Source organism: Elaeis guineensis, chromosome 12 (assembly GCF_000442705.2).
Source record: "Elaeis guineensis isolate ETL-2024a chromosome 12, EG11, whole genome shotgun sequence".
NCBI lineage: Eukaryota > Viridiplantae > Streptophyta > Magnoliopsida > Arecales > Arecaceae > Elaeis > Elaeis guineensis.
The window spans coordinates 18998075-19069531 of NC_026004.2; the positions used below are offsets into that span (position 1 = coordinate 18998075).

Consider the following 71457-nt stretch of genomic DNA (forward strand, 5'->3'; position numbering starts at 1 on the left):
AAAAGTGTTTCACTTGTTAACATATGATGATGCATCTATTTTAACAAGATAGAAAATTTATGGATATTTGCATTGTTCTGGACATTGAACATCGGATTTTAAATTTTATTGTTTATCTTTATTTTTAGATTATATTATTATATCAGTGTGATATGAAAATTCTTACTGGGCTGTAAAGCTCACATCCCTTCAACTTTCTTTTTCTTTTCAGAGTTACAGGACGCTTATGATTGGCTATGGCATGGATTTATGGATGAGCAGAAGGATAAATAGAGTATCATAGTATCTGATCAGAGGATTAAAAAATTTAAATTATAATTATGCAAGTTTTATGAATTATTATTGAAATTAAATATTATGGTTGATAAGGTTGTAATGATTTAATTCAGCCTGCATATTCTTTAGGGCTTGCTCTAAGGAGTGTGCGACCATCACGTATCCGATCCGGATGTTGGGTTCAGGGCGTGACAAGGGAGAAGGCTCATTCAAAATAGGAAAAAATAGGAGTTCTTCTTTTTATGGATTTTTTGATGAATCCGACGGCCGGAGGGGTGCACGATGCCGTGGAATGGAGGGGAAGGAAGAGAGGAAGGAGGGTTGGGGCTTACCTTCGTCACCGATGAGGTCTCTAGCGAGGATTTGAGATGAATATGATAAGAGCATTCGCAGCTTCAACAAGAAAAATCGAAGAAAATAAGAAGGAAGATTCGATGCTCGTCATGGCCAGCTTTAAAGGAGAGGAGAACAGATTTATAGGTTGAAGGGCAGGCCAAATCCCCTCTGGATTCGACTTCTCTGATGATTTTGGGTGGAAGAAGACTCCCGCTGGGAGTCTTCTTCGTTTGCTTCCTCTTTTTTTTTTTCTTTTTCATTTTAGACTGCTTTGAGATTCGTGTGATAAAAAAAAATCAGGATATCGCATGTTTCAACTTTCATAACAAGGCATGTAGAAGAGAAGCTTGCATTTGTCATAACAAGGCACATATAAGAGAAGCTTGTGCAATATATTATGTTGTCTTTTTTCTACTTAGAGACTTATATCTAAAGTTATCTAATGCAAGATACGCAACAAATGGTTCAAGTGTAATTTAGTCGGACAGGAAATTCTTGCCCAAAATGATCATTGCAATTTGAGTGCTGGAAGAAAGAACTGCAAGATATTAATGGTGAACTCTTATAGTGGGAATTGTGCCTATAGAAAAGCCTTGAATAGGATTGAAGGTGAATTCTTTTTTGACATTTGGAAAGTTGCACCAACAAGAAATTCTGGTATTATTTGGATCTTGTGAATTATCTTGATAGGGAGATCAAGTGTTAGGTTCCAACAACTCCTTTCATGGTTTAATTGTGACTGTGGAAATATCTCTACTTTATAATGCAAAAATTCACTCAAAGAATTTTTATTTGGAAAGCATTATGAGTATTGTTTCCATACCTATGGCAATTGTACTCTTAGCTGATCTAGATCCTTGATTAACATATAACACATGATGGTTGTGTTAATAACTATGCTACCTTCATTTTGAAAAGTAACAATGTCATGTTATTTTATCCGTTGAAGTTAGATATGTGGAGAATTCTATAATCCTTTTGAGAGTGAATTGTGCAAACAGAATTTGGAGCCCTTACCCAAGAAGGTTGAACCATGAGTCTATTCAAGTTCTATGCCAATCTGAAGATGAGGTCAAGCATACAAGTAACACCTAAAAGAAATTGCTACTTACGGCCTAACATGAGTTTAAATTGATCTGCATGGTGAAGTTAATAACTCTAGATGCTATGAGTTTAGTTTTAGTAGCAATCCTTTTTAAGCAAATGTATCCTTTTGAGTGAGCCCTGGTCAGCATAAGTTGGTTGGAAGTCTTCTTAAGATTAAGAAGCATTTTATACTTGTTTGGTCGATATGGATACCTATCAATGATAGGTGCCGACTCTACATGGATTTTATGGAATATTAAGAATAAAATTTATTTTAAGATGGATTCCAGCTTTTCTTTTTTCTCCTTTTTTCTTTACTTTCTTTTGATCTCCCTTCACTGTTCATAGATTTTATTTTATCTTCTGCTCATTTCTGATTTCTTAACAGTTTGCATGCACACAATAACAGAATTTTTCTTAAAATTGTATTGTTCTTTTGTTATTATGGATGGGGCGATAATTTTTATATTTCCAAATATTAGGTTGAGACTGGATTTCAAGGTCTACTAGGACTCCTAATGTCTCTTTCAGTTTAATAAACAGATACCATTCAGTGGTTTACACCCATATTTGCTGCCATCTAATTCCAGATTTAGTTACGCCAGCCTTATTAATTAATTAGAAATGTGTCACAATGTTCTCAGAACATACTAAGATCCTAATATCTGTTTTGGGAAGGAATAGATGGTAGTCATGAAATGCCACAGTGAAGTTTCTGTATGGTTTTTGAATGTAGGATAATTTGTCAGTGTAGCTGTCCTTCCTTTACAAGAGCTGTGAGATCAGGATTCCTACCCCTGCTTTACCATATTAGCGTGCCTAGAAATCTGATAGTCAAGATGCCAAAAGTTAGAGGAAATCTATCTTCTGCTTTTGCTGCACCTTTTTCTTTTGTTAAGGGGCTGGTGCATTTGGTTAAATTATGGGTAAAAGCTGCATGACATTAATAAAAGAATGTTACTTTGTTGACAATTGTCTTCTATCATTGAGGATTCTCATTGTACTTGTATCTCTACCTATTTCCTCACTTTAATACTTTATTAGCAAAATGTTGGAAAAATGTAAATACAGAGTCATCCAAAGAGCATGTTTTTAATCCAAAATAACATAATGACCCCACTGTTCCAAGTGATTCTGGATTTTTAGTCTACATGTGCAAGGATGAACTTTTTGAAGTTGCTGTTTACAATTTTTTTTTTTTTTTTTTTGTTGTCGTCATTGTAGCTTTGAATGTTCTGATCTAAGAATAAAATAAGATAACGTAGGTGTGAATGTAAGGAGCCTTGGCTGTGGTTTTGTCTTATGTTCTGATTATCAAATGCAACATGGTGCCTGCTTAAATCAACTTCCCTTTGGTTCACATAAGCATGATCTTCTGGGTGGTCTTTGAAAAGTTCAGTACCTGTTTTTTATGTAATTCATTGTTATTCATGTATAGTTCCAAGGTGGTATGGTCTTGTGCTCGATAAGAGTTGGTATCTTTGAATATCAAAGAAATGAAAAACTTCATTCTCTACTTAATATAAAGCTTTATAACAATTGTGAATCCAGCTTGTGTTACTCGCAATATTTAGTTGTTGTTCTTTGCATTTATTTATCATATTCTTAATATCTTGTAAAGATGGAACATGGAGAAAATGGTGAAGTAAGGTTCGTTCTCATTCACTTGAATCAGATAAAATAACCGTTTGCTCGAGTATCATAATGAGTGCATGAAAACTGGAAATGATTCTGTAACACCCCGGCCCAAAATTGGGCCCAGAATCAGCCACGGCCCATGAAAAAAAAAAAAAAAAAAAGAGGGGAAACGGAAGGAGACTCCCGAAGGAAGTCTTCTTCTCCGATGAATCCCGATCGAAGAAGAGTTCTAGGACTCCAAGGATTCCCTATAAATCCCCTTCTCCCCTCCCTCCAAAGGATCCCAGAGCCCGGCCTCCTCTCTTCTTCCTCCCTCTTTCTTTCTCGTTTTACCGATTTTCTTAGACCCGTGCTCACCGAAAATTGGAAACGGAGACACTGCCGGAGCTCGAGGTAAGCCCCTCCCCTTCTTCCTCTCCCTCTTCCCTTTCTCCCCTGGCCCAAGGCCTCGCTGCCGGCCACCGACTTTGTCGAAAATCAGTCGCAAAAGAAATCCCCTATTTTCTGAATTTTTCTCTTGATTTTGCCGGTCGAACCTTGCCGCTGGCCATCCATTGCTCCACCGCCGCCTCCACCTGCTGTCGGACCTTCGACGAAGCCGCCGCCTTCACCGGAGTCGAGCCACTGAACCCTCTCTGGTCCTCCCCCTGTTTCGGCCCATGGGAGGCCACGGGAAGAAGAAGAAAAGAAGAAGAAGAAGAAGAAAAGAAAAGAAAAGAAAAAGAAAAAGAAAAAGAAAAAGAAAATAAAAATAAAAAAATAAAATAAAAAGAAGAAGAAGAGAGAGAATTTTCCTCTCCCTCCTTTCTCTCTCTTTCCTCTCTCCTCTCTCTACCTTCTCTCTCCAGTTTCTCTCTCTAGATTCTCTCTCTATTTTCTCTCTCTAGATCTTTCTCTTTTTTTATGGATTTTATCTCTCTAGAATCTTTATACTCTCTCTCTCTGACTGCATCATGGACTCTAGGATAAACTTGAGATGAAAATAAGATGATCCGAGATTGCTCCAAAATTCGTGCGGTAGATCTGATCCCAGTTCGATCCTATTCAAAATTTGTAACACTTGATTTATATTGAGTCACCCTGATAGGACCTCTGATGATCTCGATCATGAGTGCCTCATCGAAAGAATACGAAGATTCTCTCTCTATTTTCTCTCTCTACTTTTTCTCTCTAGAATTTTCTCTCTCTTCATGAATTTTCTCTCTCTAGAAGTCTTATGGATCAGTGGAGGATCCAGATACTTAGATAAACCCTAATTTTGATTAATCCTGAGAGAGATCCTCGATTTGTGTTATTAGGATCGATTATCGGTAATTTCTCTATATGTGATTTTTATATTGATTAGGGTCATGAAAAGATGATTGTCTGTATGTGATATCGAATGGAATATTTTGTTAAAGAAATTCATAAATCAAAGAAGAACATTGATTTCTGTGCTTGGATCAGTCACCGGTAAAGGTAAGAATTCCTGTACATGATCATCATTATATATGTTATTTTACCGTTGATTTTATCTCATTGATTTTACATCGTTGGATTTGAGATCGATGAATTTGTTATATTTGAGACACTGTTATTTATTTATATGATTTTGAGCATGAGTATGCTATATCAATACATATGTATCAGCGATTGATGGCATGATTATGTGTATGACATATTTATTACACTGCAAAAGATGAATTGATTAATGAAGTTAAATATCATAATTTCATGAAAATAAAAAGAAAGAGAAATATGGTTTGGACTGATCTTGTCATGTGGAATAGCCTGCCAGGAGCTTATGCCTGGGACAGCCCTCACAGGCTTATATGTGGAAGAATATGATCCGAGAAAGATCATGAAGAATATGATCCGAGAAAGATCATGAAGAATCTGATCCGAGAAAGATCATGAATGATTTGATCCGAGAAAGATCATGGCCACTTTGATCCGAGAAAGATCATGAATATTTCGATCCGAGGAAGATCACAGAAATCGATCTGAATAAAAGATCGTCGCATGATCCTGGTAGTCCAAAGCCAAAGCCAAAGCCAAAGCCAAAACCAAAAAGAAAAGGATTAAAGATGATGTGATAATAGAAGAAAGTGAAAGATAAGACATGAAATAATCGTTGAATAAAATTATTTCACTTATTTAACATATGATGATGCATCTCTTTTGATAAAACAGATAATCTATAAATATTTGCAGTTTTCTGGACAGTGAACATCGACTTTTATGTGTTATTGCTTATCTTTATTTTCAGATTATATTATTATATTGGTGTGATATGGAAATTCTTACTGGGCTGTAAAGCTCACACTCCTTCATCTTTCTTTTTCTTCTCAGAGTTACAGGATGCTTATGATTGGCTATGGCCTGGATTTACGGGTGAGCAGAAGGATAGGTAAAAGTGTCATAGTATCTGATCAGAGAATTGAAGAAATTTAAATTATAATTATGCAAGATTTTATGAATTATTGTTGAAATAAATTATTATGGTTGATAAGGTTGTAATGATTTAATTTGGCCTTGCATATTCTTTAGGGCTTGCTCTAAGGAGTGTGCGGCCATCACGTATCCGACCTGGGTGTTGGGTTCGAGGCGTGACAGAATGGTATCAGAGCTTAAGTTTAAGATCACTAAAGATTATAAAGAGATATTAAAACCTTATGTATAATCAATAGGATGTGACAGAGTGATATCAGAGAATATGATAGAACAGTACTAGAGCTCGGGTTTAAGGTCATTAGGAATTGTCATATAAGTGATATCAAAACTTTGGGATTATAATTAATAGAGTATGATTGATAATATCAGAGTTTAAGATTATGATTATTAAAAGTATGATAGAACGATATTAGAGTTTAGGTTATAATCATTAGAGAATATGATTTAAGTGATATTTAAGCTTAAGATTATAATTATTTAAAATTATGACTTTAGTGATATTTAAACCTAGATTATGATCATGAAGAACATGATAGATATAAAAGAGAAGATTCAATATTTAGATTTCGAATTAATAGATATTAAGATGAAATTACGCATATGTGGCATATGATATCTATAATAGAATTGACGAGTTATATCTTGGATTTCAATTAGTAGGGTGGCCTGAATATAAGAAGAATTGATCCTGGAAGGAAGCGGGAGGTATTGATATGTTATGTTGAGTATACTCGATGATTTTGGAATGCTAAACTTATATGGATGGAGATCATGATAACTTTTTTGATTTTGATGTTAATTACATGAGCATTACAAATTTTAAATTTATTAGGAGAAAGTTAGGATATGGTCTAAGAAGAAATTTCATCATATGAGAGAGAAATATTTTTGAGCATTGAACCTATAAGAGGATCATATACGAAACTCAATCTTAGATGAAAAATATACTTGAATTTTTATTATGAGAATATGAGATACACATCTTGGTGAAATTTTTGGTTACTCAAAATATCATATTCTGAATATGATTCCTTGATCTTTCAAATTGCATTGAATTTCAAGTCAAAAGTTTATTTTTTTAAGTGGATCAAAAGTATTTTGATATTGTTGTTAAATTAAAGAAGAAAATTAATTTTGTCAGAGTATAATATATAGGTTATGATGAAATCTTTAATAATTCGTATTACTATCTTTGAATTATATTTTAATTTTTCTTGTGATTGTTGAAGATGGTGAAGTGTATTAATTATTCAAGTCAAAGTTTGGATTATTTTGAACTAAGACATCTTGTTAGTGTTAAATTTTGAATGACTTATACAAGGGACAAGATTTTGTATGAATTTATTGATTAATATTAAGGCTTGTGATGAAGGAAGTTCTATAAGAAATAATCAAGTTGATTCTACTTAAGGATGCTGGCTTGAGTTCTTCTAGTTTGTCAAGTTAGAATTAATTCTTTTAAAAAGGAAGATTGATTTAGAAATCATCTAAATGATTGTAAGGTAAATCTCAGGTTAACTCCAATTGATTCTAGATATGTTGGATTCTTGAAGAGTGATGAAACTTATGCAATGATTTCAAACATAAAAAGTGGATCAAGATTTAATTTTTATAAGCTATACCCGAAGGTAGTAAAGATAAAGAAACTTAAAATTTTGCCTCAAGTCTTATCTGAAATTTGAAGGTTGGATCTATTCTGGATTGATCTAACATATAAGGATATTTTTATCTTTGATAGACTTATATAATTTGATAAATTAAGATCAGAGTGTGCAGCAAAAGTGTGGTGGATTAAATTGATTAAAAATATTAATCTTTTAAATCAAAAGATATTATGATGAAATATATTAGTTGTAAATAAGAAAGGATTTTATTGATAATGAAAGGATACTATAAATTTTGATCTAATCTGATCATAGCTGGATAATTTTATCAGTAGTTTACTTCATTGTAGATAATGCCAAGAAATTTTAGATATCTCAAGTTTATTAACAGCTTGATAGTTCTGATATTAGTTCAAACTTAGAATATCCTGACATAGATCTCATATTTTTTAAAATTTAATATTGTTACTTGAACTGATATAGAAGATTGAGGTTTTCTTAAGATGAGAGTCTACATATAAAATTTGTTGGAAGGTCAAGAGAAGAAAGAAATCGATGATTATGAAGAGTGACCGATGTTTGACCTTTATTTATTTTTCTATCAAGGGTAGTCTGAGATAATTATGAATTTGAGTGGAATGTATTAGATAAATAATGGTGGTATATTAATACAAGTCTAAAATATTACAGTTCTTCAAAAAGTTGAGAAATCAATAAGAAGGGATGAGTTTGAGATTTTAAATAATTTTGTTATAACAAGATCATGAGAAATAAAAGATATTATTGTAAGCTGGAGAATGACATGAAGAATGTATACTTTGAAATATATCTCAAACAACATAACTTAATTTCGAGGATGAAATTATTTGAAGGGGGGAGAATGTAACATCCCGGCCCAAAATTGGGCCCAAAATCAGCCACGGCCCATAAAAAAAAAAAAAGAGGGGAAACGGAAGGAGACTCCCAAAGGGAGTCTTCTTCTCCGATGAATCCCGATCGGAGAAGAGTTCTAGGACTCCAAGGATTCCCTATAAATCCCCTTCTCCCCTCCCTCCAAAGGATCCCAGAGCCCGGCCTCCTCTCTTCTTCCTCCCTCTTTCTTTCTCGTTTTATCTATTTTCTTAGACCCGTGCTCACCGAAAATTGGAAACGGAGACACTGCCGGAGCTCGAGGTAAGCCCCTCCCCTTCTTCCTCTCCCTCTTCCCTTTCTCCCCTGGCCCAAGGCCTCGCTGCCGGCCACCGACTTTGCCGAAAATCAGTCACAAAAGAAATCCCCTGTTTTCTGAATTTTTTCCTTGATTTTGCCGGCCGAACCTTGCCGCCGGCCGTCCATTGCTCCACCGCCGCCTCCACCTGCTGCCGGACCTCCGACGAAGCCGCCGCTTTCGTCGGAGTCGAGCCACTGAACCCTCTCTGGTCCTCCCCCTGCTTCAACCCAAGGGAGGCCGCGGGAAGAAGAAGAAAATAAGAAGAAGAAGAAAAGAAAAAGAAAAAGAAAAAGAAAAAGAAAAAGAAAAAGAAAAAGAAAAGGAAAAAGAGAAAAAAGAAAAAAAAAGAAAAGAAAACAAAAATAAAAAAATAAAATAAAAAGAAGAAGAAGAGAGAGAATTTTTCTCTCTCTCCTTTCTCTCTCTTTCCTCTCTCCTCTCTCTACCTTCTCTCTCTAGTTTCTCTCTCTAGATTCTCTCTAGATCTTTCTCTTTTTTTTGTGGATTTTATCTCTCTAGAATCTTTATACTCTCTCTCTGACTGCATCACGGACTCTAGGATAAACTTGAGATGAAAATAAGATGATCCGAGATTGCTCCGAAATTCGTGCGGTAGATCTGATCCCAGTTCGATCCTATTCGAAATTTGTAACACTTGATTTATATTGAGTCATCCTGATAGGATCTCTGATGATCTTGATCATGAGTGCCTCATCGAAAGGATATGAAGATTCTCTCTCTATTTTCTCTCTCTAAAATATTCTCTCTCTTCATGAATTTTCTCTCTCTAGAAGTCTTATGGATCAGTGGAGGATCCAGATACTTAGATAAACCCTAATTTTGGTTAATCCTGAGAGAGATCCTCGATTTGTATTATTAGGATCGATTATCGATAATTTCTCTATATGTGATTTTTATATTGATCAGGGTCATGAAGAGATGATTGTCTGCATGTGATATCGAATGGAATATTTTGTTAAAGAAATTCATAAATCAAAGAAGAACATTGATTTCTGTGCTTGGATCAGTCACCGATAAAGGTAAGAATTCTTGTACATGATCATCATTATATATGTTATTTTATCGTTGGTTTTATCTCATTGATTTTGTATCGTTGGATTTGAGATCGATGAATTTGTTATATCTGAGACACTGTTATTTATTTATGTGATTTTGAGCATGAGTATGCTATATCAATACATATGTATCAGCGATTGATGGCATGATTATGTGTATGACATATTTATTACACTGCAAAAGATGAATTGATTAATGAAGTTAAATATCATAATTTCATGAAAATGAAAAGAAAGAGAAATATGGTTTGGACTGGCCTTGTCATGTGGAATAGCCTGCCAGGAGCTTATGCCTGGGACAGCCCCCACAGGCTTATATGTGGAAGAATATGATCCGAGAAAGATCATGAAGAATCTGATCCAAGAAAGATCATGAATGATTTGATCCGAGAAAGATCATGGCCACTTTGATCCGAGAAAGATCATGAATATTTCGATCCGAGGAAGATCATAGAAATCGATCTGAATAAAAAATCGTCGCATGATCCTGATAGTTCAAAGCCAAAGCCAAAGCCAAAACCAAAAAGAAAAGGATTAAAGATGATGTGATAATAGAAGAAAGTGGAAAGATAAGACATGAAACAATCATTGAATAAAATTATTTCACTTATTTAACATATGATGATGCATCTCTTTTGATAAAACAGATAATCTATAAATGTTTGCAGTTTTCTGGACAGTGAACATCGACTTTTATGTGTTATTGCTTATCTTTATTTTCAGATTATATTATTATATTGGTGTGATATGGGAATTCTTACTAGGCTGTAAAGCTCATACTCCTTCATCTTTCTTTTTCTTCTCAGAGTTACAGGATGCTTATGATTGGCTATGGCCTGGATTTACGGGTGAGCAGAAGGATAGGTAAAAGAGTCATAATATCTGATCAGAGAATTGAAGAAATTTAAATTATAATTATGCAAGGTTTTATGAATTATTGTTGAAATAAATTATTATGGTTGATAAAGTTGTAATGATTTAATTTGGCCTTGCATATTCTTTAGGACTTGCTCTAAGGAGTGTGCGGCCATCACGTATCCGACCCGGGTGTTGGGTTCGGGGCGTGACAGATTCTTACTAGAGATGTATTTTATTTATTTGAATTTAGGATATTCTTCTTCTTCATAATTTCCTGTAGACCAGCATTGAGAAGTTTCTTTGCATCCCCCTTTCTTGTTGCAAGATTTCCATCTTACCACCATTACCTGCTTAAAGTTGTCGGGCATTATTTAACTTCTGACCTTGTCTTGGATAGGCTGTGTGCAGGTTTAACATAAAGTATGGCTGATGCCGAGGACATTCAACCCCTTGTCTGTGACAATGGAACGGGGATGGTGAAGGTGAGAAATATGTTTGGTATCATACTGTAGGGCTGATATTTAGGAAAGAATGTAGGAAGTTGCATTTAATGTTTTCATATAGTGTATTGTATTTAACTAAAATGCCCTGAATCCTTTGCAATAAGTTGGATTTGCTGGAGATGATGCTCCCCGGGCTGTTTTTCCAAGTATTGTTGGTCGGCCCCGCCACACTGGTGTCATGGTTGGGATGGGACAGAAAGATGCATATGTTGGTGATGAGAACCAGTCCAAGAGAGGTATACTGACTTTGAAATACCCTATTGAGCATGGAATTGTCGGTAATTGGGATGATATGGAGAAGATCTGGCATCATACATTCTACAATGAGCTCCATGTAGCACCTGAAGAACATCCAGTTCTTCTCACAGAAGCCCCTCTGAATCCAAAGGCCAACAGGGAAAAGATGACACAAATAATGTTTGAGACGTTTAATGTTCCTGCCATGTATGTTGCTATTCAAGCTGTCCTCTCCCTTTATGCCAGCGGACGTACAACAAGTATGTTTATTTATATTCTTTATTTGAATGTTAGGTTATTGAACCTCCTCTGTCAAGGTACTTCGACATAGTTTTTCTGTTTCTTCCAATTTTTAGATTATTCTGTTTAGTTGTGATATATTGGTATGTGGGTAATCAAAGGTTTTTTGAATGTTTGTATATTCTTTCATCCAAGAACTAGTCAAGATTATTTGCCAAAAGACATGGCATCAAATTTTTCCTCTCTTTTGTTATTGCTACCTTGGTCACCACGAGTTAACCTTCTGGTTGCTTCATTAAGCTCTGATTCTCTCTCTTTGTTTTACATTCATCATTTTCAGGGATCATTAGATTTATGGTAATTTTCTGGTGTTTCAATTTGTGATCAAATTTAGGAAAACAGCAATCTGTTTGCTACCGTTTTATCTTCCTTCTCAGCCAGAACTAGACTAACTTATTAGGATCCGAATCTCTCTGATGCGGTATTTAGTGCCATGCCTTCATTCAGTTATGGTTTTCTTGGAGAAACCAGTAATAACCCAGCCTATTGGGCCCTTGATCAAGCCCATCTAGATTTAGGTCCACTAAGCCCGCCTAAAAAAAAAAAATGGAATGAGAAGACTCCCAACAGGAGTCTTCTTCTTCCTCCTCTTGCCGATTAGAATACGGACTCCTAGGACCACTAGGAACCCTAGGAAGACATCTATAAAATCTTCCCTTCCTCCTCCATGGTCGGCCAGGACGAGCACTAGTTTCTTCCTCTTCTTCCTTTCGGATTTTTTCGTTGAAGCCGTCCATGCTCTTCTCGTGTTTGCCTCAAATTCTCACTAGAGATCTCATCGAAGTTTGAGGTAAGCCCCAACCCTCCTTCCTCTCTTTCTTCCCTTCCTTTACAAGGCTTCGTGCACCCTCGCCGGCCGTCGGGATAGTCGGAAAATCCATGAAAAGGTGAACCCCTGTTTTGTTCTGTTTGGCCGAACACTTTTCCTCCTCTTTTCCGACCACCGGTGTGCCGTCTGTGGCATCTCACCCGTAGGATAGGACTTCATCTCTCTATCCCTCTTTCTTGAGGGTCTTGGCTGCCAGTGATCGGCCAATGACCAGAAAACAAAAGAAAAAGTGGCGGTCCCCTGTTTTTCTGATCTCTTCTTGATTTCTCGCTGGCCAAACCTTGCCGCCGACCATCCCTTGCTCCACCGCTGCCTCCACCTGCTGCCGGACATCCGGCCATGTTGCTGCCCTTCGTCGGAGCCGAGCCATCGAGCCCCCCTCGGTCCGTCCTCTGTTCGGTCGGGAAGAGAAACAAGAAAAGAAAGAAGAAGAAGAAAAGGAAAGGAAAAAGAAAAAGAAAAAGAAAAAGAAAAAAGAAGACAAAAAAGAAAAAGAGAAAGAGAAAAAGAAAAAAAATAAAAAAAAAGGAAAGAGAGAATTTTCTCTCTTTCTTTTCTCTCTCTTTCCTCTCCCCTCTCTCTATCTTTCTCTCTCTAGATTCTCTCTTTACTTTTTCTCCAGATTTTCTCTCTCTAGAGTCTTTCTCTCTCTCTGATTTCATCATGAATTCTAGGATAAATCTTAGATGAAAATAAGATGATCTGAAATCACTTCGAAATTCGTACAGTAGATTGGATCCCGATCCGATCCTTATTCGAAATTTATAACATCGGTCATGGTTAATCTATATTGAGTCACTCTGATATGACCGTTAATGATCTCGATCATCATTGCTTTATTTGAAAGATAAGAAGATTCTCTCTCCACTTTCTCTCTCTATTTTTTTTTCTAGAATTTTCTCTTTCTTCATGAATTTTTTCTCTCTAGAAGTCTTGTGGACCAGTGGAGGGTCCAGATACTTAGACAAATCCTAATTTTGATTAATCCTAGAAGAAGTCCTGGATTTATGTTATTAAGATCGATTATCGATAATTTCTCTATATATGATTTTATATTTGATCAGGGTCATGAAGAGATACGATTATCTGTATAAGATATCGAGTGAAATATCTTGTTAGAGAGGTTCATAAATCAAAGAAGAACATTGATTTCTGTATTTGGATCAGTCATCAGTAAAGATAAGAATCCTTGTACATGATCACCATTATATATATATATATGCTATTTTACTGTTGGTCTTGCATCATTCATTTTGCTTCGTCGAATTTGAGATCGATGAATTTATTATATTTGAAATACTGTTATTTGATTTTGAGCATGAGTATGTTATATCAATATATATATATCAGAGATTGATGGCATGATTATATGAGCATGATATATCTATTTTAATCACACTATAAATTGGAATTGATTTGATGAAATCAATATATAACAATTAAATGAAAAAGATATGGTTTGGACTAGCTTCGTTATGTGGGACAGCCGGTCAGGAGCTTATGCCTGAGACAACTTGCCAGGAGCTTATACTTGGGATAGCCCGCCAGGAGCTTATGCTTGGGACAGCTTGCCAGGAGCTTATGCTTGGGACAATCCCATGGGCTTATATGTGGATCAGCCGGCTAGGAGCTTATGCCTGGGACAGTCCGTCAGGAGCTTATGCCTGGGACAACCTTGAGAGGCTTATGAGTGAAAATTTGATCGAATGAAGATTGAGGCATAGTCTTAGTTAGTCCAAAGCTAGAAAGAAAAAGGTTAAAGATCATGTGATTATGAAAAAAGAAGTAAAGGATAAGATATGAAATAAATATTGAATAAAAGTATTTCACTCGTTAACATATGATAATGCATCTCTTTTGACAAGACAGATAATTTATGGATGTTTACATTATTCTAGATATTGAATATGAGATTTTATGTTTTATTGCTTATTCTTATTTTCAGATTATATGATTATATTGGTGAGATATGTGGGATTCTTACTGGGCTGTAAAGCTCACACCCTCCATTTCTTTTTTTCTTCTCAAAGTTATAGGATGCTCAATTGACTATGATTTGAACTTGCGGGTGAGCAGATGAATAGATAGAGTGTCATTGATACCTGATCAGAGAATTTAAAGAATTTAATTTGTAATTATACAAGTTTTACTAATTATTATTAAAATTAGACATTATGGATGTTGAGGTTGTAATGAATTATTTTAGGCCTTACATATTTCTTAGGGTTTGCTCTAAGGAGTATGTGGCCATCACGTACCCGATATAGGTGTTGGATTCGAGATGTGACAAAACTGAAATTCCTTGGTTTTAAGAAACAAATTTTTTGCCTTGCGGAAACTATCATGGTCCAGATGATGAAATGAAAAATGCGCTGTCAAAACTTGACAGATTACTTTCAGGCTCATTTTTTTTCTTGTTAAAAATTGCTTACCAAATGGCAATACATTTCAGCCCCATCTGTTCCCCCTGCATTTTCTGTCACGTCCCGAACCCAACACCCGGGTCGAATACGTGATGGCCGTATACTCCTTAGAGCAAGCCCTAAAGAATATGCAAGGCCAAATTAAATCGTTACAACCTTAACATCCATAACAATTAATTTTAGCAATAATTCGTAAAATCTTGTATAGGTACAAATTAAATTTCTTCAATTCTCTGATCAGATATTATGACACTCTTATTTATCCTTCTGCTCACCCATAAATCCAGGCCATAGCCAATCATAAGCATCCTGTAACTCTGAAAAGAAAAGAAAGATAAAGGGGGGTGTGAGCTTTACAGCCCAGTAAGAATTTCCATATCACACCAATATAATAATATAATCTGAAAATAAAGATAAGCAATAACACATAAAAGTCGATGTTCACTGTCCAGAATACTGCAACATTTATAGATTATCTGTTTTATCAAAAGAGATGCATTATCATATATTAATAAGTGAAATAATTTTATTCAACGATTGTTTCATGTCTTATCTTTCTATTTTTTTCTATTATCACATCATCTTTAATCCTTTCTTTTTGGCTTTGGCTTTAGCTTTGGCTTTGGCTTTGAACTACCAGGATCATGCGACGATCTTTTATTCGGATCGATTTCTGTGATCTTCCTCGGATCGAAATATTCATGATCTTTCTCGGATCAAAGTGGCCATGATCTTTCTCGAATCAAATCATTCATGATCTTTCTCAGATCAGATTCTTCATGATCTTTCTCGGATCATATTCTTCCACACATAAGCCTGTGGGGGCTGTCCCAGGCATAAGCTCTTGGCAAGCTATTCCACATGACAAGGCCAGTCCAAACCATATTTCTCTTTCTCTTTATTTTTCATGAAACTATAATATTTGACTTCATTAATCAATTCAAATTTTGCAGTGTAATAAATATGTCATACCCATATAATCATGCCATCAATCGCTGATACATATGAATTGATATAACATACTCATGCTCAAAATCACATAAATAAATAACAGTGTCTCAGATATAACAAATTCATCGATCTCAAATCCAACGATGCAAAATCAATGAGATAAAACCAACGGTAAATAACATATATAACGATGATCATGTACAGGGATTCTTACCTTTATCGGTGACAGATCCAAGCACAGAAATCAATGTTCTTCTTTGATTTATGAATTTTTTAAATAAAATATTTCACTCGATATCATGTGCAGACAATCGTATCTCTTCATAATCCTGATCAAATATAAAAATCACATATAGAGAAATTACCGATAATCGATCCTAAAACATAAATCGAGAACCTCTCTTTAGGATTAACCAAAATTAGGACTTGTCTATGTATCAGGATCCTCCACTGATCCATAAGACTTCTAGAGAGAAAAAATCCATGAAGAGAGAGAAAATTCTAGAGAGAGAAAGTAGAGAGAGAAATCTTCGTATCCTTCAGATGAGGCAATCATGATCGAGATCATCAAAGGTCCTATCAGGGTGACTTAATATAAATCAAATGTTATAAATTTCAAATAGAATCGGATTGGGATCAGATCTACTGCACGAATTTTGGAGCAATCTCAAATCATCATATTTTTATTTCAAATTTATCCTAGGATCCGTGATGCAGTAAGAGAGAGAGTAGAAAGATTCTAGAGAGATAAAATCCATAAAAAGAGAGAAAAATCTAGAGAGAGAATCTAGAGAGAGAAATTATAGAAAGAGAAGGTAGAGAGAGGAGAGAGGAAAGAGAGAGAAAGGAGGGAGAGGAAAATTCTCTCTCTTCTTCTTCTTCTTCTTCTTTTTCTTTTTCCTTTTCTTTTTCTTTTCTTTTCCTTCTTCTTCTTTTCTTTTTCTTTTTCTTTTCCTTCTCCTTCTTCCTTCTTCTTTTCTTTTCTTCCCGCAGGCTTGTTTTTGATCGAAACAGGGGATCTTTGATCCCCTCATTGGTTGGCCGGCCGGCGGCGCAGTTGGCGCGGGGATGGTCGACGGTCGAAGGAGAGGTGATCCGACGGCAAGAGGAGATCAAACCGATGGTCGGCGGTGACTACCGACGTCGGAATCAAAGGAAAACGATCAAAAAATGAAGATTACGTCCGCAACAAAATCCAGCGACTCCGGTCGCCGGCGAGCATGCACATCGGCACGGAAAGAAAGGGGGAGAAGAGAGGAAGGGGAGAAGGCTTACCTCCGTCGTCGGCGAAGCTTTTCTGACGAGAAATTGGACGTCACAGTGATGGGTCTCCGTGAGGAATTTTCGGCGATTGCCGCCGTTTTGCCCTGGGATTTTCGATGGAAAGGAGAGAGGAGGGATCTCCTCCTTAAATAGGGCTGGAGGGAGCTTGTCTCCGACTTCTATTTTTTTTTTTTTTATGTGCCGTGGCTGATTCTGGACCCAATTTGGGCCGGGGTGTTACATTCTCCCCCCTTCAAATAATTTCGTCCTCGAAATTAAGTTATGTTGTTTGAGATATATTTCAAAGTATACATTCTTCATGTCATTCTCAAGCTTACAATAATGTCTTATATATTATTTATTTCTCATGATCTTGTTATAACAAAAATTATTTAAAATTTCAAATTCATCTCCTTTTATTGATTTCTCAACTTTTTGAAGAACTGTAACATTTTGGACTTGTATTAATATACCACCATTATTTGTCTAATACATTCTACTTGAAATTCATAATTATCTCAGACTACCCTTGATAAAAAAATAAAGAAAGGTCGAACATTGGACACTCTTCACGATTATCGATTTCTTTCTTCTCTTGACCTTCCAATAAATTTTATATGTAGACTCTCATCTTAAGAAAACCTCAATCTTCTATATCAGTCCAAGTAACAATATTAAATTTAAAAAAATATGAGATCTATGTCAGGATATTCTAAGTTTGAACTAATATCAGAACTATCAAGCTATTAATAAACTTGAGATATCTAAAATTTCTTGGCATTATCTATAATGAAACAACCTACTGATAAAAATTATCCGGCTATGATTAGATTAGATCAAAATTTATAGCATCCTTTCATTATCAATAAAATCTTTCCTTATTTGCAACTAATGTATTCCATCATAATATCTTTTGATTTAAAAGATTAATATTTTTAATCAATTTAGACCATCACGCTTTTGCTGCACACTCTGATCTCACCTTACCAAATTATATAAGTCTATCAAAGATAAAATATCCTTATATGTTAGATCAATCCAGAATAGATCTAACCTTCAAATTTCATATAAGACTTAGGACAAAATTTTAAGTTTCTCTATCTTTACTACCTTCGGGTATAGCATATTAAATCTTGATCCACTTTCTATGTTTGAAATTATTGTATAAGTTTCATCACTCTTCAAGAATCCAACATATCTAGAATCAATTGGAGTTAACCTTAGATTTACCTTACAATCATTTAGATAATTCCTAAATCAATCTTTCTTTTTTTAAAAAAATTAATTCTAACTTGACAAACTAGAAGAATTCAAGCCAACATCCTTAAGTAGAGTCAACTTGATTATTTCTTATAGAGCTCCCTTCATCACAACCCTTAATATTAATCAATAAATCCATACAAAATCTTGTCCCTTGTATAAGTCATTCAAAATTTAACACTAGCAAGATGTCTTAGTTCAATTTAAAAAAATCCAAACTTTGACTTGAATAATTAATACACTTCACCATCTTCAATAATCACAAAAAAAATTAAAAAAAATCTAATCCAAAGATAGTAATATGTATTATTAAAGATTTCATCATAACCTGTATATCATACTCTGACAAAATAAATTTTCTTCTTTAATTTAACAACAATATCAAAATACTTTTGATCCACTTAGAAAAATAAACTATTGACTTGAAATTCAATGCAACTTAAAAGATCAAGGAATCATATTCAAAATATGATATTTTGAGTAACCAAAAAAATTTTACCAAGATGTGTATCTCATATTCTCATAATAAAAATTCAAGTATATTTTTCATCTAAGATTGAGTTTCATATATGATCCTCTTATAGGTTCAATGCTCAAAAATATTTATCTCTCATATGATGAAATTTCTTCTTAGACCATACCCTAATTAACTTTCTTTGATAAGTCCAAAATTCATAATGCTCAGACAATTATCATTGGAATAAAAAAAAAATCATGATCTTCAATCATATAAGTTTTACATTCCAAAATCCTCTAGTATACTCAACATAACTTATCAATACCTCCCACTTCATTCCAAGATCAACTCTTTTCATATTTAGGTCAACCTTAGTAATTGAAATCTATGATATAACTCGTCAATTCTATTATAGATATCATATGCCACTTATGCATAAATTTCATCTTAATATCTATTGATTCGAAATCTAAATATTGAATCTTTTCTCTTATATCTATCATGTTCCTCATGATCATAACCTAAGTTCAGATATCACTAAAATTATAATTCTGAATAATTATAATATTAAACTCAAATACCACATAAATCATATTTTCTGATGATCATAACCTAAACTATAATATCATTCTATTATATCCTTAATGATTATAACCTTAAACTCTGACTCTATCGATTATAATCTCAAGTTTTGATATCATATATGACAATCCCTAGTGACCTTAAACTTGGGCTCTAGTAATGTTCTGTCATATCCTAATCACTTGTATCATTGTCTCCAATTAAACGTAACCTAACCTCTAAGCTCAGATGCCACTCTGTCACATCCTACAGATATTATATAAAGTTTTAATATCTCTTCATAATCTCTGGTAATCTTAAACCTAAGCTCTGATATTATTCTACCTCATCCTAATCATTTATATCGTAATCTCCGATGATCATAACCTAAGCTCTGATACCATTCTGTTACGCCCCGAACCCAACACCCGGGTCAGATACGTGATGGCCGCACACTCCTTAGAGCAAGCCCTAAAGAATATACAAGGCCAAATTAAATCGTTACAACCTTAACATCCATAACAATTAATTTCAGCAATAATTTCTAAAATCTTGTATAGGTACAAATTAAATTTCTTCAATTTTCTGATCAGATACTATGACACTCTTATTTATCCTTCTGCTCACCCGTAAATCCAGGCCATAGCCAATCATAAGCATCCTGTAACTCTGAGAAGAAAAGAAAGATAAAGGGGGGCGTGAGCTTTACAGTCCAGTAAGAATTCCCATATCACACCAATATAATAATATAATCTGAAAATAAAGATAAGCAATAACACATAAAAGTCGATGTTCACTGTCCAGAATACTGCAATATTTATAGATTATCTGTTTTATCAAAAGAGATGCATTATCATATATTAATAAGTGAAATAATTTTATTCAACGATTGTTTCATGTCTTATCTTTCTATTTTTTTCTATTATCACATCATCTTTAATCCTTTCTTTTTGGCTTTGGCTTTAGCTTTGGCTTTGGCTTTGGCTTTGGACTACCAGGATCATGCGACGATCTTTTATTCGGATCGATTTCTGTGATCTTCCTCGGATCGAAATATTCATGATCTTTCTCGGATCAAAGTGGCCATGATCTTTCTCGAATCAAATCATTCATGATCTTTTTCAGATCAGATTCTTCATGATCTTTCTCGGATCATATTCTTCCACACATAAGCCTGTGGGGGCTGTTCCAGGCATAAGCTCCTGGCAAACTATTCCACATGACAAGGTCAGTCCAAACCATATTTCTCTTTTTCTTTATTTTTCATGAAACTATAATATTTGACTTCATTAATCAATTCAAATTTTGTAGTGTAATAAATATGTCATACCCATATAATCATGCCATCAATCGCTGATACATATGAATTGATATAACATACTCATGCTCAAAATCACATAAATAAATAACAGTGTCTCAGATATAACAAATTCATCCATCTCAAATCCAACGATGCAAAATCAATGAGATAAAACCAACGGTAAATAACATATATAACGATGATCATGTACAGGGATTCTTACCTTTACCGGTGACAGATCCAAGCATAGAAATCAATGTTCTTCTTTGATTTATGAATTTCTTTAACAAAATATTTCACTCGATATCATGTGCAGACAATCGTATCTCTTCATAACCCTGATCAAATATAAAAATCATATATAGAGAAATTACCGATAATCGATCCTAAAACACAAATCGAGGACCTCTCTTTAGGATTAACCAAAATTAGGACTTGTCTATGTATCAGGATCCTCCACTGATCCATAAGATTTTTAAAGAAAAAAAATCCATGAAGAGAGAGAAAATTCTAGAGAGAGAAAGTAGAGAGAGAAATCTTCGTATCCTTCAGATGAGGCAATCATGATCGAGATCATCAAAGGTCCTATCAGGGTGACTTAATATAAATCAAGTGTTACAAATTTCAAATAGAATCGGATTGTGATCAGATCTACTGCACGAATTTCGGAGCAATCTTAAATCATCATATTTTTATTTCAAATTTATCCTAGGGTCTGTGATGCAGTCAGAGAGAGAGTAGAAAGATTCTAGAGAGATAAAATCTACAAAAAGAGAGAAAGATCTAGAGAGAGAATCTAGAGAGAGAAATTATAGAGAGAGAAGGTAGAGAGAGGAGAGAGGAAAGAGAGAGAAAAAAGGGAGAGGAAAATTCTCTCTCTTCTTCTTCTTCTTCTTTTTTATTTTTTTTTTCTCTTTTTCCTTTTCTTTTTCTTTTCTTTTCCTTCTTCTTCTTTTCTTTTTCTTTTTTTTTTCCTTCTTCTTCTTCCTTCTTTTCTTTTCTTCCCGCAGGCTTGTTTTTGACCGAAACAGGGGATCTTTGATCCCCTCATTGGTTGGCCGGTCGGTGGTGCAGTCGGTGCGGGGATGGTCGGCGGTCGAAGGAGAGGTGATCCGACGGCAAGAGGAGATCAAACCGATGGTCGGCGGTGACCACCGGCGTCGGAATCAAAGGGAAACAGTCAAAAAATGAAGATTACTTCCGCAACAAAATCCAGCGACTCCGGTCGCCGGCGAGCATGCACATCGGCACGGAAAGGAAGGGGGAGAAGAGAGGAAGGGGAGGAGGTTTACCTCCGTCGCCGGCGAAGCTTTTCTGACGAGAAATTGGACGTCACAGTGATGGATCTCCATGAGGAATTTCTGGCGATTGCCGCCGTTTTGCCCCAAGATTTTCGATGGAAAGGAGAGAGGAGGGATCTCCTCCTTAAAAGGGCCGGAGGGAGCTTGTCTCCGACTCCGATTGGGAGCCGATGAACGGAGGAAGAAGTCTCCCTCTGGGAGTCTTCTCCCCTGTTTTCTATTTTTTTTTTTATGGACCGTGGCTGATTCTGGACCCGGGTCGGATACGTGATGGCCGCACACTTCTTAGAGTAAGCCCTAAAGAATATGCGAGGCCAAATTAAATCGTTACAACCTTAACATCCATAACAATTAATTTCAACAATAATTCATAAAATCTTGTATAGGTACAAATTAAATTTCTTCAATTCTCTGATCAGATACTATGACACTCTTATTTATCCTTCTGATCACCCGTAAATCCAGACCATAGCCAATCATAAGCATCCTGTAACTCTGAGAAGAAAAGAAAGATAAAGGGGGGTGTGAGCTTTACAGCCCAGTAAGAATTTCCATATCACACCAATATAATAATATAATCTGAAAATAAAGATATGCAATAACACATAAAAGTTGATGTTCACTGTCCAGAATACTGCAACATTTATAGATTATCTATTTTATCAAAAGAGATGCATTATCATATATTAATAAGTGAAATAATTTTATTCAACGATTGTTTCATATCTTATCTTTCTATTTTTTTCTATTATCACATCATCTTCAATTCTTTCTTTTTGGCTTTGGCTTTAGCTTTGACTTTGGACTACCAGGATCATGCGACGATCTTTTATTCGGATCGATTTCTGTGATCTTCCTCGGATCGAAATATTCATGATCTTTCTCGGATCAAAGTGGCCATGATCTTTCTCGAATCAAATCATTCATGATTTTTTTCGGATCAGATTCTTCATGATCTTTCTCGGATCATATTCTTCCACACATAAGCCTGTGGGGGCTGTTCCAGGCATAAGCTCCTGGCAAACTATTCCACATGACAAGGTCAGTCCAAACCATATTTCTTTTTCTCTTTATTTTTCATGAAACTATAATATTTGACTTCATTAATCAATTCAAATTTTGCAGTGTAATAAATATGTCATACCCATATAATCATGCCATCAATCGCTGATACATATGAATTGATATAACATACTCATGCTCAAAATCACATAAATAAATAACAGTGTCTCAGATATAACAAATTCATCCATCTCAAATCCAACGATGCAAAATCAATGAGATAAAACCAACGGTAAATAACATATATAACGATGATCATGTACAGGGATTCTTACCTTTATCGGTGACAGATCCAAGCATAGAAATCAATGTTCTTCTTTGATTTATGAATTTCTTTAACAAAATATTTCACTCGATATCATGTGCAGACAATCGTATCTCTTCATAACCCTGATCAAATATAAAAATCACATATAGAGAAATTACCGATAATCGATCCTAAAACACAAATCGAGGACCTCTCTTTAGGATTAACCAAAATTAGGACTTGTCTATGTATCAGGATCCTCCACTGATCCATAAAATTTTTAAAGAGAAAAAATCCATGAAGAGAGAGAAAATTCTAGAGAGAGAAAGTAGAGAGAGAAATCTTCGTATCTTTCAGATGAGGCAATCATGATCGAGATCATCAAAGGTCCTATCAGGGTGACTTAATATAAATCAAGTGTTACAAATTTCAAATAGAATCGGACTGGGATCAGATCTACTGCACGAATTCGGAGCAATCTCAAATCATCATATTTTTATTTCAAATTTATCCTAGGGTCCGTGATGTAGTCAGAGAGAGAGTAGAAAGATTCTAGAGAGATAAAATCCACAAAAAGAGAGAAAGATCTAGAGAGAGAATCTAGAGAGAGAAATTGTAGAGAGAGAAGGTAGAGAGAGGAGAGAGGAGAGAGGAAAGAGAGAGAAAGGAGGGAGAGGAAAATTCTCTCTCTTCTTCTTCTTCTTCTTCTTCTTCTTTTTTTTCTCTTTTTCCTTTTCTTTTTCTTTTCTTTTCCTTCTTCTTCTTTTTTTTTCTTTTTCTTTTCCTTCTTCTTCTTCCTTCTTCTTTTCTTTTCTTCCCACAGGCTTGTTTTTGACTGAAACAGGGGATCTTTGATCCCCTCATTGGTTGGCCGGCCGATGGCGCAGCCGGTGCAGGGATGGTCGGCGGCCGAAGGAGAGGTGATCCGACGGCAAGAGGAGATCAAACCGGTGGTTGGCGGTGACCACCGGCGTCGGAATCAAAAGGAAACGGTCAAAAAATGAAGATTACTTCCGCAACAAAATTCAGCGACTCCGGTCGCCGGCGAGCATGCACATCGGCACGGGAAGGAAGGGGGAGAAGAGAGGAAGGGGAGGAGGCTTATCGCCGTCGCCGGCGAAGCTTTTCCGACGAGAAATTGGACGTCACAGTGATGGGTCTCCATGAGGAATTTCCGGCGATTGCCGCCGTTTTGCCCCGAGATTTTCGATGGAAAGGAGAGAGGAGGGATCTCCTCCTTAAATAGGGCCGGAGGGAGCTTGTCTCCGACTCCGATTGGGAGCCGGTGAACGGAGGAAGAAGACTCCCTCCCCTGTTTTCTATTTTTTTTTTTTTTTTATGGGCCGTGGCTGATTCTGGACCCAATTTGGGCCGGGGCGTGACGCGATCTATGAGGGATATGCACTTCCACATACTATCTTACGGCTTGATCTTGCTGGTAGAGATCTGACGGATGCTTTGGTGAAGATTTTGACTGAGAGGGGGTACTCCTTCACTACCACAGCCGAGCGGGAAATTGTTCGTGACATTAAAGAGAAGCTTGCTTATGTAGCCCTTGATTATGAGCAAGAGCTCGAGACTGCCAAGAGCAGCTCGGCAGTTGAGAAAAGCTATGAGCTACCTGATGGCCAGGTCATCACCATTGGGGCGGAGCGATTCAGGTGCCCTGAGGTGCTCTTCCAGCCTGCTCTCATTGGTATGGAAACCCCTGGTATCCATGAGACTACCTACAATTCTTTCATGAAGTGTGACGTAGATATCAGGAAGGACTTGTATGGGAACATTGTGCTTAGTGGAGGGTCCACTATGCTCCCGGGCATTGCTGACCGTATGAGCAAAGAGATCACTGCACTTGCTCCTAGCAGCATGAAGATCAAGGTGGTGGCACCACCTGAAAGGAAGTATAGTGTGTGGATTGGAGGTTCCATCTTGGCTTCTCTCAGCACATTCTAGCAGGTAAACCATCATCATTTGTCTTTTCTCCCCCATTTTGGATCTGCCTTGGTGCCTTATTCTCCTTATCTTCTGATGGTTTTCTTTGCTTGCCCTTTTATACTAAATGCATTTCAGATGTGGATATCAAAGGCAGAATATGATGAATCTGGACCGGCCATTGTTCACAGGAAGTGCTTTTAGATGTTCTTTCAGGATATTGTTTTTGCATCTTTCAGGATATATGATGAATCTGGACCGGCTATCTGATGATGCATTTGAGGTATGTTTGGTTGGTTGGTTGGTTTTATGTTTTTTGTTTGTTTTTTCTTTTCTTTTTCTTGGTTTTTTTTTTTCCTCCCCCCAAGGGTGGTGGGGTGGGGGTTGTGAGCTCTTGCTTCGTTATGTCAGATATATTGTCGTCTAAATATGATTGCTGGTACCTGTACAATTAGTTCGGAGTGAGCGACTCTGAAAGTTGATGCTTGGCTGAAATTTCTACTATGCTACTGCATCCTCTGTTGATCATGTTTAGTTTATCCTGTTCTTTTCAGTCTTCTTGCCCAAAGATTGTTTTTTCCTCTTTCGGCTAGCTGGTGCCATGCAATCTGACTATCAAGCAGGACGCACTCCTGCATGTTAGTAGGTGGTTGTTGATGAGATTGTGGTTCATTTATTCCTCTGCACAGGTGTTGATTAAGGCATCATGTGTAGAGTTGCTGCATGTAAGGGCCCGTTCCATATGGGCCTGGTCCAACAAAGATGGGCCTTGAATGGCTACCCAGACCACTGCTCATATGCCTAACACGAGGGAGGAAGACTCAAGATCAGAGTCATCCGCTTCTTCCATTTTGATGGAGAAGAAGAGTCCTAGAAGGCTCATAGGACTCTAATGAAAGCCTTAGGATGCAGCCTATAAATTTTCCTCCCTTTTTCCTCTAAGTATTGCCCTAATCTTTACTCAAACCACCGATGAAATCCATGGGATTTATTCGGTTTTTTTCTGAATCCTAGAAAATCTCTGACGAGCCATTAGCTCCGGATTGAGCCTTCTCCTATTCTTGTTTTTTTTTTCTTCCACTAGGACAACCATCGTCGTGAGACATGGCCATGATCGGGCAGTCCAGGTTATAGCCACTATCGTAGAGTCATTGGGGTCACTGCTGCCATGAAAGGTGGTCGGCTTGAGATCTTTCTTTTTCCCCTTCCATGAGAAGAAGAGAAGAAAACTAGAGAAAGATAGAGGAGAAAAGAAAAAAATAATAAATCATTCTTTTTTTCTCTCTCTTTATTTTCTCTTTCTTCTACTCTCTCTCTCTTTCCATTTCCTTTATCTCTCTAGATGCTTTATGGATTAGTGGAGGATCCAAAATCTAGATAAATCTAGATTATTCGATTGACTTTGGGAAGAGTCATAGACCTATAGTGCTATCTTAATATTTTCACTGTCCGTAACCGTCTATGTCTTTTATGTTGACATTGATTATGTAAAGATGTCGAGTGGAACATTTTATCTTAGGGTTCATTCATCAAGAAGTTGATCAATTGCTGTGCTTGAGTCTGAAATAGATAGAGATAATGATCCTTTTATATGATCATTTGTATGTATGTGTATATATTTTTTATTATATGCGATGATTTTTGATTTTGTGCCAAATGATTATCATTAGAGTATGATCATTGATACGAATATATAAGCATATGGTTCTTTATTATATATATGTATCATTTGTTGATTGTTTGGTATAAGATGTTGGCTATTTTGAAATGGAGCAAAAGATATAATTTGAAATTATTGAATGATTTATTAATCATGTAAGAGGATTTAGACTAATGATGATGTGGACTGTCAGTCACGGGTCGGATTGTGATATTTTAGCTGAACCATAACATTCTGATTTGCCGCCGTGGGTCGAAACATGGTTATCTAGATTTGCCATCGTGGGTCGAAGGACGGATATCTTGATTTATTATTGTAGGTCAAAATATGGATATTTTGGTTTGCTACCATAAATCGAAGTATGGATTATGGTTTGCTAGTCATAGGCCGAAGTGTGAACATGATTAGTGGAAAACTGAAAGATAATTATTGACTTGAATCATGTTAACGAGATGTGAATAATAAATCAGATGAAATCGCAGGTGTTATTCATGATAGATTTATGATAATACATGATTTATAATATATTTTTATATAACTGTCGAGTTGTACTTATACATAAGATGTGACATCATGTGGAGGGGATGGCTCCAAGTCGGCTAATCTTGCATAGAAACTTGTGTTTGCGATTGGGTTCCAACAAATTGTTCAGTGGCCTTGATCGCTGGCACGTGTGAATGTTGTGCATGCAGTTGTCATTGTTCGAGCACGATATCAATGATCATATGGTTGAAGGAATGAGATTTTTAATGATACTCAAAAAATACCGCTGAGTATTGTACATGGTTAGGTACCATCCATTATGAATAATGGATGGCTATTCAAACTATCAAATATTTTTGAAATTTATAAATTTCTTCTTAATTTTTTTCTAACATACATGTGTGGCCATCCATCTTAAGGTGGATGATGTCGAATCATGTACAGCATCCTGCAGCATTTTTTTAGTATCGTGGTTGAAACGTGCGGAAGGGGTACCGTGGTTGAAACGTTGGGAAGGGGACAGGGCGAGATTTAGCGCATGTTAAAGTAGTAATATCAGCCGGTTAAATTGTTGAAAGTGACGAATCTGATATTTCGACGCCTGTCCAAGACGATAACGATGGGTCCTCTCGGGCTTAATCAAGTGCATATCTGGATCATCATCCATTTGTTTGTCTTCTGTTTAACTTTTCTGCCATGAGGATGTCCTCCGCGTGAGACATGCAACCAATCAGTAGTCCAAGAACTTTCTGCGTGGAAGACCCGCTTCGATGGTAAGTCTTGAAGACGTGATTTCGTCCCTTGGGGTTGGTATCAGCTCTCACTGATTATTCCACAGCAAGTCAGTCAAAAGACTCCAGTCAAAAGATTATCCTTGCATAAGGGTTGCTCCTTTGTGTATACAGCAACCTATTTTTGTTACTTCCATGTATCTTTCAGTACAATATAAATGAAGCTTCTCTTTGCTACCCGAAAAAAAAAAAGAAATAAAAAAAAGAAAAGACTTCTGCCTGAAAATAATGTCCTGTGCCGTCCCTTATCTCTCAAAGAAATACTCAGCACTAGCATTACAAACTCACCATATGGGATCGAATTCTTTGAATGAGATTTCTGAATTTCTTAAAACAAGAATGAGATTTCTATTAAGCGAGCATTTGGTTAATGCAACCTGGACATGAGATAGGTGCCAGATGTCAGGTGTTCCAGAAAAACAAAAATCCAACGGAGGAATCATCTAAAAATCAGACACGAAAACACATCTGTATCTTCCATGTCTACGCATATGTTTATTGATATACATATAATGAATAATTATGTTTCTTGCGTCCAAGTATTTGTGACATTAAAAACTTCAAGTTTGAAAGGATGCATGCGATGCAATTATGGGACCAGACCGTGCACCGAAAACGTACATGAGCCGGCAAGACTACTGCTTCTTTCTTTGGTTCTTCCATGATTCACGCTCAATCATTGTGCATGGATGTGCGGCAGAAGTTCCTTCCGCTAGAATCCCAGCTGGCAGGTAATTTCATTCATCTTTCCTCAGTTTATTTTTTAGAGACCCACAACGCTCGCTAAGCCTGACTAAATAGAGACTCCTCCAATCATCAACCGGCCAAGAAATCCTATTATAAAGTCTGCATGCTAGCTCTTAGAAGGTCATCCAAATTAAGCTTCCCCCAAGTTATCTTATTCATTCTTTTCCTCTCAACTTCCTAGTGTACATGGGTTGTCTCTGCAACTCAAAGAGGGCATCTTGGTGGTCCTGTCTCATGCATGCCACTCTTCTACTCTTATGTCATATTTTGATCCCATCTCCCCAATTTCCTGCCATCACCAGCAGTGCAACCTCCTTGGTGGCCAGGAATAACAGCAGAAGCGGGAGTGACCACTTGGCTCTCATTTCATTCAAGTCTAATATATATAATGATCCATTTGGGCTCTGTCCTCCTGGGACAACAAGTCGCTTCATTTCTGCCAGTGGAAAGGTGTCACGTGTGGCAGTCGGCACCCTCAGAGGGTCATTGCTCTGGACTTACCCTCTCTTGGCCTAGCTGGCACCATATCACCATCCATAGCCAACCTCACATTCCTCCGCAGACTCAGTCTCCAAGAAAACGAACTCAAAGGATCCATTCCACAAGAGCTTGGCCTTGTGCATCGGCTGCGATATCTCAATCTAAGCCTGAATTCTCTGGAAGGACAAATTCCATCCAGTCTTGGAAACTGCAGACAGGTAATTACACTTGACCTACATAAGAACCTTCTCAACGGCATCCCAACATCTTTCACCAACCTCTCCTCTTTGGAATCCCTCCGCCTGTCCAGCAACAGGATTACAGGCGGCATCCCTCCTTGGTTAGGGAACCTGTCCTCTGCCGCCAATATTCGTCTTGCAGCGAACACCCTGTCGGGAGCCATTCCATCTTCCTTATGCCGTCTACCCTCTCTTATTGTCCTCGCTGTAGGACTAAACCAGTTATCAAGCATGATTCCTCCCTGTCTATACAATCTCTCAAGTATCGAGGATTTGAGTGTGGGATATAATAGTCTCAGAGGGACTATCCCATCTGACATAGGCAGCACTCTTCCCCACCTCAGTTGGCTCGACATGGCCTTCAATCAGTTCACCGGACTTATCCCTTCTTCATTATCCAATGCTTCTGGGCTGTCTTTCGTTCAGTTCCAAATGAACAATCTCCATGGAAAAATCCCTTGTAACCTTGGAAACTTACAGAACCTGTCAGTATTGTACCTTTCTGGGAACCAACTAGCAGCCAAGAAGGCCGACGATTGGAGCTTCCTCACTGCTCTAACCAACTGCAGCAAATTGAAATCACTAGTAATGGGCAACAATAATCTCGCTGGTGTCTTACCCAATTCCATATCCAACCTCTCCACAGATATCCAGGCCCTTGATTTTTCCAATAACCAGATATCTGGAAGCCTTCCTTCAAATATAGGGAACCTGAAAAACCTGATGGTACTTGGCATGGGTCCAAACCTTCTCACAGGTAATATTCCTGCCTCTCTTGGAAATCTTAATGCACTGCATGTACTGAATATGTCTCACAACAATTTCTTCGGCCAAATTCCACCTTCACTCGGAAACATTAGTCTATTGAATTGGCTCGATCTGCACGGAAACAAATTGAGTGGAAGCATTCCAACCCAACTTAGAAACTGCAAGAACTTGCAGTTACTCGCTCTCTTTGACAATCAGCTTACAGGTACTATACCCATAGAGATTCTTAGCCTGCCTTCTCTATCCTTAGGCCTATACTTATCACACAATGCATTACATGGGCTCCTACCTTCCGAAATTGGCAACCTGATAAATGTCAATAACCTCGATATTTCTGAGAATAGATTGTATGGTGAAATCCCAGTTAGCATTGGCAAATGCGTGGTCCTTGCAAACCTCGATATGAGTGGTAATGTTTTTGAAGGGATCATCCCGACATCATTGGGCAATCTAAAAGGCCTTCAATTTCTGGACCTCTCAAGCAACAACCTATCGGGGCATGTACCAGGATATCTCCAAATATTTCACTCGCTCCAATTTCTAAATCTCTCTTTCAACAGCTTTGAAGGCGAGGTTCCGTTAGACGGGGTCTTTGCAAATATGAGTGCATTTTCACTCATTGGGAATCCAAAGATCTGCGGTGGCATCCCTGAACTGCACCTACCACCCTGTTCCTCTGCCCAACCAAATGGGACAAACACAGAGCTGCTATCTCGGCAGTGATCATCACAGTTGCCAGTGGAGTTCTAGGTTTGACTCTGATTCTCTTCTTCATTTTACTTTACTCGACACAAAAATCAAGAAAGAGACATCCATCCATGGCTACCTTGAGAACAGAACTTATTAGAGTCTCCTACGCCGAATTTGTCAAAGCAACTGATGGGATTTCTTCAGCAAATCTGATTGGTGTTGGGAGCTTTGGTTCCATATATAAAGGGGTCATGGAGTGGGATGATGAAAAGATGGTTGCTATAAAGATACTGAACCTTCAGCAGCAGGGGGCTTCAAGGAGTTTCATAGCTGAATGTGAGGCCTTGAGGAGCATCCGTCATCGGAACCTGGTCAAAATCATAACTGCGTGCTCTGGTGTTGATTTTAGAGGTAATGATTTCAAAGCATTGGTTCTTGAATTTATGGAGAATGGAAGCCTGGAACAATGGTTGCATCCAAAACTGAATGAGCGATTCTCGATGAGGATTTTGAATTTAGAACAGAGAGTGAGCGTAGCCATTGATGTGGCTTCTGCACTGGATTACCTTCATCATCATAGCCCAGTGCCAATCGTTCATTGTGATCTCAAGCCGAGCAACATTCTTCTGGACGATGACATGGCTGCCCATGTGAGTGACTTCGGGCTGGCAAAGTTTCTCTCTAAATCTACTAACTCATTCTCCATATCTGCAAGCTTGGTGGCAATTAAAGGATCAGTTGGATATATTGCTCCAGGTGAGACTGCACGCACAATTTTTCTACTTTTCATTTTCTAGTTTTCTCCAGGTGAGCAGCTAAAGGCAAACAGAAAGCTAACAGGTACAAAGAAATATAAGCGGCATTGCCGTTGTTTTAACATTATTCATATTTGAATCTAATACAGCATTCTCCATTTGCAAATTATATGTAATTGAAAATCGATGTGCAAATCTTATTTAACTCATGATGGTCCCATTGATATTAAGCTTCTATTGTGTGGACTCCCAGTTCTTGAGTTTGAGTTTGATCATTTTCGAACATCCACTCGTGCGTTAAATAATGTGGCTCATTGATTATATTACAACATATTTCCACCTTATGATGTGAATGTATGCTTATAATATAATCTTTGGGTGGCATGGAGACATGATCCATTTCTTTGTTTTGTTTTCCTAGCGAAACATTATCTTCAATGGTTAATTATGTTTTTGACATAGTGTTTGTACAAACACATAACCTTGTTTGAAAATGAATCTCAGAGTACGGTTTGGGAAGCGAAATATCAACTCGAGGAGATGTGTACAGCTATGGAATACTTCTCTTGGAGATGTTTCCTGGAAAGAGACCCACCGATGAAATCTTTAATGAAAGCCTAGATCTTCATCAATTTGTTGAGACGGCCTTTCCTACTCAAATTATGAATATCATAGATCCGCAATTGATACGAAAGGAAGAGTATGAAATTGTCCATGACGTACGACAAAGCTCTAAACGATACAAGATACTAGAGTGCTTAATTTCAGTGATTAGCGTTGGGCTACAATGTTCCAACAGATCACCCAAAGAACGAATGCATACAGGAGATATTGTAAAAAAATTGACTGCAGCGACAGAGATAATTGGCAGGGTCTGAAGTCATAAAGAATGGTCCACAAATATTAGTAAGACATTATGAAGGCTTACATAAGCATACATTATATAGCTGCTGTTACTTCCTTAAGCCGCATGTTCTTGTTGTTGCTTCTTGCGCTCCCTCTTTCGATCTGTTTTCATTTTTTGTTTTGCCTTTTTTTTTTTTGCCTGCTTTCGTTTGACGGGGTTCTCTTTGGATCCTCTACCATCACGAGGCCAACAAACATCGGGATGAACTGTTCCATGGATTTGTAATGAATCTTATCATAGTTGAACATGTCCTGTTTTTCCTTTGATATATCGGGGAGGGCATTTTGTGATTTGTATGCTTTTGTTGAGCAAGTCTTGTCATAGTTGAACAAGTCCTGTTGTTCTTGGGTACACTTATTTAATTGACTGCTTCGTATTGTTATTAATGATTGTTTTTTGAGAGAAACAAGGAAGAAGTAAGTTACTTCCCCGTCATGAGAATTGCATTAGATAATTTAATGTATTACACAAGAAAGAGTACTTAAAAGAAAAGATGGGGCACTTTTACGTAATGAAGAAGTCCTATCAAAGCACCTAAAAAACTAGACCCCAAGTAAAAATGCGAACACTCAAAATTAATTCCCCTCCTATACTAAAACAAGGAAAGTGGACAGTGTTTTTGTCCACCTAAGAACAGTCGATAACCGACTGGGAGACAAGGTCCCCAGAAGCTCGTTGCGTCGTTCACCATCCCTGCGGACGTATGGTCCCCTCCAGCTCCATGTTTGCGAGCTCCTATCCCTTGTAAGATTTACCAAGTTGCCTTAAACCGCTTTTGGTTGAAACCTGAATTTTCGTTGGTTGCGTTCCCTCCGCAAACACCAACACCCGATGGCAAAAAAACTTTCTATAGCAAGGAAAAGTTAAGAGATGGTTGTATGCTTTCTCCAAGCATCCCATACTTCCATGTACCTCTTAGGAAATTGAGGAACTCTGAAGTCTTTGAAGAGTGATCACTAGAACATCTTGGAGTAGTTGCACTGTGGAAAGATACGGTCTATTATCTCTCTATTTTCACCACGGAGAGAACAGTGATCTGACAATGCCAGTTCCTTCTTCATGAGATTTGAAGTTGTCAGTATTTTATCGAAGCAGCTCAGCCATGCAAAGAGCTTGATCTTCTTCGGCACTAGTAATCTCCAAAAGAAATTACCAAGAGGGGAGATTACCCCACCATACTTAGGGAACAAATAGCATTTATTAACAGTGAATGTTTTTGCAATGCTCCATTTTTAGAGCCAATGGTCTGCATTGTCGCTGACACTACAACAAAATAGGTGAGGCGAATAATTTTCATCGCTAATAATATATTTTCATCATTAATATTTAGTTGTAAATAATTACATCGTTGATAATATTTTACGATGAAAAAATATTTCATTGCTAATAAAAGTTATTTGCGATGAATAATTTTCATCGTTAAAATATTTCTGATGAAAAATTTTAATCATAAAAAAAATATTTGCGATGAATAATAATGTCGCTAATAAATAAAAAATTAATAGTGATGAAAATATTTTTGTCGCTATTAATTTAATTAAAATATTTTCTAAAATAAAATTTTTAAAAATTTTTAGCAATGAGAAATTTGCATCGCAAAAAATTTTTTTTGCAACGAAAATTTTTCATCGCTATTAATTTAATAATAAATTTTTTAAAAATCAAATTTAAGGTAATGATCATTAAGGATGTGATAGAATGATATTAGAGTTTACGTTATGATCACTACAGAATATGACTTAAGTGGTATTTGAGCTTAAGGTTATAATTATTTGGGATTATGACTTTAGTGATATTTGAACTTGAGGCTATGATTATGAAGAATATGATAGACATAAAAAAAAGATTCAATATTTAGATTTCGAATCAACAGATACTATAATGAAATTTATGCATAAGTGGTATATGATGTCTATAATAGAATTTATGAGTTATATCTTGGATTTCAATTAGTAGGATTGACCTAAGCATGAGAAGTGTTGATGCTAGAATAAAGAGGGAGATATTGATGTGTTGTGTTGAGTATACTCAATGATTTTTGAATGCGAAACTTATATAGGTGAAGGTCATGATAACTTTTCTGATTTCGATGTTAATTTTTTTGAGCACTATAAAATTTTTGGACATATCAAAAAGAAGTTAGTTAGGACATGGTCTAAAAAAAAATTACATCATATGAAAGAAAAATATTTTTGAGTATTAAATCTATAAAAGGTCATATATGAAACTCAATTTTAGATAAAAAATATATTTAAATTTTATTATGAAAATATGAGATACACAGCTTGATAAAATCTTTGATTATTCAAAATATCATATTTGGATATGATTTCTTAATCTTTCAAGTTGCATTGAATTTTAAGTCAAAAGTTTGCTTTTCTAAGTGGATCTAAGGTTTTTTGATATTGTTGTTTAGTTGAATAAGAAAATTAGTTTTATTTGAGTATGATGTATATATTATGATAAAATTTTTAATAATTTATATTTTAATTTTTGGATTAGATTCCTCACTTTTTCTTGTGATTATTGAAGATAGTGGATGGTAATTCAAATTAAATTTAAATTTTTAAGCTAATATAAGATATCTTGCTAGTATTAAATTTTGAATGACTTATATAAAGGATAAAATTTTATATGGATTTATCTATTGATGCTAAGGATTGTGATGAAAGAGATTTATAAAAAATAAACAAGTTGATTCTACTTACAAAGATGTTGACTTGAGTTCTTCTAGTTTGTTCGAGTTGGAGCTAATTCTTCTAAAAAAAAGAAGATTGATTTAAAAATTATCTAAATGATTATAAGATAAATCTAAAGTTAACTCTAATTAATTCTAGACATGTTGGATTCTTGAGGAGTGATGAAGCTTATGCAATGAATTCAAATATGGAAAGTGGATCAAGATTTAATTTTGATGTGCTATTCCCAAGGAGCAGTAAAGATAAAGAAACTTAATTTTGATGTACTATGTCCAAGGAGCAGTAAAGACAAAGAAACTTAAAGTTTTGCTCTAAGATTTATATAAAAAATTTGAAAGTTAGATCTATCTTTAATTGATCTAATAGGCAAGGATATCTTTCGATAAATCAATATAATTTGATAAATTAAGATCAGAGTGCGCAGCAAAAGTGTGATGGTTTAAATTAATTTAAAATATTAATAGTTTAAATCAAAAGATATTATAGAATATATTAGTTACAAATAAGAAAAGATTTTATTGATAATGAAAGAATGCTACAGATTTTGATCTAATCTGATCATAACCGAGCAATTTTTGCTAATAGATTATGTCATTATATATAATATCAAAAAATCTTAGATATCTCAAGTTTATTGTTAATAGCATAATCATTTTTTTGTTAGTTCAAACTTAGAATGTCTTGACTCAGATCTTATATTTTCAAAATTTAACATTGTTACTCGAACTGATATAGAAGGTTGAGGTTCTCCTAAGATGGAAGTCCAGTTGTTAAAGTTATTTGAAGGTCAAAAGAAAAAAAGCCTATAATTATGAGAAGTGTTTGATGTTTAGGCTATCTTTAGTTTCTATTAAAGGCAATGAGTTAATCAATCAATATAATGGATAAAGAATTTTGGTATTTAAATACCAGATTAGGATGTTATTGTTTGTTTTAAAAAAATTGAAAAATCAGCACGAAGGGAATAAGTTTGAGATCTCACATAATTTTGTTATATCAAAATCTTATGAAATAAGTACTATATAAGGCAGACTATTAAAAGCTCAAGCATGACATAATCGATGTTTTTTTTAAAAATTATTGATCAAACAAAATTAATTTCGAAGATAAAATTATTTTAAGAGGGAGAGAATGTAATAACCTAGCCTTTTTGGGCCTTTAGACCAGGCCCAAACTTTAGAAGCCCAAATTCTTGAAAAAAAATTTAGTGTAGAGCGTGGCAGAGAGGAGAAAGAAGACTCCTAATCAGAGTCTTCTTCACATTTGATTTCATGGAGATCGGGTGGAGGGAAGTCTGTTTAGGTCCAGGAAACTTGTCTATAAGAACCCCCTTCTCCTCTCCTATATCATCATCTCAAATCATTTTAGAGATCGTCGAGAATCGTTCTGGATTTCTTATGTTTTTTCGTGGATTGTCACCGGAAAGAAGCTCGTCGGAAGTCCTCTTTTGGCCATCGAAGCTAGGTAAGCTCCCTTTCCCTTCTTTCTTTTCCTTCTTGTCATTGTTTTCTGATCACCGATGCCTAATTGGAGTCGATGGTCATCGGATTTGCATTTAAACAAAACAGCCCTATTTTTTCTATTTTGAACGAGCCTTTCTCCTCCACTTTTTCGGCCACCAGCACCGCCACCCATGGCGCCGCTCCATGGGTCATGATTTCTACTTTTCTACTTTCCTTCTCCGGAGGTTTGGCCCTCGATGATCGACCGATAATTGGGAAAAATCAAAGAAAAGGGGCGGATCCCTATTTTTTTGATTTTTTCTAAATTCTCATCGGTCGAACCTCACCGTCGGTCATCTCTTGCCCCACCGCCATCGGCTATCATTGTCGGACCATAGATCGTGCCACTGTACTTCATCGAAGTATGAGCCACCAAGCCTCCCCCTCGTGTCCCTCCTCTGTTCGGCTAGGGAAAGAAAGAAGAGGAAAGAAAGATTAAGAAAAAAAGAAGAGAAGAAAAAGAAAAGAAAAAGAAAAAAAAAAAGGAAAAGAAAGGAAAAAGAAAAGGAAAGAAAAGAAAAGAAAAAGAGAAAAATGAGAGAGAGTTCTCTCTCTCTCTTTCCTCTCTCCTCTCTTTACTTTCTCTCTCCACTTTCTCTCTATATATTCTCTCTCTACTCTCTCTCTAGAATTTTCTCTCTAAGATCTTTCTACTCTCTCTTTTTCTCTCTAATTATATCACAAACTCTAGGACAAATTTAAAATAAAAATAAGATGACCTGAAATTGCTTCAAAATTTGTGCAGTAGGTTGGATCCCAGTCCGATCCTTATTTGAAATTTATAGTATCTGATCATAGTTAATCCATATTGAGTCATCTTGATATAACCTCTGATAATCTCGATCATGATTACCTCATCTGAAGGATACGAAGATTCTCTCTCCACTTTCTCTCTCTACTTTCTCTCTCTAAAATTTTTTCTCTCTTCATGGATTTTTTCTCTCCAAAAGTCTTATGGACTAGTGGAGGATCCAAGTACTTAGACAAGTTTCAATCTTGGTTGATCCTAGGAGAGATCTTGAATTTATGTTATTAAGATTGTTTATCTGTAATTTTTTCATATTATGATTTTTATATTTAACTCTAATCATGTAGAGATGCAACTATCTGCATAAGATGTCAAGCAGAATATTTTATTTATGAAATTTGTAAATCAAAGAGTTCATTGATTGCTGTGCTTGGATCAGTCATCAGTAGAGGTAAGAATCTCTGTACGTGATTATCACTATATATGTTATTTTACCGTTGGTATTGTATCATTGATTTTACATCATTGAATTTGTGATCGATGAATTTGCTATGCTTGAGACACCATTATTTGTTTATATGATTTTTAAGCATGAGTATGTTATGTCAATATATATGTATTAGTGTTTGATGGCATGATTATATAGATATGACATATCTATTTTGATCACACCGTAAATCAAAATTAATTTGATGAAATCAATAAATAATAATTAAATAAAAAAAAATAATTTGGACTAGCCTCATCATATGGAACAGCCCGCTAAGAGCTCATGCCTGAGACAGCCTGTCAGGAGCTTATGCCTGGGACAGCCTCCACGAGCTTATATGTGGTCAGCCGGTCAGGAGCTCATGCCTGAGACAGTCCATCAGGAGCTTATGTTTGGAACAATCTCTACAGGCTTATATATAGATTAGCTGGTCAGGAGCTCGTACCTGAGACAGCCCGTCAGGAGCTTATATCTGGGACAGTCTTGAAAGACTTATGAGTGGAAATTTGATCAGATGGAGACTGAGGTATAGAGAAAGAAAAAGGTTAAAGATCATGTGATTATAAAAAGAGAAATAGAAGACAAGACATGAAATTAATGCTGAATAAAAGTGTTTCACCCATTAATATATGATGATGCATCTTTTTTTGACAAGACAGATAATTTATGGATGTTTGTAGTATTTTGGATATTGAATATGAGATTTTATATTTTATTACTTATCTTTATTTTTAAATTATATTATTATATTGATGTGATATGTGAGATTCTTACTGGATTGTAAAGCTTACATCCTTCTATTTCTCTTTTTCTTCTCAGAGTTACAGGATGCTCATGATTGGCTATGGTTTGAATTTGTGGGTGAGTAGATGAATAGATAGAGTATCATGATACTTGATCAGATAATTGAAAAAAATTAATTTATAATTATACAAGTTTTACTAATTATTATTGAAATTAGACATTATGGATGTTGAGGTTGTAATGAATTATTTTTGACCTTGCATATTCTTTAGGACTTGCTCTAAAGAGTGTGCGGCTATCACGTATCTGATCCAGATGTTCGATTCGAGGCGTGACAATTACACTTCCACCCACTCATCCGTTTGGAGACTTGTCCAATGAGAAAGGACCAATCCCTACCATGAGGGGCAGCATAATGAAGAGAAAATCCAAGATACTTAGAGGTGAATGTATTATGGATATTATCTATTCAGATCCATTTTTATATCTGAATCAATCTAAATATGGATAGAAATTTGAAGACTCGACTAATATCTATATCCATATCCATCAAAGAAAAATGAATATAGATATGGATAGGCAATTATATAATCCGTATCTGAATATCCGAATCTACATGTAACCTTATATTATATAATTTTATAAAGTACTCATTAATTTTTAAGAAAAATATACAACCATATAAACATATTTTTAACTTGATTTATCATTTATTTAGTAATATCTTTGACTTTGTAGTCATAAAGTTTAATTATCTAAGTTACATCCATCATTATATCCATTCTTTTATTATCCAAATTGTATTAGTATCCGTTAAAAATAAATATCGGTATGAATTTTTGCATCTGAAAAATATCTATATTCATATTTGTATTCATCAAATAAAATAAATATAGATATAGATATGCTGATATTTGATCCATATCCGATCCGATTTTAGACCTAAAGATATTGAATGGGTAGCTTGGATGCTTGACAACCAAGCATATCAGCAAGCATTCCCCCAAGATGTTCACTGATTTCTAATCTAACGGGCTGGGATTCTTGAAAGTTTATTTGTTGCCAGCTTTTAAGCATATAAAATAAATTTAAGAAAATTTATGCTTATCTTGTCTACTTTATAGAAAATTAATATATAATCAGCGAAGTAAAGACTCTAAATGTGTCCAGTGATATGGAGCAAGTTCTGATGATTCCTTCGAGTAGCCTTTCCAAATTAATGATTTTCAAAATTCTGGTGAGAGTATCCACAATCAAAATAAAAAGAAGAGGTGATAGTTTGTTACCTTACTTTGGACCTCTTTTGTTGAGGTACGAAGACCCAATTGAGTTGTTTATAACAAGCATTAAAGAAATAAGCAACAAGTGCATCCAATCAATACATTTTTTGTCAAATCTTCTTTGATGAAGGAGATCAAACAAAAAATCTCAGGAGATACGGTCAAAAGTTTTTTCAAAATCAATTTTACAAAGGATGCTAGGACTTTAAGAGCATCGGCAAAAGGAGATGATCTCAGCTGTAACTACAAAATGCTTGAAAATTACATGGCCTTGTACAAAAGTGGTTTGGTGATCCAACATAAGTTCATTAATCTTAGCATGGAGACTAATGAATAACACTTTAGACATGATTTTAATCATCCCATTCTTAAGACTAATTGGGTGATAGCCTGAGACCTTCAAGCATTCCCCTTTCTTAGGAATTAGAGTAACAAAGGTGTAATTCAACCAGGAGAGGTCATAAGGTGCATTATAGAAGTCAGAGAAAAGCTTCAACATGTCAAATTTTAAACAATCCTAGTATCTTTGGTCGAAGGAAGCTTGGAATGCATATGGCCTAGGCGATTTATCCTTTGCCATTGAAAAAAATTGCAGGTCTAATTTCTTCCTCTGTTAATGGTTTAACGAGGAAACTTAAATTACAATGTTTTTCATGATAGAGTTTCTTCCAATTGAGGCAAACCAAGGTAGCTTCTTTAGTTCCCAACAAAGTGGTATAATAATAGAGAAAAGCTTGATGAATGGCTTGATGGTCATGAAGAATATCATTGCCATGTTGAAGCTCAAATATCTTGCTCTTTCTCAGGCGGTTACTAGTTGAGATGTGAAAAAACTTTATATTTCTGTCACAGTCTTGCAGCCATGAAATGCGAGATCTTTGCTTCCAAAATGATTTGTTAGGATTTGACGCCTCGAGATTCAGCCCACATTGAGCCCACAGCGAGGTTCGCGGCGAAAAATGGAGTCCCACGAGATCAAGATCACCCAAAACGAAGCTCGGATGGAGGAGATACGAGCTTTTGAAGTCGGCACGAGATTCGAGGCGGCGAAGGACTGCCGGCGGTGGGCGGCAGTGGCACGGCCGCAGGCGGCGGCGTGCGGGACACGCGACCCAGGTGCGTGGGATGCGCGACCCAGGCCCGTGGCCCAGGCGGGCGCGCGGCCCAGCCTGGCGTGCGGCCCAGTCGAGCACGCGGCCCAGGCGCATGCGTCCCCACACGCGGGAGCGGGCCGGCCCAGGCCCAGGCGCCCTGCCTGAGCCCTGTTCATCGGTCCACCGTGGGCCGGGCGGTCCACGACTGGGCCTGTGGACCGCATGGGCATTTCCCACGCATTTTTCGTGGTCCACGGCACTATTCCATGGATCGGAGCGAGATCAAACGGCGTGGGTGGCTCCCAATCTTGATCCGACGGTCCAGGGGTTATTTGGGTTGATTAAGGAGTCCTAATCATGGTCTAAGTCGTGATTAAGGCCTATAAAAGGCCCTGTACACACAGAAAACAGTGGAGTGGTTCGGGTTTTCTCCGTGTTTCGTCGTACGGAAGCCGTACAGAACTCGAGAGAAGAGAGACAGGCGGAAGCGCTAAGAGAGGAGTAGGAGGCTCCTGGACAGCAGTCGCCAGGCACTTCAGGAGTTCAGGGGGTCTTCCAAGAGAGAGAGAGCTTTTGTGAGGGGAACTTCTAGTGAAAGAGAATTGGGTGTACAAGGATTGAAGGTGAGGTCTCCTCTTGTAAATTTTTTTTTTCATAGTGAAGTTTGCATGCCCCGTGGAGGCGAGCCCTTTTGTGGCTGATCCACGTATTTTGATTATTTTTCTTTTTTTTTATTTTGTTTCTTCTTTCTTTCTGCTGCATCGCATGGTACTGAAAGGATCTTGGGAGGTGGTGTCCTGGCCAGACATCCACCTAACAAGTGATATCAGAGCAAGGCGGTATAAGGACATAGATTGCAGTGGTGGTGAGCAAGACTGAAGATGGAGAAGACAGGAACAATCAAGATGGAGATCAACAAGTTCGATGGTAAGAGCAATTTCTCTTTGTGGCAGGCAAGGGTGAAGGACGTGCTCATTCAACAGGGGTTGATCGATGCTCTCTTGTGCGATGAGAAGCCGACCACCATGGAGGTGAGGGATTGGAAATGGCTACAGATGCAGACGGTGAGTACCATCCGCATGTACCTAGCGGATGAGGTGGTGATCCATATGCTGAGCGAGACTTCTTCGACGGTGCTGTGGTCGAAGCTCGAGGAGTTGTACATGACGAAGTCTCTCACCAACACTCTTTTCCTCTGGAGACAGTTCTACCAACTGCGGATGACTGAGGGACAGAGCGTGCAGGAGCATCTAAGCCACTTCCAGAAGATCCTCACCGACCTCAGCGTTGGCGAGAATGTTGAGGAGAAGATCAGGGTGCTGGTTTTGCTAACGTCGCTTTTCCCTTCGTACGAGTTCTTGGTAACTGCTCTTCTAATGGGGAAGAGCACTATCAAGATGGACGAGGTCACCGCGGCCATACTCCAGAATGAGGTTCTCAGGAGGGAGAACCCAGCTTCGAGCTCTGGCGATAGCTCAGCTTTGGTGGCTTTTGGAGGAGCAGGAGGCGGTAGACGGAGCGACAGGAGATCGCAACGAGGGCGATCCAAGTCCAGGAGGGACTTGAGCAAAACCAGGTGTTACCGGTGTGAGAAGTTAGGGCATCTAGCCAGAGATTGCCCACAACTTAAAAATCGGACGGTGGCCACTATAGCAACAGCCGGTAGTGATTTAGATGGAGATATCTTTGAGATATCTGACGAGGTATCTACTTCTTCCCAGTAGTGGATATTAGATTCTGCATGCCCCTATCATGTATGTTGCAGAGAGGAGCAGTTTGACTCCCTGAAGAACAGTGAGGGCACTGTATATCTGCCAGATGGATCGAGCTGTGTGATAAGAGGCATTGGGACGGTCAGCTGGAGGACACATGACGGTGTAGTGAGGAGATTGGGGGAGGTCCGATACATACCCGATTTCAGGCGAAATCTTATCTCACTTAGCAGACTGGATTCGAGAGGCTACAGGACGGTGGTTGGTGGAGGAATCCTGAGGGTGCTACACGGCAATAGGATTGTGCTGGAGGGGAAGAAGGGGAGCAGAGGACATTATTACCTGGCAGGGAACCCAGTGCGAGGTGGAGCTTCGGGAGCTAGGTGGAGCCCAGAGCGAGGTGGAGCTCCAGGAGGCGAATCGGGCACGAGACAGGAGACTCGGGAGGACAAGAGGCGACGTCGCAAGGTAAGATTCCTATTGCCGCAGGATGATGCCCTGAGCAGGTCTCAAGTCAGGAGGAGCACAGCATACGACGGAGATGGGATCGAGCAGTCTAGCTCGACTCCCATGTTTGCCCATCCATGATCAGCTGGCGATTATCCCAGGACATGGGGGTGAGGAGATCCAGAAGCTCTCAGAGTTTGGAGGAGGCCGAATATTGAGTCGAGGTGGAGATTGTTAGGACTTGATGCCTCAAGATTCAGCCCATATTGAGCCCACAGCGAGATTCGCAACGAAAAACGGAGTCCAACGAGACCAAGATCATCCAAAATGGAGCTCGGATGGAGGAGATATGAACTTTTGAAGTTGGCACGAGATTCGAGGTGATGAAGGACCGTCGGTGGTCGGCGGCGGGCGGCAGTGGCGCGGCCGCAGGCGGCGGCGTGCGGGACTCACGACCCAGGTGCACGGGACGCGCGACCCAGGCCCACGGCCCAGGCGGGCGTGCGGCCCAGCCTGACGCGCGGCCCAGCCGAGTGCGCGGCCCAGGCACGCGCGGGCCCGCACACGGGAGCGGGCCGGCCCAGGCCCAGGCACCCTGCCTAAGCCCTGTTCATCGGTCCACCATGGACCGGGTGGTCCACGGCTGGGCCTGTGGACCGCGTGGGCGTTTCCCACACGTTTCTCGCGGTCCACGGTACTATTCCGTGGATTGGAGCGTGATTGAACGGCGTAGGTGGTTCCCGATCTTGATCCGACGGTCCAGGGGTTATTTGGGTTGATTAAGGAGTCCTAATCATAGTCTAAGTCATGATTAAGGCCTATAAAAGGCCCTGTACACACAGAGAACAGTGGAGTGGTTCGGGTTTTCTCCGTGTTTCGCCGTATGGAAGCCGTACGAACCCGAGAGAAGAGACAGGCGGAAGCACTGAGAGAGGAGCAGGATGCTCCTGGACAGCAGTCGCCAGGCACTTCAGGGGTTCTGGGGGTCTTCCGAGAGAGAGAGAGCTTTTGTGAGGGAAACTTCTAGTGAAAGAGAATTGGGTGTACAAGGATTGAGGGTGAGGTCTCCTCTTGTAAAATTTTTTTTTTCATAGTGAAGTTTGCATACCCCGTGGAGGCGAGCCCTTTTGTGGCTAATCCACGTATTTTGATTATTTTTCTTTTTTTTTTTGTTTTATTTCTTCTTTCTTCGTGCTGCATCGCGTGTGTCACGCCCCAAACCCAGCACCTGAGTTGGGCACGAGACACGGCCACACAACCCTAGAGCAATGCCCTGAGGATCATGTAAGGCCTAAAATTTAACACTTCAAAATTTTAAATAACTAATTAAATACCAAATCAATCAACCGATGTCATAACTTCAAATCGAATGTAAACTTGTTCAATACAATTATTCAAATGTTCATTGGCATCAGAGAATTTAAACTAACTAAATTACTAAAGGCTTCAGTTCTCATTTGCTCTCACCCAAACCATCCAACTAAGCATCCTGTGAGTCTGAAAAAAAATAAGAAGGAAAATATGAGCTTCTCCAGCTCAGTAAGAATCACTGCACATGTACATCAAGCCAGTAGATAAAATTAATATTTCTAAAATCAATACAATTGAGAAATCTCATAGGTATATAATAACTGGAATAATGTCACAAATATGCATATGTATCATCATACATCATCAGGTGAAATCTTCATTCATTGTTGAATTTCATATTAAATGTTGTATCTTCTCACATTTTCGGTCTGTCAATGTTTTATCCCTTTTTGACTTTGGACTAACCCAGACCATACCTCAATCTCTTTCCAATCTAATTATTCTTTCATATAAGCCTTTCAAGGCTGTCCCAGGATGAGCTCCTGGCCGGCTGTCCCACGTACGAAAGCCCATGAGAGGCTGTCCCAAGCATAAGCTTCTGGTGGGCTGTCCCAGGCATGAGCTCCTGGCCGGCTGATTCATATGTCGAGGTTAGTCCAAAACATACCCTTTTCATTCAATTCTTGATTTTATCGAATTATTTCAAATTACAGAATGATGAAATTGATAAATCATGTCCATAAGATTCATACCATCAATCATAAAAATTCTTTCATAATATACTCATATTTAAAAAAAAATATTCATATAAGCCATATCTCAATGTCTCAAGCATAGAAAACTCATCGATTATAATTTTGATATTTCAAATTCAACATATAAGATTAACAAATAAATAACATATATTTAGTGATGATCATGTACAGGATTCTTACCTCGATAAATGAGAATTCAAATTCACAACCTTATAGTCAGAAAATCAAACCCTACTCGTTGTGCCTCTGGTCGTTGGACTGTTCTCCTATCAAATAAAAATAAATTAATTTAACTAAATAAATTTTTTAAAATATATATATATTGAGGTTTATCTGACTCTTACCCATGCCCCCCTCTTTTTTTTTTATTTATATATGTATGTATATACATATATATATATAATTATATTAGGTATATATATATTTATTTATATATTATTATATATATATATAATTATATTAGGTATATATATATATATTTATTTATATATTATTATATATATATATTTTTTTATTTATTTTTAGAAGAGAGAAGAGGCTTCTTCCTCTTCTCTTCCCCACGCTCAAAAACAGGGAACCCGAGCCCCCCATCCGAACGTCTCCCTTTAACCCGACCAGATGAGCCACCTCCGGCCACCTTCCCCGGCAGTGTCCCGACGGCGGCGATGCTACCATGTCGGTGACAGTGTCACCCTCCTTGTTGCCGGCGGTAGAAAAGGAAAAAAAATCAACATAAACAGGGTATCCCTGTTTGAACCCGAGCCGGTACCTCGCCGGCTTCCAAATACACTGGTGACCGAAGAATAAAAAGGAGAAGAGGAATACCTTGCTCCGACGTCCAAAGAAAGCTCCGACGACCCCCCTTTCTTTCGATCAACTACCCACGGTAACCTTTGAGAAAATCTCTCAAATCCCTTGATTTTCTTCGAAATTTTTTGTTGTAAATTCCTAAGAGAGGACGGGGGATCTTTATAGTGGAGGTTTCCTACCCTAGCCGGACTCTTTGAGTCCGATTTTGCTGGAAATGGGAAGGAAGAAGACTCCGACTAGGAGTCTTCCTCCTCCTCTGTATTTTTTTTTTGTTATTTTTGTTGTTGGGCCATCTGGGCTACAGGCCCAAGTAACTGGGCTACTACAATCTCCCCCTCTTAAAAAAAATTTCATCCTCGAAATTTACATACCTGAGTTTTCAAAGAGTTGTGGATACTTGATCTTCATTTCTGTCTCAAGTTCTCATGTAGCCTCTCTCTTGCTATGATTGCTCTATTGGATCTTCACATAAGGAATAATTCGATGTCGTAACACCTGATCTTTCTTGTCAACAATCCGTACTGGATATTCTTCATAAGTCAAATCCTTCTGAAGATGCAAAGGTTCGTAACTCACCACATGACTTGGATCTGGAATATACTTCCTTAACATCGATACATGAAACACATTATGTACACTAGATAAAGCCGATGGTAATGCTAACCGACATGCAACCTCTCCAACCCTGTCTAAAATTTTAAAAGGGCCAATATACCTTGGACTCAACTTACCACGAACTCCAAATCTCATTACACCTTTAGTGGGAGAAACTCTCAGAAAAACATGATCGCCTACCTGAAATTCCAGCTCCCTTCTTCTATTATCAGCATAACTCTTTTGCCTGCTCTGAGCCGTACAAAGTCATTCCTGGATCATGTGTACTTTTTTCACTGTCTGCTGCACTATTTCTGGTCCCAACAGTTTTCTTTCTCCCACCTCATCCCAACAAATGGGCGATCTACATTTTCTTCCATATAATGCTTCGAAAGGAGCCATCTGAATGCTTGCTTGGTAGCTATTATTATAAGTGAACTCAACCAATGATAAGTAATTATCCCATTCTCTACCTATGTCCATGACACAAGCCCTTAACATATCCTCTAGGATCTGTATAGTTCGTTCTGATTGTCCATCAGTTTGAGGATGAAAAGCTGTACTGAAATTTAACTTGGTTCCAAGAGCTTTATGAAGACTCTTCCAAAACTGAGAAATAAATCTATTATCTCGATCTGACACAATAGTAACTGGTACTCCATGCAGTCATACTATCTGCTCTATATACAAGCCTGCCAATCTTTCTAAAAAAAGATCAATCCAAAAGGGTAAGAAATGTGCTGATTTCGTCAATCGGTCAACAATTACCCATACAGCATTATTATTTCGAAACGTTTTAGGTAATCCAGTCACAAAATCCATAGTAATATGCTCCCATTTTCACTGAGGAATAAGAAGAGACTGCAATGGTCCTGCTGGTCTTTGATGTTCAGCTTTTACTTGTTGACATACCAAACATTGGGCTATAAATTGTGCAATATCCCTTTTCATACCAGACCACCAAAAATTTCTTTTCAAATCTTGATACATTTTTGTGCTTCCAGGATGCATAGTGTAAGTCGAATAGTGGGCCTCCTCTAGGATCTCGTTTCTTAATCCTGAAATCTTGGGAACACATAGCCTGTTATCAAATCTCAATGACCCATCCTCATGCATCCAAAATTTTGTCTGTATATCGGATTTCACTGCCTCTATGACCTTTTGTAACTATGAATCCTCCTTTTGAGCTGCTTTAATCTTTTCAATCAAAGTAGGCTGTAGTACAAGATTTGCAAGTTAAATTTGAGAATCATGTAGTCGTATTTCAATTCCTGATTTCTCCAAATCTAGCAATATAGGCTTTTGTGAGGTGATTAGAGCAGCCAATTCACCAGAAAATTTTCTACTTAAAGCATCGGCTACAATATTCGCCTTCTCGAGATGATAATTTATTGTCAAGTCATAGTCCTTCAATAGTTCCAACCACCTTCTTTGTCTCAAATTTAACTCCTTCTGAGTAAAGATATATTTTAAACTTTTATGATCTGTGAAAATTTTGCAATGCTCCCCATATAAGTAATGCCTCTATATTTTTAAAGCAAAAACCACAGCTGCTAATTCTAGGTCATGAGTAGGATAATTTCACTCATATAACTTCAATTGTCGAGAGGCATAAGCTATCACCTTTCCTTTTTGCATCAAAACACAACCGAGACCTTTACGAGAAGCATCACTATAAATAGTGAAACCTTTTATCCCGGATGGAATGGTTAAGATTGGAGCAGTCACCAATCATCCTTTTAACTCTTAAAAGCTTTGCTCGCATTCATCTGTCCATTCAAACTTTATTTGTTTCTGTGTTAGACGAGATAGAGGTATGGCAATACTAGAGAAATCTTCCACAAACCTTCGATAATAGCCAGCTAATCCCAAAAAGCTGCGTATCTCTGATACGTTAGTAGGTCGGCTCCAGTCAACTACTGCCTCCACTTTTCTTGGGTCAACTGAGATACCCTCCTTGGAGATGACATGCCCGAGAAAAGTAACACTGTTCATCCAAAATTCATATTTTTGTAGCTTTGCATACAGCTTTTTTTCCCTCAGAGTTTGTAATACAATCCTCAGATGTTCTTCATGCTCGAGTGAACTTTTCGAGTAAATTAAAATATCATCAATAAATACAACTACAAATCGATCCAAGTATGATGCAAACACTCGATTCATAAGATCCATAAAGGCTGTCGGTGCATTGGTCAGACCAAATGGCATGACCAAAAACTCATAATGCCCATATCTAGTTCGAAAGGCTATTTTTGATATGTCTCCATGCTGTATCTTCAACTGATGGTAGCCAGAACGAAGATCAATTTTTGAGAAGACCTGAGCCCCTTGCAACTGATCAAACAAATCATCGATTCGTGGTAAAGGATATTTGTTTCGCACTGTTACCTTGTTTAATTCTCGATAGTCTATGCAAAGCCGAAGGCTACCATCTTTCTTCTTCACAAAAAGTACTGGAGCTCCCCAAGGTGACACACTAGGTCTAATGAATCCTTTATCCAACAACTCTTGTAATTGCTTTTATAATTCTTTCAATTCTGCTGGAGCCATTCGATAAGGGGCTTTAGAAACTGAACTCGTACCAGGAATCAAGTCAATAGAGAACTCAATCTCTCGATCAGGAGGTAGTCCAGGCAGGTCATCCAAAAAATATCAGAAAATTCCTTCACAATAGGGATATTCTGTAACTTGAGCTTATTATCTTGAGTGTCTAATACAGTGGCTAGAAATCCTTCACATCCTTTTCTAAGAAATTTCTGGGCACAGATAGCTGAGATGAACTTCTGGTGAAAGAAGGGTTTAGTACTCTTAAAACTAAACTCTGACTGATCTGAAATTTGAAACATTATTATTTTTTTGAAGCAGTCAACTGTAGCATGATATGCTGCTAACCAATCCATCCCCAAGATTAGATCAAAGTCCTTCATCTCTAAGACTAATAAGTCTGCTTTCATCTCCCTATCTTCAATACTTAGTACACAATCTTTGCAAATCGAATTAACCAAGATCACTTCTCCACTTGGTGTACAGACACAGAGATTATCTTCTAGAGGTATAGGAGACATCTCATTGGTCTTCTTAATAAAACTAGTTGCTATAAAAGAGTGGGTAGCTCCAGGATCAAATAGGGCATAGACATTGTTGGATGCAACTTTGATCATACCTGTCATATATTCATTTATCATTCAGAGCTATATGTCCTTATATATCTAAGCATAAAATATTTCATGACATATATATAAAAAAACTTTTAAGAGATCGATTCAGTACCTGTCACCATTGAGTTAGAAGCATTTGCATCCTGTTGTGTAAGTGCATAGACTCGTCCATGGGTCTTTAATTTTTGTTGTCCCGCATCTTGTCCTTGTACATCTTGGGGTGCCCAATTTGTGGAGGTATTCTGATAATTTTGAGGCATCTGCTATCTCTGTGATTCTCCTCCACTGCGGCATACAACTGCTTTGTGGCCATCTCATCCACATTTGTAACATTGTCCCCCAGGCCATGTGCAATCTCATTTAAGATGGGGTCCTCCACATCTATAACATATAATGCTCCCCTGAGATTGAGTTTTACTTTCAATGGCAGTCTGGCTTGGTTTTGGGGTCTTTGGTTTGAAGGCTCTGCTACTTTGACCTTGAGAATCAATTGCTCGACCCCTTTTCTTCATACTTTTCTCTCTTGCTGCTTGAGCATCATTGAGTCCTTTTTCTATTATTAAGCATTTGTTTATGACTTTTTTATAAGTGGGCAGCTCAAAAACAGTCACCAGTTGTTGGATTCTTTCCCTTAACCCATTCTCAAATTTTCTGGCTCGAACATTTTCCTCAGCTATCAATGCAGGGGCATATCTCGACAATTCTTCAAATTTGGCTGCATATTGAGCAACTGTCATGTGGCCCTGTACCAGACGATCGAACTCTCAAAATTTCTGGAGTCGGATACTCTGAGGAAAATACTTCTCATAGAAAACCTTTCTAAATTCTTCCCATATAAAAGGTACATCATTTGGCCCTAACTTTCTAATTTCCATCTCCCACCAATCGGCTGCCTCACCTTGTAACATAAACGTGGCAAAAGTGACCTTGTCTTCCGCAGAACATCTCAAAGCATGGAAAACTTTCTCTATTGCTTTTAGCCAGCTTTCAGCTTCCATAGGATCTGAGGTCCCTGAGAATGCCGGTGGTGCATATTTTTTGAAGTCTAATAAATTGATCTGACGTTCATACTGATTTTCATTTCTTTGTTGCTGCTGGGACTGTCGCTCCTGAAATATTTGTTGTATGATCTGTTGTTATTGTCCCTGTTGCACCTCCAATATCCTCCTCATATCTTCCCTTGCAGCCACTTGTTGTTGAACCAGTACTTGCATTAACTAAGCTGCAGTAATTTGTTCCCCAGGTTGAATTTTAGGTTCTCCTGGAGTTTCTTCCCCGGGAGTGACCTCTGCAGGCTCAGTAGGATGTTCTTGTTGTGGTGCTTCATCATCCGATGAGGGTGGAGCATTTTCTTGTGGTGTAGTTGGCTCCCAAGCATTAGAGCCATCCGCAAAATGAGTAGGTCTCCGATTTCGCCCACGCTCGATCCCTCTTGCCATGTCAACCTACACAGTTTCACTTTAGTCAAGAATTTAAGAATAATATTTCATATTAGTCAATTTCTATCTAAAAATCTATCCATATACTCTCTCTCTGAAATGAACCTCAAGATTCCTAACCTAGGCTCTGATACCACTCTGTCATGCCCCAAACCCAGCACCTGAGTTGGGCGCGAGACACGGCCACACAATCCTAGAGCAATGCCCTGAGGATCATGTAAGGCCTAAAATTTAACACTTCAAAATTTTAAATAACCAATTAAATACCAAATCAATCAACCGATGTTACAACTTCAAATCGAATGTAAACTTGTTCAATACAATTATTCAAATGTTCATTGACATCAGAGAATTTAAACTAACTAAATTACTAAAGGCTTCAGTTCTCATTTGCTCTCGCCCAAACCATCCAACTAAGCATCCTGTGAGTCTGAAAAAAAATAAGAAGGAAAATATGAGCTTCTCCAGCTCAGTAAGAATCATTGCACATGTACATCAAGCCAGTAGATAAAATTAATATTTCTAAAATTAATACAATTGAGAAATCTCATAGGTATATAATAACTGGAATAATGTCACAAATATGCATATGTATCATCATACATCATCAGGTGAAATCTTCATTCATGGTTGAATTTCATATTAAATGTTGTATCTTCTCACATTTTCGATCTGTCAATGTTTTATCCCTTTTTGGCTTTGGACTAACCCAGACCATACCTCAATCTCTTTCCAATCCAATTATTCTTTCATATAAGCCTTTCAAGGCTGTCCCAGGATGAGCTCCTGGCCGGCTGTCCCACGTACGAAAGCCCGTGAGAGGCTGTCCCAAGCATAAGCTCCTGGCGGGCTGTCTCAAGCATGAGCTCCTGGCCGGCTGATTCATATGTCGAGGTTAGTCCAAAACATACCCTATTCATTCAATTCTTAATTTTATCGAATTATTTCAAATTACAGAATGATGAAATTGATAAATCATGTCCATAAGATTTATACCATCAATTATAAAAATCCTTTCATAATATACTCATATTTAAAAAGAAATATTCATATAAGCCATATCTCAATGTCTCAAGCATAGAAAACTCATCGATTATAATTTCGATATTGCAAATTCAACATATAAGATTAACAAATAAATAACATATATTTAGCGATGATCATGTACAGGATTCTTACCTCGATAAATGAGAATTCAAATTCACAACCTTATAGTCAGAAAATCAAACCCTACTCGTTGTCCCCCTGGTCGTTGGACTGTTCTCCTATCAAACAAAAACAAATTAATTTAACCAAATAAATTTTCTAAAATATATATATATTGAGGTTTATCTGACTCTTACCCATGCCCCCCCCTTTTTTTTTTATTTATATATGTATGTATATACATATATATATATATATAATTATATTAGGTATATATATATATTTATTTATATATTATTATATATATATATATATAATTATATTAGGTATATATATATATTTATTTATATATTATTATATATATATATATATATTTATTTATTTATTTAGAGAAGAGAGAAGAGGCTTCTTCCTCTTCTCTTCCCCACGCTCAAAAACAGGGAACCCGAGCCCCCCATCCGAACGTCTCCCTTTAACCCGACCAGATGAGCGACCTCCGGCCATCTTCTCCGGCAGCGTCCCGACGGCGGCGATGCTATCATGTCGGTGGCAGTGTCACCCTCCTTGTTGCCGGCGGTAGAAAAGGAAAAAAAATCAACATAAACAGGGTATCCCTGTTTGAACCCGGGCTGGTACCTCACCGGCTTCCAAATACACCAGTGATCGGAGAATAAAAAGGAGAAGAGGAATACCTTGCTCTGACGTCCAAAGAAAGCTCCGACGACCCTCCTTTCTTCCGATCAACCACCCACGATAACCTTTGAGAAAATCTCTCAAATCCCTCGATTTTCTTCTAAATTTTTTGTTGTAAATTCTTAAGAGAGGACGGGGGAACTTTATAGTGGAGGTTTCCTACCCTAGCCGGACTCTTTGAGTCCGATTTTGCCGAAAATGGAAAGGAAGAAGACTCCGGCTAGGAGTCTTCCTCCTCCTCTGTATTTTTTTTTTGTTGTTTTTGTTGTTGGGCCGTCTGGGCTACAGGCCCAAGTAACTGGGCTGCTACAGCATGGTACTGAAAGGATCTTGGGAGGTGGTGTCCTGGCCAGACATCCACCCAACATGATTCTTGCTATTGCACTAGCCAGTCAAGTTGAAGTGTCAAGTTCAATCTATTCATTCTTTCCTCGGCACTGAGGGTCCTCGATTCTTCCAGTAAATCCAAAGCATTGATTTAATTGCTGATAGAGGTTTTCCTATGGGTGATATTACCAACTGATTATTTACTCCATTTCCTAAGTTTGGACCTTAGATAGCAGAGATGAAGAACCATATTGGCAGCCCTATCCTCAGAAGCTGGAGCTTCAGACCACCAACCCTTGATGACACCATCCAAACTGTCGTAGAAATACCATATATTTTCAAATCAAAAAGGCCTCTTAACCTTCTCATTATTCTTTGTTGTCTATCCAGTAGATAGCTAAAGAGGCACATGATCTGAAGTTGCACGAACAAGGGGAGTAAGCTTAGAGAGAGGGAAGGCATTATGCCAGGACATGGAGACAAGACTTTTGTCTAATTTGGCGAGATTAGCACAATCCCTGAAGTTCGACCAAGTGAATTTGTGAGAGGTTGTAGTAATCTCTATAGAGCTAATGAGTTGATAAAGGAGTTAAGAACCTTACACCTTTTAAAGCTTCTAGGAGCACCAAATCTTTTAGAGAAAAATCTCGTAACATTAAAATCTCCCACGGCTGCCCATGGGTCTTGAATGAAGCAAATAAGAGCTTCTAGTTCACCCAAAAAAAATTACGACTTTTATCATCATGCGAGCCATAAACATTGGTGATAATACACTTCTAATTGCTATGAATTTGAAAAATCGTGCTGATCGAATATTTATCAAAATGAAATGACATCCCCTCAACCATATTTAGGTCATAAGCAGTAAGTAATTCACTTGAAGATCCTGTCACGCCCTAAATCCGGGACATAACATGGCCATGCTACCGAGGGATGGAGTCCACGATAACATGAAATCAATCAATCATAATCAGCTAAAATTCAATAAATAAAAGATTCAGTTCTATTATTCATTAAATAATTAAATCAATATTAGTTCAAAGCATCTAAATCCAAAATCAAATACAAATCCATATCTCAAAATTCATAATTATTTACTATAAGTTCGTGATCATCAAATAACTAAACTTCAGCTACAAAATTTTCAAGCTTGCTTCCCAGATCTCCAAGCCTGAATTTTCTTAGTCGGTTCCAACATTATTCTTCTGTATAAGAAAAAAAATAAAAGAATATGAGCTACACTAGTCCAATAAGTAGAACTTGCGCTTTCTTACCAGATCAAGCATAAGTTTTTCATGATAATATACTATTTAAAAAATAATAGATAATATAAAATAAAATATTTCATAGAATATATAATAAAATAAGTCATAAATCAATCATGCATGCATAAATCATGAACATTTTATAAACATATTTCGTAAATCATTCTTGTCATATATTCATGTCATGTTTCAAAATATTACTCACAAATATTTATGCTAAGATCACTATTATACTCGTGACAGGATCATATTTTTTAATCGACAGAGTTCTTATTTCGTATGCCAACTTTATACCCATTGGCAGTGCCATATTTCGTGTGGATGCTAGCTCCAGATATCGACCTTTCCGAAGGGATTCATTCATAGCTATCTAAGAGCTTTTGAAATCTTTATATTTTTTTTAAAAACATATATATACATAGATGAAAAATAATAAAATTTATGCTTTATAATCATATTATTTTTATAAAATATATTTATGAAATCAATGCTTATATCAGAACATACTTTTTCATATCACATATGCTGATCCTTATTTTATAAAAAATATGATTTCATCAACAACAATTCTTTACATGAAAAATATGATTATTTAAAAATAAATAAGGAGTGTGAGATCCACTTACCTCATTTATCTTAGATCTTCAGACTTTATTTGAAGAATTAGCTAATCCTATTTAAAATATCAAATCATCATCAATTTTTCTTCGATGAATATAATAAGATTAAATCGTAAAGAAAGAGGATTGTTGACCGAACGTGTCGGACCATCCAGACATCATGACAATTCAGGGTCTCCGAGCTAAGGGTCAAATTTAAGTGACTTGATTGAGGAATCATGAAGCATAGATCAGATCAAGATCAAAATCAATCAATAGGATTCATTAATAATAGATTTGAAAGATACTTGATATGGCCAAATGAGGTTGATATACAGCACGGATATCAAAGTGACTTCGGATCATCTTGTTAGAAGCAACGTGAGTCTCTAGAAGATGAAAACATGATTCGGTACAAAATTTATAGATCTTCTTAGAGAGAGAAAGTCAGTCACAAGAGAGAAAGTAGAGAGAAAAGTGGATAGAGAATCTTCATATTTTTTAAAAGATACAACTATGATTGAGATTATCAGAGATCATATCAAGATGACTCAATATTGATTAACTATGATTACATGTTATAAATTTCGAATAAGGATCAGATTGGGATCCAACCTACTGTACGACTTTCGAAGCAATTTCAAGTCATCTTATTTTCATCCCAAGTTTGTCCTAAGATCCATGACGTAGTTAGAGAGAGAATATGAGAGAAAAATTTTAGAGAGAGAAAGTAAAGAGAAAAATTTTAGAGAGAGAAAGAGAGAGAAAAGAGAGGGAAAGAGGAAGAAAAAGGGGGTGAGAGGAGAGAGAAAATACTCTCTCTTTTTTTTTCTTTTTCTTTTCCTTTTCTTTTCTTTTCTTCTTCTTCTTCTTTCTTTTCTTCTTCTTCTTTCTCTTCCTAGCTGAACAAAGGAGGGACACGAGAGGGGACTTGGTGGCTCGTGCTCCGACAAGGTACGGAGGCACGATTGGAGGTCCGACAGTGGGGGGCAAGAGATCGTCGGCAGTGAGACTCAGCCAGTGGGAGATTTAGAAATAAAATCGAAAAACAGGGAATCTAATCCCTTTTCGTGAATTTCTCCGACATTGGCTGATCACCCGTGGCCGTGACCTTCGGGGAAGGAAGGTAGAAAGATGGGGATCATGGCTCATGAGTGCGGCACCATAGGCGGTGGCGCTGGTGGCCAAAAAGGGAGAAAGAAGGCTCGACCGAACAGAGCAAAATAGGATCATGATGTTTTGAGGATTTTTCGACCATCCGGACGGTTGGCGAGGGTGCAGGAAGCTATAGAAAGGAGGGAAAAGAAGAGAGGAAGGAGGGTCGGGGCTTACCTCCGGCTCTGGTGAGGTCTTCGATGAGAATTTGAGGCAAACACGAGAATGACATGGACAGCTTCAACGGAAAAATCCGAAAGGAAAAAAGAAGAAGAAACTAGTGCTTATCGTGGCTAGCTATGGAGGAAGGGAGGATTTTATAAAGGTCTTCCTAGGGTTCCTAGTGGCCTTAGGAGTCTTTATTTTAGTTGACAAGAGGAGGAAGAAGAAGATTCCTCTTGGGAGTCTTCTTATTCCAATTTTTTTTTTTTCGGACGGGCTTAGTGGGTCTAAATCTAGATGGGCTTGATTCTTAGGAACAGGTTATCATAGATCCAATAGGATCTGAGACATAAAAATCCTCGAACCTAATCCCACAATGGAAGTCAACAAAGTATGCATGAAATGATCAAAGCTTCGTTTCCTAAAGGCATACAACGTCACAGCTAGAATCTTTGATGGTACTTGTAACCAAGTGATGTTTCGAAAGAAGTCGGAATCCTCTTACATTCCAAAACAAGATCCGTGTGAGAGCATGAGAGAACAAAACGACCAATGCTTTCTTAAAAGCAGATATACCCTAACATCCCAAACTAGGGCTTCATTCTTGAAGAGGTCATGGGAAGAGAGTGAAAGAAAATTAGAAACTAACCTCCTAATGCAATATAGCTTGCAACACAACAACGTTGCACCCGAAGACAAGAACTTCATTTAGGGTGAAAACAACACGGCAAAATGGGAAACACCACTGAACACTGCCATTCTTAGAGGGTCTATCACGAACAAAATATTGCATTCGGGAGCTTCCACATCAAATAGCATAGGTCATCGAGGCAAACTCCTTGGACCGTCCATAACATTGCTGCCTTAGGGTCTTCTTTTTTGCAATGGAAGGAGATGTAGTGTCCTCTGAGAATAAAAAATCACATGGATGCCCTATCTTTATAATATTATCTACTGTTAGAGAGTTGATGAAGAGCAAATCCTCCTCCCTCAGATTTTGCTTGGCAATACCTAGAGATTTGAGTTTCTTCGATCATATTCTATAATTTTAAAATAATTTGCATGTGTTTATACATAGATTACGGTGAATCCCAATGAATGCATCCTTAGTTGATTACTTGATGCCATGGAATGCATACAGTACTGCTAATTGGTCGTGACGGACGCATTCAACATGATCTGGGCATGCCCAAATGCATTTCCGAGTGATGTGAATTAGTTGAATATTACAAATCAGAAGTTGGAAATAACTAAATTAAGGTGCTTTGGGATTTTCTTGTTAGGTTTTGAAGTTGATTTGGTTGGTCTAAATTAACGAGAACAATGATTTGCTGTCTAGAGTGTAATATTAGCTTAAGAATTGCTTTAAAGCCTTAAGTTCCCAATACATATTGTATTTCTGGCCTGCTGTGGTCATTGATGTCAGTATAATGTTGTGATTTTAAACAACCAAAAGAATATATATACATACACACGTATGTGTATACATACATATACATATACATACGTGCATGCATGCATATGTATACATATATACATATATGTACGCATATATATTATATTGAAATTGTTCCATTCGTTGTAGTCAAAGCATATATCACCTTGGATGGAGCACAATATCGCAAGACGAGAGGGATTACTGCATGCAACTCCATATAATTTACCTTATTTCACTGTTTTAGTGTTGTGCTTTGCTGGGGAAGTGAGAAGAGAATGGAAATATGATAAGTCAATGATAATCTAATCACTTTTTGCAGATGAATCAAAGGCATATCTGCATTTTTTTGCCCTGGAAGAACCTTAGGTTTTTAACATACATCCTTCATTCTGAATTTTGATAAGAATGGACCGTTTTTTTCTTTTGAAAATTGAAAGTAAGTCTTTTTGTTGTACACATGTAACTATTTTAAAGGTCAGTACTGCTTACATGATGTTTTTATTTATTTATTTTTGGACGTGAATTACTCTTGGATTTTTCAGATTTTGTAATCTTGATGGAAGTCATGTGCTCATTGCTTTTGTTCAGTAAATAAAAGTGAAGACTACATAAGAGAACTGGAGGGGGACGAAGAAAGATGAGGGTGGAAGAAATTCCAAAAGTTATTGAAAGATAATATTTCTGTATTTTAGAGCCACAAGACCAGTCCATTCTTTCAAAACAGAAATCGAATGGATAAGCTCTAGCGATTATATTCTAAATTGCAGAATTTACATATATTATTTTTTGTCCATGGGGACCAGTGAGTTGCAGCCGCTAGAGTATCCCAACTAAGCTTTTCAAAATTGGTACCGGACACTATTCTGATCGGCCAATGGCATAAATTGATATGGCTCCATATTGGATCGGATTGGTGCAAACCGATAAAAGGATGAAAAAATGAATCGGGAAGGAGGAAAAAAGAGAAAGAGGAAATGAGATGAAGAGAAAAAGAGAGGAGGGGAGGGAAGTAGGTTGAGGTGGCGGAGATGCCGCTGGTGGCCACCACGGCTCCATGTCATCTATGGGAGAAAAGAGAGAAGAAGAAGGAAAAGAAAAGGACCGAGGGGAGTCCCGTCGAGAGGCCATCGGAGGGCTTCCGATTGGCCGCTGTGGTCGTCGGGCAGCGTAAACACCACTTGCAGCTCCACGGCCATGAAACAGGGGCGATCGCCCCTGTTTTAAGGGCTTTTTTAAAATAGCCTGACAACAATGAGACCGACAAACCCATTGCAGGCTTCATTATTTTTGAATTTTTTTTAAAAATATTGAAATAGTAAAGCCGGCAAACCCATTGTTGGCTTCTCTGTTTCTCGATTTTTTTTAAAAAAAATTAAAATAGAGAAGCCGACAATGGGTTTGTCAGATTCATCAATATTTTTAAAAACTGCGATGCGAGGAACGGGGCGGTCACCCCTATTCCGAGCTGCAACTCCGCTCACCGGCCACGGCGGCCACCTAGCGGCACTGGAGATCCTTCTCCACCACTGTCCCACCATCCGAAAGCATCTTTCTCCTCTCTCTCTCTCTTGGAGGGTTAAAGTCCCTATCTGGCGACACCGAGCTCGAATGCCTCCGCAGCCCTCCAGTGGCCTCGACGGGCTAGTGCCGCCCTCTGGCGGCATCGTCATTTGGCGTCTTCCTGTTGGGATGCATAGGCAATTTCATACATGTATTTCAAAATTTTTTCAAAAAAATTATAGTGAAAGATAATTAAATTAATCAAATTAATATAACATGCATATGATCTAATCATCAAATCAACCTACTCTAGGATCTATGACATGTTATGTTGCATTTAAAATCTGAAATAATTCGAAGATAAAATCAGCATGTATGCATGTGAGCAGTAGATCACATCTACTTCTAATCTGAGTTCAGAACTCCATACCTGATCGCGGGTCGACGATCACCGCTGTTGAGAAGATGGTAGAGAAGGTCCTTGCTGGTTGCTCGTAGTTACACACGCGTCCGGCCTGTACGAAAAATCCACTCGAAGCTCCAATCTGATCGGTCTTCTCGAGAGTGCTAGCTCGCGTGAAGACCTTCTTCTTAACTGATCTGGATCCTTTCTTCAAATATCTGAAACTTTTCTTCAAATCTCTACGAAAAATCCACTCGAAGCTTCGATTTGATCGGTCTTCTCGAGAGTGCTAGCTCGTGTGAAGACCTTCTTCTTGACTGATCTGGATCCTTTCTTCAAATCTCTAGAATCTTTCTAGGAGTTGAAGATAGATCTCTGGAGGAGATGAAGAGGTGAAAGAAAGATGGAGAAGAAAATAATTTTCTTCTATTTTATTTTCTCTTCCCAAACCCTTAGGACCAAAAATCTGAAATTCAAATTTTTGCGCACACACCAAGAGAGAGGACCCTTCTCTCTATTTTTCACATCATGAACTATGCCCAAATTTCTACCACGTGAAGAGCTCTCTTCTGGTATCTTGCACACATAAAAGAAACTACAAAAGCCCCTTTTATAGGCATGTAAGGAGGTGGGGTGAAGAGTCCTAATGATCCTGGACTCTTATAAGATTCTGCCTCCTTTCACAATTCCATGTTCTAAAACATGCTAAAAAAATATGGGATACCTCTTTTCATATTTTTATACAATAAATCAGTTCTCCAACTGATCTCACACAAAAAATCTCCTCAAAATATCACACATATAAGGAGAAAAAAATTTATTGATGTGGAGAGGTTGATCTGGATGAGAACAGATTCTCCTAATAAGGAATATTTTAAAATCTAATTTTAGAACTTTCCTTTTATCAAAATTAAATCAGATTTGGATGTAAGATAGATAAGGGAAAGACTCTTTGGTGTAAAAAAATCTCATGCAAAATGATTTCGTGTGTGGAGATATGGCATGCAATCTGGGTTGGTGCAGGAAGAAGAGTCCTATTCCAATAAGGACTCTTAATTTTCTTATCTGAATTTCAAATAAAATATATGAAATCCAATCTAATTAAGTTTATAAATCTTTAATCAAATTCTAATTAAATTAGAAATTGATTAAACCAAAATCCTGACCAAATCAGGGACAATTCTCCTTTAGCGATTAGATCATCTCATAATCTAATCGGGTCAAATCTAATTGAATCCAATTCAATTAGATTTTATTTAATCCTCTTTGCTCAATTAAATTGAACTAATCAGTAATCTAATTGCTCATTAATTCTCTATTAATTCATTAATACTTGATGAATTAATTTATTATAACTTTTGCATAAGGTTAACCATTAATCGAATTGATGATTAAGCCCTTGAACAATTCTCAATCGTTGATCAGCCATATGATCAGTCAGTAATTTTTTTTGAGTGTGACCCCATATGTTCGAATCTAAGCCGGTAGCACAGGAATACCTTCCAAAATTAATCGATGTAACCATCTAGCAATGATGACCTGACATTTGGATAGGTCGAATGATAGTGAAGCAACATTCAAGAACCTATTGGCATATAGTTACCGTATAATTCATCTCTTTGATCCTAATACTTGAGGATGGCCTATGATTTAACTGTCAATCCTAAATAAGTCATCCATATTATCTTTTAATCTTTTTTAAATTTATCACATGGATTACTCAGGCTCAGATTTTGCTAAATTAAAATATACTGATGCATATCTCCTACTAATTCGGAGGGGTCAATTCCATCTTGACTCACGCACTGACTTGACAAGTATTTGATTGTACCCAGAAACTTTTCATCTCTAAATTAAAAACTCAGTTAGTCAGGCATCAAAGTATAGTGAGTTGATTGCAAGTCACCGTGGTGATCTCAGATCGGAGGGACACTTATACCCATACCCTTCGTGAGCTACTTTTGACAGCAGAGTGCTCCGCAGTTAGTCACGTTCAGTGATGATGTACTCTTACATCTCACCTGTATGCTATACCAATATCTCCATACTATTTAGTTATGAGGACAATCAATATATATGGCAGACAATGACTTACACTTGATATCGCTATCGTCCTAGTAATAGCGTATCATTTGATCGTGAACCAATTTGAAGACTATGCGATAAATCCTCCTTTATCGATCAAAATAATCCTAAAGACTTCATCACAACATAGGAGTTCATTAAAAGATGTATCCTTGTGATAAAAAATATCAAATAATTTTTATTATTTATCAATTTATATATAATTATAGTTAGCACAATCGTCACACGATTGGCTTTAGGATACATTTTTCAATAACTTCCACTTGGACTAAAGCCAATCAGTATAGCATCATATATCCATCTTCGATTTATCATCTCAAAACTCCTAGATACTGAGATTTTAGTAAATGGGTTGGTCAAGTTTTTTTTTCGTCGATCTTCTAAAGTTCGACATCATCTTAATAGATTTTTCGAATAAGATGGTAGCGATGAAAAATGCCTGGTAAGCTAATGGGACTTCGGCTCTTTGGCATGAGCTATGACTCCGGTACTGTATAATACAGCAGGATCATCATTGGAGGGTGCCGCTCCTAGATTGTCCGTGAATCTATACAATCACATAGCTTCCTTGCAAGCATCAAATGCTGCAATGCATTCTGTCTCGCAACTTGAATTTGGCTATATTGCTCTGTTTGAAATCTTTCCAGCAGATTGCTCCAATATTTAGGGTAAGGATATATTCTGACACATTCTTGCTATTATTATGTTCAACTAAAAACTGGAGTCATACTTTATAAGTTTTAAGTCAGATTCTCTATAACTGAATCACCAGTCCTTAGTATTTCTCAAATACTTAAGGATGACCTTCCAGTGATTCTCATCCAGATCTTGTAAGTATCCACTCACTATCCTAATGAGTATACCATATCCGATCTCATACATAGTGTATATGATAGAATAAATTCTACTCATAAACACCCTATATACATTGGACTAGAAAAACTTAAGCAGCCACTTAGATCTATCTCTATAGATCTTCATCTTTAGATCATGAGAGATGCTTTTCTCAAAGTTCTTTATGGAGAATAATAATAATAGCAAAATTTTTATTCCCTATAATGTAAGGAATATCATTCCTGATTAAGAGAATTTCATTCATATACAAAATAAGAAATACACTCACAGAACTATTAACACATTTATATTTACAGGGTTCTTCTTCGTTCTCAACGAAATCATGCATTTTGATCACTTATCAAAATGCACATTTCAACTCCAAAATATTTAGTATTACCACAGAAAAAAATATCTCATTATGGTCAATACCATAATGTTGACAATATCCTGAGGCAACCAGACGAGCTTTATAGGTTTCCACCTTCTCGTTTGCACTATTCTGATCCTATTGGAGATCCACTTATACTCTATAGGTTTTATCCCTTCGAGTGGATCAACGAGTGTCCATACATCATTGATCTTCATGAACTTTATTTCAGACTTTATGGCTCGAAGCCACTAAACGGAGTCGATCCTCTGCATGGCATCCATGTAGGCGATCAGATCATTATTGTTCTCATCGAGTTCAATAGGATCACATCCCGGATCTAGAAATTGAAGTCTCTACCTGACAGACGTGGTACTGTACTAGATCTCCTTAATGGTGCCTCTACAATGGATTCTAGGTTTGATCTAATCAACTCTGGTTCTATGGGTTCATCAGATTGTGTTGGTTCTTTTACTTGTTGAACTTCATAAGTTTCACATTAAAGGCACCAGTACCTTCACTAAGGTATTTCTTTTCTGAAAAAAATACCGAACAATTTTTATTTTTTAGCAAGATAGAAGTTATATCCCCTAGATTTTTTGGTTATCCTACAGAATAATATATATAGGACCAGGATCTAAGTTAATTGGTCTGCAAATACTCGACATAAATCAAACACTCCCAAATCCCAAGGTAAGAAAGTATCGCCTTATGCCTAGTCCATATCTCATATGGAATCTTTGCAATTGATTAATTTGGAATCCAGTTCAGAACATAATAAGCATTCTTAAGAGCATAACCTTAAAAAGAGGTTGACAGACTTATAACCCCATCATGGATCGAACTATGTCTAACAAAGTCAATTCTAATAAGAGAGAATCCTATTCTCTTCTAGATATGTCAAAAATTTACTGAAAGGGCATTCTCCTCTTTGGTTGGACCAAAAGACTTCAATGCTCTTCCAATTCATTTCTCTATCTTATTATGAAATTATTTAAATATTTTAAATAATTTAAATTTATGACAAACATATTCGTAGATCCAATACATCAATATGTATCAGATTTAGAACATCATTGGCTCGATTACTTTTTTCAGTAAAAGGTGACTTGGTCATCTTACTAAGAAGATAGGATTGACAGATTGACAATGATTCACAATCATTGACCTCAAGAATTATCATCTGTTGATCCTATTCTTATTTATATGACCGAGCCTAAATTGCCAAAGGTAGACTTTCATGATATTATCTACTTTAGGGAGTTTGTTTGATTGTGTACAATACACTAACAGATTGTGACTATTCATAAATGTTATTTTTCAGTTTTCCACATGATTTTGACATTATTCATAATGATATCACAAAATTGTTAGACAGTAGTGAAAATCACTAAAATGATATTGTTAGAATTAAAAATAGGCTCGACGATTTCTAAAATCAGGATTGGAACATAACTTCCAACTTCAATGTTCAGGAATCTTTTGCTGTTTTCAAACTTTCTACTAACCTGAAGTCGTTGCAACAATTTGCATAGACTTTCGATATCCAATATCTAGGTAGTAGTGTCATGATAGAAAAATCATAAGGTGTTATCATATAAGTACCAGGTTCAGTAATCCTTTGCTGATGTCTCTTCCTTAGCCTATTCGGATCAAGGGGCTCTGCTAGACTAGGTTAACTTTAGACTTGTTTTGTCAGTTCCGGCTCCTTAGCCCAAGCACGACTCTTTTACACCTTTTTTTTTCTTTCTTAAAAAAATATTGTCATACTAAAGACATATCTTCAAAGGTGCGAAGAAATTCTTTCAACATTTGAAGAATTTTCTCTCACTGAGCGTCATCGAATTTACAACTAAATTTATATTCTTTGCTGCTCTCAATAACATCACACGGTGATATGATCATTTGGCCACTTCTGATAAGTGCTTTTGATCGCATCATATGTGTTAGATGTAAAAACTGCAGGTACTAAATCCATAATCATATTTAGGATCCATTCGTACTCTAGAACTATTTACAACTTTCGATATCAATTATCGAAGTTGGATCCTATAAATTAAATAGTGAATGGAGCAACATACATGTAACCATAACTGAAAGAAAAATACAAGACCATTATGTTTATGAATTAATTAAGCCTAAAGACTTGGACTTTACTCTAAAGGTTCTCTCACTATTTTAGATGAATTGGTAGCCTTTACCTCCAATTCGAAGAATTATCTTAATTTTTTAGCGGGTACTAGAATCCACACAGACTGCATATAAGTTTGAGGATGGCTCGATCAATCCATATGCATCTATGGGTAGGTTCTCAATCAATTATTTTTTTAAATAATTTTTAATAATTAATTTTACTTTGAATTTTATTTTAGTAGATGATGGGCCTCCACTGAAAAGTTCAATTAGGTCAAACCATTAACAAGAACCTACTCAGATGGCTCGATCAATCTAACCATCATTCGATAGTACAATAGAATTATCATATGATGAATGATAATTCCATCATTCAAAAAGAACACAAGACAGATGGCACCTGCAATGTCAATTAGAAATAATAGATCCATTATCATTCACCTTAATGGGAGGCTATGATCTAGTTATCCCCATAACTAGCTCATTTTATTGATCTAATAATTTAGAGGATTTGATAATTAGTTTCAAGAAGAGATGAGAAGAGATCAACCAGTAAACCACAATCCTCCCACTGACTTCACCAAATCATTGAATTGGATTAAGATTATGTTAGTTGAACTGGCACCTAGATCAGTCACACTGATCAATCTTAATGACATGGATCAACTCGAATCACTTAGTGGTCTAATCAAGACATAATTCACCAAATTGATCAGGTAAGTGAGATCGGTGGGAGGGTCTACTAAGCTTGCCTTAGACACAATTGAAATGGCCAAGTAAGCCGCTCCCAATTAAAAACCACCAATCGAAATGCCGAACTTACTTTAGACATCAATTGGTTAATTAGTTTTGATTTGACCAACCTAATGATTCAGGTTCAACCACTGAGCCATAATCAAGGTCCATTTGGTCTAATCAAAGACATAGACTTGACCATCTACAACTATTATATTGGTTCTAGAGAAATTCTGATTTAATCTAATTTAATATTTGATAGATTTAATCAATTTTTTTAGTTAGTCTATTAATTTTTTGATTGTAACATTAGGTCTAACCCAATTAAGAGGACCTGATTTGAGCTAACCCATACCCCCATGTTTTATGCGAATGACATTAGATCTTTAATTCATAATTCTAGATCTAATCGATTCTACCCTTAATTCTCAATTAAGTTCAGCATCAACATAGGTTTAGGTTATGGTTTGAAACAATTTCAATCTTTTATTTTGTAAATAATTTATAATAAATATTATGTAAAAATTTTTTACTTTGAAACTGGATCGACTCAATCAACATTGAGCTAGCTATACAAAGAGATTGAGTCAACTCAGTTCAAAACCAGATTAACTCAGTAATTGTAGAAGTACGATTCAAGGAGTTTCAGATTTGAAAAATCTTGTATAATTCTAAAATAAAATTAATCATAATATTTTTAGATTATATCTAAAATTTTTATGATTCAAAATTTTATTTTTTTATGATTAAAATAATTTTAATCATATAGATTAGATGTCTTATTTTTCATATAACTTTATATCATATACAACAAACCTAGAATTTTAAGATTTAAGATTTTGCAGAAAAATAAGTTCTTCCTTTCGCGTTCTTCTTCATGGGATCTAATCACATGACACCCCTATACGTCATAAGAGCACCCCATCGAATAGAAAGAGAGGGCCTTTAAACTCTTTTTGCACCTACGATCGGACGGCCTGGTGATCAATCCAATCCAAATACTTGCTAATCGAATCATCTAATCTAATCATATATCATATATGCATGAATTTAGATCTAATTTAAATTACATCAGATTTGATTACAATCTTAAATCATATCTAAATCAGATCATAAATATCATATGCATGATATAAAATCAGATTTTATCAACGATCAGCACAAACTAGGACAACCTTTTCACTGTAAGGGATAAACCCTACAGTAGACAACCTTATATTAGTTTGTGCGATCAACCATTAATTAAATTTAGATCTAACATATCACATATCAGATCTAAATAAAATTAAATTTTAGATTTAATATGTACATACAATATGTCATAACGAATCTAGACTCTGATACCACTGTTGGGATGCGTAGGCGATTTCATACATGTATTTCGATTTTTTTTTAAAAAAATTATAATAGAAGATAATTAGATTAATCAAATTAATCTAATATATATATGATCTAATCATCAAATCAATCTACTCTAGGATCTATGACATGTTATGTTGCATATAAAATCTGAAATAATCCGAAGATAAAATCAGCATACATGCATGTGAGCAGTAGATCACATCTACTTCTAATCTGAGTTCAGAACTCCATACCTGATTACGGATCGACGATCACCATTGTTGAAAAGATGGTAGAGAAGGTCTTTGCTGGTTGCTCACAGTCACACATGCATCCGGCTTCTACAAAAAATTTACTCGAAGCTCCGATCTGATCGATCTTCTCGAGAATGCTAGCTTATGCGAAGATCTTCTTCTTGACTGATCTGGATCCTTTCTTTAAATCTCTTAAATCTTTTTAAAGGTTGAAGATGGATCTCTAGAGGAGATAAAGAGGTGAAAGAAAGATGGAGAAGAAAATAATTTTTTTCGATTTTATTCTCTCTTCCCAAATTTTTAGGATCAAAAATTTGAGATTTAAATTTTTGCGCACACCCCAAGAGAGAGGATCCTTCTCTCTATTTTTCACACCATAAACCATGCCCAAACTTCTACCATGTGAAGAGCTCTCTTCTGGTATCTTGCACACATAAAAAAAACCACAAAAGCCCCTTTTATAGGTGTGTAAGGAGGTGGGGTGAAGAGTCCTAATGATCCTGGACTCTTACAGGATTCTGCCTCCCTTCACAATTCCACATTCCAAAACATGCTAAAAAAATATTTTTTTATGGTAAATCATTCTCCAACTGATCTCCCATAAAATATTTTCTTAAAATATCGCACATATAAGGAAAAAAAAATTTATTAGCGTGGAGAGGTTGATCTGAATGAGAACAGATTCTTCTGATAAGAAATATTTTGAAATCAAATTTTAGAACCTTTCTTTTATTAAAATCAAATCAGATTTAGACGTAAGATAGATAAGGAAAAAGGCTCTTTGATATAAAAAAATCTCATATGTAGAGATATATGGCGTGCAATCTGGGTTGGCGTAGGGAGAAGTGTCCTATTTCAATAAGGACTCTTAACTTCTTTATCTGAATCCAAACCAAATCATATCTGGTTTAGCCTAAATAAAATATATGAAATCCAATCTAATTAGGTTCATAAATTCTTAATCAAATTTTAATTAAATTAAAAATTGATTGAATCAAAGTCCTGATCAAATTAGGGACAATTCTTCTTTAATGATTAGATCATCTCATAACCTAATCGGGTTAAACCTAATTGAATCCAATTCAATTAGATTTTATTTAATCCTCTTTGCTCAATCAAATGGAGCTAATCAGCAATCTAATTACCAATTAATCCTTCATTAATTCACTAATACTTGATGAATTAATTTATTGTAACTTTTGCATAAAGTTAACCATCAATCGAATTGACAATTAAGCCCTTGACTGATTTTCAATCGTTGATCAGCCACATGATCAGTCAGAAACTTTTTTTGAGTATGACCCTATAGGTTCGAACCTTAGTCGGTAGCAAAGAAATACCTTTCTGAACCAATCGATGTAACCATCTAGCAATAATGATCCAACATCCGGATAGATCGAATGATGACGAAGCAACATTCAAGAACCTGTTGGCGTATAGTTACCGTATAATTCATCCCTTTGATCTTAATGCTCGAGGATGACCTAGAATTTAACTGTCAATCCTAGATAAATCATCCATATTGTATTTTAATCTTTTTCAAATCTATCACATGGATTACTTGGGCTCAGATTTTGCTAAATTGAAATATACTGATGCATATCTCCTACTAATTCAGAGAGGTCAATCCCATCTTGACTCATGCACCGACTTGATAAGTACTTGATTGTACCCAAAAATCTTCCATCACTGAATTAAAAACTCAGTTAGTTAGGCACCAAAGTATAGTGAGTTGCTTTCAAGTCACCATGGTGATCTCAAGTCAGAGGGACACTTATACCCATACCCTTCGCGAGCTGCCCTTGACAGCAGAGTGCTTCGCAATTGGTCACGTTAAGTGACGATGTACTCCTACATCTCACCTGCATGTTATATCAATATCTTCATACCATTTGGTTATGAGGACAACTAATGCATATAGCAGACAACGATCTACACTTGATATCGCTATCATCCTAGTAATAGCGTATCATTTGGTCATGAATCAATTTAAGGACTACACGATAAATCTTTTTTTATCGATCAAAGTAGTCCCAAGGACTTCATCACAATATAGGAGTTTGTTAGAAGATGTATCCTTGTGATAAAAAATATCAAATAATTTTTATTATTTATCAATTTATATATAATTATAGTTAGCACAATTGTCACACGATTGGCTTTAGGACACATTTTTCAACACTCCCTACCCTCTTCTCTCTCTCTCTCTCTTCCCCTCTTTCCCTCTCACTCCCTCGGCGCCGGCGTATGCTGCTTTCCAAGCTGGAACCGTTCCCTCTTCCCATCAGTTCAGTTCGGCATGCTTTGAACCATCTGGTTCGGGATGGTTTTGAAAACCATTCCCAACTAATCCATTCATCTTTTTCTTGATAATTTGCTATCTCCAAGTTGTCCATGGTCTGAAAACTTGCATGGTAAATTGGGTTGGTTGAGTCAACATTAAAACTGTTTACTGATGCTGGCTGAACAGGACAATTAAGGTGCAAATTATCCAAATATTCTTCATTTTTGCAAAGCACATGGATGTAAGGACCAAACAATTTTTTTGTTTCAGAGTTTATCAACTGTATGGAGTTTTTTTTACAGGACAACACAATTTTTAACCTTTCAGGTAGATATGTTTTCCAAGAAAAAGAAGCAATAGGAGATAAGTTGCCTCCATTTATCAAAATAGTACATGTGTCCTTGACTGTTGAAAATTCCATGCTTATTCCATCTACAAAAAATTTCATCAGTATTTAGTATTGGATGGAACTATCGCACATAAAAGGTCCTGTTGATTCATGTTTGAATGTAAGTGAATTGCTGTTAAAAGAATCTTTGAACTCGAGGTCTGAAAGGAAATTTCATGATATCTACTAGATTTTGGAGTGTTGCATAACAAGGCACATAGAAACGAAGCTTGCACAATTCGTTATTTTGTCTTTGTTTTACTTAGAGATATATACCTAAAGTTCTCTAATGCAAGATACACAGCTAATGGTTCATGTGTAATATTGTTGGACAGGAAATTGTTGCCCAAAATGATCATAGCAATTTGAGTGCTAGAAGAAAGTACTGCTAGATATCAATGGTGAGCTCTTATAGTGGGAATTGCCCTATAGAAAAGCCTTCAGTAGGATTGAAGGTGAATTCTTTTTTGACATTTGGAAAGTTGCACCAACAAGAAATTTTTGTAGTATTTGGATCTTGTGAATTATCTTGATAGGGAGATCAAGTGCTTGGTTTCAACAACTCCTTTCACGGTTTAATTGTGACTGTGGAAATATCTCTACTTTATAATGCAAAATTCACTCACAGAACTTTTACTGATAAAGCATTATGAGTATTGTTTCGATATGTATGGCAATTGTACTCTTAGCTGATCTAGATCCTTGATTATGATATAACACATCAAAGTTGTGTTAATAAATATGCTACTTTCATTTTGAAAAGTAACAGTGTCATGTTATTTTATCCATTGAAGTTAGGATATGTAGAGTCTATAAGATCCTTTTGAGGGTGAATTGTGCAAACAAAATTTGGAGCCCTTACCCAAGAAGGTTGAACCATGAGTCTATTCAAGTTCTAT

At 36.9% G+C, this 71457-nt stretch overlaps 1 protein-coding gene and 1 pseudogene across 1 annotated transcript; both read left to right on the forward strand.

Annotated features, from left to right (window-relative positions):
- Positions 1-11128: 11128 nt before the first annotated feature.
- LOC140852961 (actin-7-like) lies at positions 11129-25422 on the forward strand (annotated as a pseudogene).
- A 3556-nt stretch (positions 25423-28978) lies between these two features.
- On the forward strand, positions 28979-32935 carry LOC140852791 (uncharacterized). The gene is given in 4 exon segments (XM_073246324.1): positions 28979-29224; positions 29227-31002; positions 31005-31757; positions 32261-32935. Coding segments are annotated over 4 exon segments (3117 nt in total). The 5' UTR covers positions 28979-29010; the 3' UTR covers positions 32635-32935.
- Positions 32936-71457: the final 38522 nt, after the last annotated feature.